Source organism: Miscanthus floridulus, chromosome 10 (genome assembly GCF_019320115.1).
Source record: "Miscanthus floridulus cultivar M001 chromosome 10, ASM1932011v1, whole genome shotgun sequence".
In the NCBI taxonomy this organism is placed as follows: domain Eukaryota; kingdom Viridiplantae; phylum Streptophyta; class Magnoliopsida; order Poales; family Poaceae; genus Miscanthus; species Miscanthus floridulus.
The window spans coordinates 120,442,601-120,513,978 of record NC_089589.1 but is presented as its reverse complement, the minus strand read 5'-3'; the positions used below and the strand labels follow the sequence as shown (position 1 = coordinate 120,513,978).

The window sequence follows — 71,378 nt, the reverse complement described above, 5'->3', positions numbered from 1 at the left end:
AAATCAATAATGCTAAACAACAAATGAACTAGAACAACAGCTTCTTCTTGGCTTTAGGTTTAGATGTGTCGTCGTTTTCATGTGAGTCATTGTTAGGCTCTTTGTGAACTGGACCCTTAACTTCATTTGAGCCTTGTCCTTCATCTTCGGTGCCAGAAGACTCTTCCGACACTTCAGGTGTCGGTAAATCTTCATCACTACTATCACCATAAGGATCATTGTCGATCGTTTTAGGTTTCTTGATGACCTTGTCAATGGTCGGAGGATCAAAAAATTTCTCCCTAGGAGCGGCAAGAGGGTTTATATTTACCTCCATGCGAGAAGGATTCACCTGCCCTTTAGGTGGTGGGTTAATTGAATTGTTGTGATTCCTCATTGTGTACCTTGAATTCGATGAGGTTGTATCCCTAGCTCCATGCTCATGTAATGCCATACGGTTTTGATAGTACTCCCAGTATTCCTCGTTAGACATACCAGGGGGCTTGGGCATGGTTGAATTTGTGGGTGAAAGAAACAAATATACGGATGAAAGGTGAGTTAGCAATGAGAATAGGAAACTATCATGGGATGAGTTATGAAGAATACCAAACTGCTTTAAACTCAACACGATTATTGCAATTAAAGGAGGGAGGTAAATATAGAAAGAGCTATTCTTTGCTTGGTCTATGCCTTTGCATGGGCTCCAGAGATGCCCTGCCTTTGCTTGGTCCTTTGCCGCTGCAAGGGCTCCTGAGATTGCGTGATCAAGGCTTGGTCCTGTGCCGGTGTGACCATGGCTTGGTCCTATGCCAATGCATGATATCAAGACATGGCATGCACGAGAATGAGCACGCGGACACTGGTCTTGCGCCGTTGCATGGGCCTGTGGAAGCAGTGCGAGTGCGAACAAGACGTTACAGAGTGCTTATAAATAGGCATGAACAAGACCAAATGGTTGCAAGTACGCATCCATATCACATTACTTCATTGCTACTTCCTGGTTAGTCATTCGTACTACAGACAATACGATATGGAGGGGATAAGAAAGGAATCTTGGAAGGAAGAAATTGAGGACAAAATGCAAAATGGAATGGATGCATTTTCTTTTCATAACATTAATTATTCTAAAGCTCCTCTTTGTATGTATCACTAGTTTCTGTTCATCATGAAACTTAACTTACATTTGCAACATGCATAACAATGGGCATGTCCAGTTTCATCAATCAGTAGATGACATCAAATTACCTATACATCCCTAATGTCAGAACACACGCCACTTGCAATGCACATTAGAGTATTATGACCAGATTCTGAATCTGACACTATTAGAAAAAAAATCAATGATTGATAAATCATACCACTAGCTAAAACTTCATCACATCGTAGCAACCCCTTCTCATAGCGTTTTGCCGTGATGCATGGCCCCTCCAACCACTCACTTTGTATTACTCCCTGCAATCCTCTTCATTTTTCTCCCTCATTGTCACTATCTAGACCAGTATAGGTGTTTTCTGCGCCTACCTTCTGTCGTGTCTTCACTCTATTGTACTCCTCGTCGCGATCAGTAACATGCTCCCAGCTTACCTTTTTATTTTTAGCGCCCGGTGGCCTCCCTCTCTTTTTGTTCTTCATTTCTTCTAGCCTCATTCTATTATGTTCCAAGCTGAGGCACATCCGCGCATTATGTGTAGCGTACTGCCCACAAGCCTTGCACTTTCTCGTGCCCAATTTCTCAATTTCTCGCCTAATGCTCCAAGGGTTACTGCTGCCTTCTCTGACTCTGTCTTGTTCCTGCCCTTAGGCTTTGCTTTTTCAGGAGGCACCAGATTTATCAATGTTGTCACATCCTGCAGACACAAAATCAGGTTTGTCAATCATTTAGAATATAAGTTTCAGAGTAAGAACAAATACACACATCAACTAGTGCCCAACGTCTCTTGATTTTCATGTTTGTTCATCTACCTGTTCATGTTGTGACCCTTCTTCACTTGTTGCTGTTGCTGCCTTTTTCTTCCCTATTTCCTTATTGCAATCCAGCACATGGCTAGCCTCAACTCTATATGTGGTCCCAGATTCCTGGCACATGTTTTTCATTTAGCAGTCCATAGAATCAACAAAAATCAACATCAACCCTTTTTTACAATTCACTTGAAAGCCTTCAATCATGTCTATGCTACTACAGATTTATTTCAGATCAGCATGAAGATCATGGTACATTATCAAGCCAAATACAGTAGCCCCCATGAACTATGCCATATGTTGCATTCATTCATGATGGTGTAATTCACAAAAATTATGTGATAACATCAAGTCAACACGGTAGTCTCCACACTGATTCACCAATTTTTCAGATTAAGTGAATAACTAGTTAACTTGTACTTGTTCTTGTCAAGCATGACAAAATCTAAAGCTAATCAGTTATGCTTGTCAACTGAAATGGAAACAATGGAGCACTACTGCTAATGAAATATGTTTCTTAGTAACTAGTTAATACAACTTCCTAAACAAGGAATTATATGACTAATCTTAAACCAGCTCCTTCCCCTACACATTTTTTTCTTTTCCAACTCATTCTCAATTTTTTTTCTTGGCAGGGATCAAAAATAGGATTCAGATGTTCCATTGCAATCACAAGCAAACTGACACATATTGTACAACTAACTTTATTTTTTCTATTTTTAAAATAGCTAAGTGCTATGGTGAAATTTTAGGCAGCAGTAATATAGGTTCTGATATAGCATTTGAAATAAACCAAGATCCACATCTCCATTTCACCTTTACCTTTATTTCTGTTGCCTTCATTTGTTTTGAACAACCTCCATGTAGTAACTGGTTCGCAGCTGGTAAAATTCTCTGTCCACAATTCCAAATATATAGTCCACAATTAACATATATGGTTCACTAAGGTTCACCCCCACTTGCTTCATTACTTCATGTAAAAAAAAACATACCCGTGTTATCCTTGTCTCCTCACATCTTCCTTCTTCAATGCCATCGTCGCTGCTGCTATCTATAGAATTGTCCTACATGCCATATATAATTTAGAGACCTACTTTATTACTATATGTACATTAAAATAGTTCTTCTTTTACTAACATGTCTTTACCTCTGTCCTTGATGGACCTTGTCCCTTCCTCGCTTCTGCACCAATGTCTGGGGGGATATTGTCTATTTCCTTTCGTGACATCTTCTAAAACTTCGAGCAATCTTCTATAAGCAGCGTTAGACATGCTCCCTAATCTGACCGCCTTCATAGCTTTTGGTATTAGAGTCTTTGTTCTATAGCTTTGTGTGTTGCCGTCCTCCCCGGTTAGAAGCTTGTCGCTCGTATCAAAGTCAACCTCCCTCCTAGGGAACCTTGTATAGCGCTTAAAAATGTATTCGCGTGGAATCTTGTCTACTTGGACATGAATGAATGCACGCAAAAGGTGCACGCAAAACAGTCCTGCATTGACAACAACTTTCAAGTACCGACATAATTTCATGAATCCTTTAAGATACTAGTGTCTTTCCACAATACCTGTGTGCTCCCACTCCCTGCACTCGCAACTGTATGTCCCGTTTACTTTATCTGCCTTCACTTTGAACTTGTGTTGTCCCCAGCTTATCACTTCTGACCTATTCGTGTGACAAACCCTGTACCAATGCTCGCCTAGCTCTGGATCATCCTCTATGTTGTATGCGGTGCAATTGACCATTTTTTTTTCAAAGTTTTTGAACACTGCCCGTGTATATATCCTTCCTAGTTGAACCTCAAATGGCCATTTGTTCTTGGTAAGTGTCTTGCTCTGCATCAACAAACGACACAATCGAAACATAAGTTTTTGCATAGTGTACTACCATTTCAATCACAGTATTTTCAATGTTTAAATTAGTTTTACCAGTTGCAAGGTATGTTTCAGCTCCCTCCTTCATCTTCCGTGTCTGCATGAAATCTAGAGTACGCTTTGCAAACTTGTGCAAACATGTCTGCTTTCCCACAAAATTCTTCTTAATCGCATAGTTACTGCTCTCACTACGCTGTGTCGATGTCATCATTCCCATAGTAATCATCTTTAAAGAAAGCTGGGATATACCTAGCACGTTGCCGGAATAAGCTCTCCATAGTGGCATTTCCTTGCAGATCAAACTCTGTTATCAGTTCTTCCCATGCTCTCTCAAATTCATCGGGTGTCAGGGGGTGGTTCAGCACCGACTTGAATTTTTCCTTGAAGTGTTGTTTCTCATAGAGGCTGAATATCTCATTCAGGTTCGGCATATGCTTGTTAACCACATGCCACCGACAAATCCTGTGGATGACACCAGGGAATTCCAGTCCTATGGCCACTTCCATTGCCTGATCCTGATCTGCCACACATAGGAGCATGAGGATCGTTAACTTAATACAACCAAAACAGCTTGAAATTGTTTTTCATTCTACCTTCAAGGGGTTTTCCACTTTTTTAAATAGTTTTACTTTACCTGTGATAATGCACCTAGTCCTATGTCTTCCCATGCATTTCTTGAAAGCTTGAAATACCCATTGGAATGTTTCTATTGTCTCATTCGCCTAACAGCGCACATCCAAAATATGTGTTCTGTAGGTGATGGTTTGCACCCACAAACATAGATAGTGGCTTCTCATATATATTTGTCTTGTGCATGGTGTCGAATGTCATCACATCTCCAAAATCATTATATTCTGCCTGCATGCTAGCGTGACTCCAGAATAAGCTATGAATCATCCCTTCTTTATCGATCTTGACATACCAACAAAATTGTGGGTTCTGCGCCTTGCAGTCTTCAAAGAATTCTAGAAGCTTCGCAATGTCATTGGCATGTTCTGCCCTCACATTAGCCGCCTTCCTGTAAAATTTGTTACTATTACACAGATGTAATCGACAGTACCTATTTACTGCATGGTATAAGAGTTGGCACACACTGACCTGTTCTCAAGATCCCGCCTGGTCATTGGCACGTTCTCACCTCCCCCATGCATGTCCCTAACAATGTTCTGTATACTATGATGTGGGACATCCGCTGCTTGGAGGTCATCAACAAACTCAAGTAATACCGGATCCTTTTCCTTGTGTGATCTCATATTTATTATTTCTTCTTTCTTTTTAAGACATGGATGGTTATGCATTAGATCCACTTGCTCAATCACCACTGTTATTTCATTCTTGTTTTCATCATAAATTCTTTTAAGCTTCATCTTCGACATGCAGTGTGTCTTCTTTGTGGTATTGTTCCTAACACGCTGCTCCTCATTTTTTTAAAGTAAGTATGAACCCCCTCATTGCTGCACTGTATAATATATGAATATGTTTTACTGTTTCCATATCTCAAATTGAATCCAACCTCCTCGGCGTACGCTTCATAGAAATCCCTGGCCTCTTTTCGGTTTCTGAATGACATCCCAGTCCTAGGAATGAGGGCAGGATCAATGTCTTCTTTCTGCATACAACATATGCAATTAGATATTTCCGTTTACCACCAAGAGGCAATGCAAAATTGCTCGAATTTTTCTCTCAGTCAAAATAGATTACAGTGATTTTCAACCTATATAAGACCTCAACATGTCTGGTTCCTCAGTCTAAATATTGTAAGCATGCGCATTACAGCCTATGTCAAGTTTGTACATTTACTTTTTTCATTATTTCTCAAGTCTGAATACTTCTCAGCTCTATTTTCTGAATCCCATCATCACAACTTTGATCATTTGGTAATTTTGAAACCTATTTTTATTTCATATTCACATAGCAGAATTTTCGAACTTCTTATTCAAATGTCACAAACAAGCTACTCACATGGGTGTACTTCTTTTCGGCATCTGGTGTAGCGTTCTCGCTTTCTGTAACTATTGCCATTGGTGAGAACATGCCTCTGCTGGATGGTGTTCCGGCTTCTGAAATGCCAGCCACAACATCCTCGTTACGGCCTGGTGTGCACGATGATGTTCCACCTTCTGAAATACATGCTGGTAACCCATCGTGACCTTGTCCTGATCTTCCATCTACCACAGCCACATTAGTTGTGTGCATTGTCTGCAATGCTGACGATTCAGTCACAACCCCTTTACAATTGCTCTTCTCTCCAAACAGCTGCTTCTGGCAACCCATTCTGATTTAATAACTTTACTGACTAGTGGCGGAGCTTCGATTCATTCAAATAATCATTAATCTGAGAAACATCACAGAACCATTTATTTCCTCAAAAAAACATTTCTATTTTCAGAAACAACCAACTTGAACCAATAGCTGCTATCTAACCTTAAATTATTTCCTTAGGTAAGTATTGACATGTATTATGCTTGACCTATCATGAGCTCAATCAGATCTACTGTGTAAAAATCTGACAATGATTCAAACAAACAGCAATCATCCATCAACTCTACATATTTACAACCAAAACCATGCTTTGGCATCTAAGTGGATCGGTAGGTTTCATAGTGCTAAGTTCTTGAAGAAGGTAGTACTAGAAAAAACGTAAAACCATTGCCCATCCTTTTTCACTGCATCCGGTTTGAACTTTACATGCCCCAAGGAAGTGAAATTGCGGGATATTGTTATGTTGATTGATGATGAAGACCATATATATGTCGGGTATAGTAAAGTGTTCCAATGGGACACATTTTGCTACTAAAACTCAAAGGGGCTTAAAGAAAAGGGAAGGGTAATGTCCCCTCACATAACAGTTTTTTTTATCAGATTCAATGAGAACACATACTTTTTATCTTCGCTAACTAAACTCAATCAGAAGAATTCGAACCAAACAGCAGCTATCCAGCTCATCGCAGGCCCTTGGACCATGTTCAAACTACAAGCCCCAATCCATGATCCAACCCCAGCTTATAATTTAGTCATAAATCAACATGATTCACTAAGTTTGCCCAACATAGGTTTGAGGACATATTGACATAATCACATCTACACTAGGGGGATGCAATTGGTCAATTTGAAAACAGTACCCAAATTAAGACTGCACACAACCATAGAAAATAACAACAATCATCAGCGGAGGCATAACAAAAGATACATTTTATCTATACTAGCTATTTTCTAATAACATTGGTATTTTTTATTTTCTTTGTTTCTTAAAGTCTGTTTTTGTATTCTGCTATCTTTTTTTGTCTATGTTTATTAGCAGTAAGGGGATAAACCCTCCTGATTTCCCAAAAAAACATTTCTAGTTTCAGAAACAACCAACTGAACCAATAGCTGTTTATCTAACCTCAAATTATTTCCTCAGGGAAAGTATTCACATGTATTATGCTTGACCTATCAAGAGCTCTATCAGATCTACTGTGTAAAAACCATGGCACCTGACCATGTTTCAAACAAGCAGCAATGATCCATCAACTCTACATATTTACAACAAATGAAACCATGCTTTCGCATCTTAGTGGACTGGTAGGTTTTAAAGTGATGCCCTGCATCTGGCATCCGGTTTGAACATTACATGACACCAGGAAGTCAAATTGTGGGATATGGTTGTGTTGATTGATGATGAAGAGCATATATATGTTAGGTATAGTAAAGTGTTCCCAAAATGCACCTTCCCCCCTAACACACACACCCCACCACCACTTCATATGAGCTCAGTCAGATCTACTGTGTAAAAAAAACCATGGCATTTGACTAAGCTTCAAAGAAACATCAATTATCCATCAACTCTAGATATTTACAACAAAAGAAATCACGCTTTGACATCTTAGTGGATTGTTAGGCTGTAAAGTGCATACGTGGCTAAGTTGCTAGAAGAAAGGTAGTGCCAGTCAAACATAAAACCAGTTTCCATACTTTTCCCCTGCATCCAAGAACTTTATAGTGCCCCAGGAAGTGAAACTGTGCCGGATTATATTACAGATTATGTGATGATGAAGAGCATTATATGATAGGTAATAGTATTGAAATTTTTCCAACCAAACATGCTCGCACATCCCCACCCTCTTGTTGGAAAAAAAACACATGATAATATAGATACAACAGTTTTCAAACTACTGAGTATGACATGTAAAGAAACACTCAGAAAACCAAGATCCTTTTCAAAAGTATAAATGGCACATTTTTCTGCTAAAACTCCAACAAGGGGCTTCAAAAGGAAAGGCTAATGTGTCTTCACATAACAAAAATCTTTTTATCAGATTTGATGAGTACAGAACGATGGGCATAAGATTTGAACAGCATAAAAAAAAATATATGTCTCATCCCAAGTCTGTGGTGAACACGAACCAATGTTTGGCAAAGATACAATCTAACATCAAGGTCATACTACTTCTGAAAGTTACTAGTAGTATAATCTGCAAAATAGAACAAACAAGCATATTCTTAGTTGCTTGTTGTCCTGAATGTAAAAATTCAGGTCTCCTTTACAAATCACAAGTCACAATCATATTATTAGTTGCTTGTTGTCCTGAATCTGAGAATTCAGGTGTCCTCACAACCTAGAACACAAATTACAATCGATGGCACAAATACTGAAGAATCTTGTAAGGCCGATTTTCTTGTCCTTGTATTGTTCTAAACACTGATAAACAATGGCTTCACAGAAATTTCTAATCTCTTTTTTACTGTTTTAATCTAATGTAGACTCGCAATATACACCACCCCCGCCCCGCCACTCCGCCCCCCCCCACCCACCCAAATGCATCCACTTAATCATGATGATTCATCTGAAATTGCAATTCTGATCACCAATAGTGTCACAATAGCCAAGTTTTCTTTTGGCCGATGATGAGTTGATGACATGTTCGATCTTTAACCAACTCATCAAACAAGCTAACTCAGATATTTTAATTTGATGAAAACAAGCTCACAATTCATGTAATTCACACCTGCTGCACTGTTTCGGCGCGCAGATTCGTCGCCTGGGAGGGTTTGCGGCGTCTCGGCGGCCACCGCGGCACTCGCGCCGCCGCCCGCACGCCTATCCGCCTCACGCCGCCGCCTGCCTGTCCGACCTCACACCGCCGCCCGCCCGCTTGTCCGCCTCGCTCAAGGACGCGCCGTCGCCGCCCATCCGCTTCTCGTGAGCTCGCGCGTTTCACGCGCCGCCGACCGTCCGAGGTGCCCCCCAATAGCGGCCGTGTACGGGCTGCTCGGCGGTCTCTCCTCGCTCGTGGGACAGGAAACGCGTTCAGCGACGGTTCCGAACGTGGGACAGGGAACGCGGTCTTCATTCGAGCGTGCGGACAGGAGGTACTCACTGGCCCAATGCTTGGCTTCGCACTCTCGGGTGTACGCGGGTTCAAGCGGTTGGCTCGGGTGCTGAATATTATTCGGTACCCAGGGTACTAACTAGCGCAGATAAAATAGATTAGCCTAACTTTCTTGTAGCTTTAACTTGGTGGTGTACGTGATGACAATGGGTGGTGGACCATCGATCCTGGCACTGGCACCCTGTTTTGATATAAAAATTGTGCTGACCAAGTTACTTGCTTACTGTTAGTACTACTGCCTGTCCTACTACTAGTACTACTGGTTGTTGTTTTTTTTCCTATGTGTTAAATCCCTAGTACTATGCATCCCTATGTATTAACTTGTTGTTTTTGTCCTCTCTTTTGCTCTCAGATCCTTTGCGACTGTTCTTGATCATCAGCTGCTGCTCTATGTTTGCTAAGCAACTGTTGATTTGTTTGCCAAATCTCCCATCTCCTCTCCTCTCCTTTGTTTTACCGATGATGAAATTGTCCAAGTTCATACATTACATGCAATATGAACTTGTGAGGAACTTGGCATCATTAGCAGCCGCCCCTACATTATCTTCTCCTTTCTTCTCTGTTTTGATGCCTTGATGCTCCAAGTTCATGATCAAATGATGATTGACATGTTTCTGAGGCCTCTACTACGGCTACTACTCGTTTTTTTTGATATATTGTTGTTTTATAGGACTACTTTGGTTTATAGACGTAGAAAATTGGAAGAAAACTTAGATGCATTTTGAGTGGTTAATGATTAGGATAAAAAATCACAGACAATATTGTCAGAAAAACAATAAAACTACAGTATCATTTATCATGAAAACACCCAAAGCTATAAACTTGAGTTGAGTGAGGCCCTGGTTTATAGTTCCAGCAGCCCTTTTCTTCTCATATGCTTGCTAAATTGAGTGATTCAGTTATTGCATATGTTTCTTTACACTGCCACTCGACACAGGGCTCTTATTTGAACTTAACAGAAATGTGTTAACCTTGCAGCTGCTAACTTCGACTCTAGTGCATCATCAACCTGCAAAAGGACCGTTCCTATAAGCTGAAATAGTTCTTTTATGCTCTTACAATTTTACTAGATAAACTTGAGTTGAAAATCAATTAAGATAATTTTTAGGAATAAGTATTTTTTGGAATGCTTAATTTTTATTGTTCTTGATTCTGGTTTCCTCTAGTAATTTTGTTAGTCATGTTTGTTATATGTAGTTTTTGACATGTTTGCTGAACCAAATATGCAGAGAATGGTGTTAGTGCACATTGAGGGGTATCACTCTCTTTGAATTTTAGCTTTGTGAATGTATTGATTTAGGACAGAAAGGGTGACAATGCAAGTGCTCAAGGGGGCTCACTGAAACATAAGTCTGTAGGTTAAGTCTGTCTCACTCATTTGGGTGTATTTGGATGTAGTGTTCTCTGGTTGCTCATTATTGAAATAGCTATTTCTATTCTCTTTCAGCTTTTGTTCTCAATTTTTATTTTCTCCAAGCAAGATACTACACTCGATTAAAAATAGTAAAAGATGACCTCTGAGAATTAAGCCATGATACTTGCATTGCCACAATTTGTACGACCCATAGTCTAATTTAATTTTCTTTATTTCTTTATCTTCATGGTAAAAGAATTGATATATGATGCCTTTTTATATGAGCAGCTGATTGTCTCGAAAGAGTAATATTGTAATACTATGTTATAATATCTAAGCATTTGTGAGCATGAACTTGGTGATGCTATACAAGAGAAAATGCCACCCACATTCACATGGCTATGCCTGAGGATGGCTCTCTTAATGTTCCCATAATAAAGAAACAGCTATAATATACTTTAGGAGACTAATACTTCATAATCCATCATCTATCCTTAGAGTAAGCACATCACCCATTTCATTTTAAAGCTGCAACTTTTCTAGAAATAGGATTCTGATTGCATCTTGATTGAAAACTTCTAGTTTCAGAAATTGTGTATGCAAGTAACTTTCTACTTTCTAGTATTCTTCCATATGAGATGGAGCTAACATATTTTAGTAAAAATTCCCAACAACAGCTTGGAAAGCTCTCACTTGATAGTTGTGCACGACATGTTTCTTTCTTTTTTTACTAAGGCCTTGTAGAATTTGTTTATGGAATCTGACCTTCATGCTAGTGCCTAGTGCTCCAATTGACCTTCATGTTGCTGAGGCAGAGGCCAACAATGCATCTTCTGCTAATGGCGGTGAGGGTGAGAAGAGTGCAGATGCCACTGTTGCTTGAAGGGAATAGAGGGTTCTTTTGCCCTTTGCCAGAAAGTTCCTTTTTTTGGCTAATTATCTATTTCATTGAAGACCTGAACTCCCAGTATTGATACAGGTCATGTTTTGGTTAATGAGAACTGTCACATTCATTTTTTTTCTTTCATGCTTAGACATGCTATAGTTTTTTTAGCACCCTTCATTTGGAATTTGGTACTATATACTGGTAGTTTATTTAATCATTTTTGCTACAATGTTTCTGTGTATGGACTATTGAATCTGTTTCGGTGTCTTTATTGTTAAGTCTTGTCAATAGATGCTTCATTGAACCTTTTAATTGTAATGTTTGCAATTGAGTAGTTCTGGCATTGGGCATGTTTGTGTTGCTTTTTTTCTCGAACAACGCAGGAGAGCTATGTGTCATGCATGTTTGTGTTGCTACTGGTGCATTATATAGTTGAGATGTTATAGATGTGAAGAGATCTGTGAGTCCTGTCCCTGTGCTCTAGGTTTAGGGTTGCATTTTCTACAACTTTAAAAAGCCACACCTGATTTTGCGACTGTTTGACAAACCCTACTACCCTAGATGTACATGTGAAATCCCGTTTTAAGGCCAGACACTGTATATATGCATTCCAAACCTCTGTTGTAAATTTCCTCATGCTATGGCCTAGATGCAAGATCATTTTCAGACTGAATATTCCTTAGTTCATGCTGCATTTCGCATGCTGAAACTTTTGGTGTTGCATTGTTGGGTTTTGAACTAGATATAAGAGTTGCTCTTTGCAACCTCATTAGTGAGGAAATATCAGTTCTGATAATCTTGTTGTGCTTCCCCCTAGCTAGTTGGCTATCTCCATTTGTTCTTTCATAGTAACATGCAAATGTTACTGTTCTTTTTCTTTGGGAAAACGAAACTTGAGTTGTGAGTTGTGACTTTGATAGAAACATATCACGATGCAGGTTTAGGCGTTTAGCGCTTGCTACAACGATTCTCTTCAATACTGCAAAGTTGTTGTGAACATTGTATATCCAGCAATTGTTGTGGCCCTCATTACTGTTGTTGTATATCTTGTGCTGATCATTCGAGCACTTTCAGGGCAATTTCATTGCTAGATGCATCCTACTTGTCTTTTTCCCTGGCTTTTAGAATATTTGAATTTGACTGTCAATTGCTGTGGTACTTATTGATTGTGCCTTCCATTTTCACCTGGTACTTTGGCCTGTTCATTTTGTGCCTTCCCTGCATACTAAATTCAAGTAGTTGTTGTCAGTACCTTTATCTATTCATAGTATTTTCTACTTATGTAGTGAGTAAACTTTTACTTCTTGCTTCTGATGGAGTTTGGCTACTAATTGTTGTACAATTCTAATAGTCTTCTCTTTTTTGATAATCTTAGCATTGTTGCAGCTTGGGGGCATAGGACCAGTGGGCCACTACTGTTTTTTGGCTATTTTATCCATCAGCTGTTGCTCTATGTTTGCTAAGCAACTGTTGCTTTTTTTTTTGCCAAATCTCCTCTCTCCTCTCCTCTCCTTTGTTTTGCCGATGATGAAATTGTCCAAGTCCATACATTATATGTAATATGAGCTGATGATCAAGAACTTGTGAGGAACTTGGCATCATTACCAGCCGCCCCTACATTACCTTCTTCTATCTTCTCTGTTATGATGCCTTGATGCTCTAAGGTCATGATCAAATGATGATTGACATATTTCTGAGGCCGCTACTACAGCTACTACTCGTTTTTTTATATTGTTGTTTTATAGGACTACCTTGGTTTATAGACCTTTTTGATTTCTTATACCTTCTTGCGTACCTAAAGCACACTTTCTTGCATATATTAGAACAAGGCGTGAAATAATGTTGCGGACACCAGATAGTGTAGCTCGATGCTCCGAGCATGATGAGCAGCCAACCTATGAGGAGCAAGCACTAGAGGACCAGCTTACTCAGGAGCAATTCGATAATGAGTTAGAAAAAGATCTAGAAGTGATGCTTACTCAGGAGCAGTGTGACGAGGAGGAAGGGGGAGTAGAAGGAAGAGCAGGAGAGGCACTTGAAGGCGAAGAAGAAGAGGATGATGATGATGACTCAGAAGTGGGATATGTAAGTCCTGAGGATCCTTTCCCACGTGAAGCCAGAAGGAGGCCAACGGAGGAAGATTTGGACAAGGATTTTGACCCGAATGAGGAGGTAGGAAAAAAGCCTTAGCTTGTAAATTTTGCTAAAGCTTTGGTTGTGTTACCTCTGCTAACACTTTGACCTATCGTATATACAAGTCCCTCCTAAAACTTGGAAAAGACGACGTTGACATCCACGACATCTCGCTAGACAAGACGGAGTAGAGGAAAGGAGAGCAAAGACAACAGCCACAAAGACGAACATTGAGGCCTCTGCTCCACAACGTCAAGACACAACCACGAACATGACTACCAAGCCAAAGAGGAAATGAGGGGATAGAAAAGCAAACCAATATCCAGATAAGGCATGCTATGTGATAACGGAGGTTGAGCCAGCAGGGGAGATCCTTGAGCCAAAGCCGTAATGTGATCGGGGCCTTAGTAAGAGATAAATTGAACCTAGCAATCCCTAACTAGAAAGAGGTACCAGAGAAGAAAAAGGATAAACTATAAGATAAGCAGCTGAAGCTCAATTTAAGATTTTCGGAGGGTAAGCACGAACTGATAAAAATAATGCTTTTAGGATCATGGAAGAGTCATTCCGACGTTGGAGGTTGGAGCTCAACTAGAAGTATATCCAAAAGGGGTTAACTCCCTTCAATGAGTTTGGCAACATAACTCCTAGTCAATGGGAGAAGCTCGTGGCTCAGAAGACTTCACCAGAGGCATTGGAGCTCAGTGCCCATAACACCAAGCTAGCAAAGAGGAACAAACACCACCATCATCTAGGCCCCGATGGCTACTATGCCAAGGAAGAGCAGTTTAGGAAGATGGACGAAGAGGCTGCAACTTCTGGGAATATCGATGTGAAGAATTTGAAGGTATGCTCAATGAATTGGATATATGCGAGGAGTATAGAATCATCCGGCGGTAATCTTAAATTTGATACACCGGAGACCCAAGAGGCAGTATCAAGGATACTGAAATATGCTGAAGACAAGGAGAAGGGCTCATTCAATCCTTCCAGAGAGAGGGATGAGCTTAGCCTTGGCTTGGGAAACAACAAGCACACAGGCCACACTAGGGGGCTAGGGTAAAGAACGACCTGAAAGCACGGATTCGAAGAGGACAGGTACATGTATAAGAAACATGGCAGAGATCAGGAGACTAATCTTGAGCTCCAAGTGAAGGCTCTAGTTGCGAAGGCGCTGGAGGAGAAAGGACTATCTATGGAGCCGCGGACATTAATGACGCCACCGGGAGAACTGACATTAGTTGGCAGCCCCCCAAAAGTTCCTAGCAACCAAGGTTTCACTGCAGCCACCACGCCCGTCGATCACATATGGGAACCAACTAGTTGCACCTTGGTGTTTCTCAGCGGCCAGCAGAACATTGTGATGGAGGTGGCAACGGGTGTGGCATATCCTCCAGGTGGCTTACACCACAATAATAAGATATCGCCAGACTACACTAGGGTCGAGGTGCATACCGTGAAGCCTGAGTTCATGCAGTGGAGGATAGACTACGCAACTCCTGAGGGGCTAGTGTTACTCGAAGACGTAATGGGGCAGTTCATCCTCTGGCACAAATGGGACATCATATTGACTGCTTCTTCGCCGCCTCCCCCTCTCTCAAATTTGGATCGAGTTGTTGAGGACGGGGAGATATTTTCACCGTCTCATGACCACCACATTCCTAAGGTGCCACATTCTTCCCCGCCTCCTAGCGAGCATGTGCCTGATAAGCCACAACCTTCTCCAGCTCATACCGAGCAAGTGCATAATGAGATGCCACAGTCTTCTCAACAAGCACAGCCGATACATGAACAACGAGTGCCTCTTAAAGAAGATGATGCATCAGAAGATGAGAACATGCCTAAATGGGAACTTCAAAAGAAGCATCCAATCACCATAAGACCAATTTATTTTCCGATGAAAGACGTCTCATCGGTGCACAAGTGGTATTCCCATGACCAGTTCAAGCCTGAGAACCAAGTTAAAAAAGTCCCATCACAGACTTCTGAGGAGGCCGTCACTAGCAAACTCCACCAAACAGCAAAGCAGTATCTAAATGTTGATGCCATCAAATGGTCAAAGGATTGCGCGAAAATATATGAAAGAGGCAAGCCCTTCCTACTAAACTAGGACATCCAGCGCCTACCACTTGGAATGAGAAGGTTCCATGATTGGTACTTGCGTGTTCTCCTAACGAGCATAGACCTCGTACAAGCATGCTTCTCCACCGGCACATTTGGAAGCCTAGCCAGGAAAATTATCTTTGATTTCAATGACATGCAGACATACTTTCACCTCGGAGCAATAGAAATAAATCTAATTCGCATGTGGCGCCTGTAAGTTCTTGTCCTCCTGATATGATATGAATATAATCTTTGGATTTTGTTGCAACTAACACACGCTGTGATTTATAGAATGCAAGTACACATTGTAAAACAAATGCCAAGTGTGAAAGCCAGGTATATAGACCCTCAAGCTATAGCACAAACAAATTTTAATTACCCTAGACAGTGGAAACTGGATGCCAAAGAGCTAGCTACTGGAAAGACCCTTTGGGAGAAAGAGGACATCCGTGCGAAGAAACTAAGGCAAGAGTCCCTTAAGGTTTCGGCATCATTGCCCTGGCTTTTAAAAATCTCCAACAGCACTCTACTATATGACTACCATACAACTTCGAGTAAGTTCAACTCTATACTTAAAGCTTTATTCAGTATATTTTATTCGATGCAAAAGAGCTTATCTAGTTCTATGATTAAATCCATGCAGCAACCACTAGATTTGTATAGGCGTCGATGTCGGGAGGAGCATGGCACGGGTCTTTGATTCAATAGATAGGGACCCGGTAAACATACAAAGACTTCATATCGATTCTTAAGACGTATACATATCGACAATCCTCATTAGCTTATATGTTTGTATATATACTTGTAACTTTTACTTTTGGATACTAGCAAGTTGTATTTGCTAAAATAATTCGAACATGACATTTCGGTTCTATGTCAATCAACATCACGGAAGGCATGATCCGGTAAGGAAGGAAAGGCTGGCTATAAAAACACTATGTGCGGTAAGTGTAACTTATTTTAGTACTCCATTACATGGCTATCAAAAACATTACTTAATATTTTCATATGGAAAACACACAGTGCCCCAAGCAGAAGCCTGTGAGTGTACATTATGGATACTATGTGTGTTCTATGATAAGTAACACTGGTGCCTACAGGAGATACCCCTTAAGGGTAAGTTTGAACCTCTTCACCCGTAGTATAAAAACTTCGCACATGATATGAAATACTAAACCGAAACTTGTTCTCTTGTAGTGGAAAGAAGAGAAAGAAATGAAAAGAGACCCATACAAGGATGACCAACTCTTAGAGCTCGTCGGCGACCTTTGCAATTTCATATTGGACTAGATTGTACACGTCAAAGGCACATACCATGACCGAGATTCTGACTTAGGTAGAAATCCTCAGTACTAACACCTTCGTGAGACTGAAAGGCTAGCTTTAGGCCGTTGATAACAATGAATATGGAATTTGACATTGGTCTTACCTTGTGGGACGGTTTGCACTTGTGGAACGAATTAGACTTGTGAATTATATCTATTTAATGATGGATTGTATATATTCTTGTGAATTGGACTTGTAATGGTACTTTATATAACGCTCTTGTGCTTGTGGTCAAATTTAAATTTTATATATATATATATATATATATATATATATATATATATATATATATATATATATATATATATATAGGGAGAGGCTATTCAGTAGCCGGCTACAAAATAAGTTATTCTGTAGCCACCTCCATTTACTATAATTTTATATACTAATTTACCATAATGTCAATACATATTTACGATAGTTGGGTTACTATAACACATGGGAATATTTACCATAACGTTATATTAAACCACTTAGTAAGGAGTTACTATAATCTCGTAAATTAATATAGTAATTATCATAACTCAAAGTGGCTATAGAATAAGTTATTCTGTAGCCAGCTACAGGATAGTTATATATATATATATATATATATATATATATATATATATATAACTATCCTGTAGCTGGCTACAGAATAACTTATTCTGTAGCCACTTTGAGTTATGATAATTACTATATTAATTTACGAGATTATAGTAACTCCTTACTAAGTGGTTTAATATAACGTTATGGTAAATATTCCCATATATATATATATATATATATATATATATATATATATATATATATATATATATATATATATATATATTCTGGTCGAATTTGAATTGTAAATTTGATTTTTTTTTTCCTGCGGAAAAATGTACTATAGGGGCGGCTGGTACTATAGCCGTCCCTACAAATCGATTTCGTAGAGGCGGCTGGTGTTACCGGGCGGTCTATAAATGCATGATTCGTAGAGACGGTTTGGTAGGGACGGCTGGCCAAACCGCCCACAAAAATAGTCTTGAGCCGCCCCTACGAACCCTGTGTGACGTACTGTCTTATCATCTCTCACTTCATTAATACGGTACCATATTAACATATTTAATGTCCATAAAACTCTAATGAAACTCCATTAAGACTGGCCTTACGTGTTTAGTTAGATTATGTGTTTAGTTGCGGCAGTGCCAACCCAAAGCTACACCTAGTTTTCGTAGCTTTAAATAATCAGCCACGTAAGCAAACAATATGAGGACGAAGAAACGGCTCGTTCTGCGTTGGAGGCAAGACATCGTTTCCATCTGCGCGTACCTGCCGCTGGCCCACCGCCCGTACCTGTGAGAGAGAGACGTTGGGATAGGTAGAGAAGAAGAGCAGTAAGAACTATCGCGCGTACGGCACCATGGCCAGATTAGAATTTAGTACTGATAATATTCTTATTCTTCTGTTACATGATGCCCTCCAATTCTCTCCCTCGGAGAAGCGCGGGTTGGGCCTTCGGTGCCGTGTCTTCCTGGGCGCGGACGGGTGCTGGGCCTCGGACGCGCCCTGCGATTCGCCTTCATCTTCAGGCAGGGACGGGCTGCTGACAATCCCTCCCTCTTGTGAACCAGGTTGCCCCAAGCTGGTGCCCGAGGAAACTGCTGGCGCAAAGGTCCGTTCGGAACGCCCATTGTATGCTTCATGCGTTCTTGTGCTCTTGACAGATGTTGTTTGATAAGAGAATGCATGAGTTCCCAATCTTCCAGCCGGCCACTTATGCAATTCAGGAACAGGAGCAACTGAATCAGCGTCAATTGATAAATAGCGAGGGGGAAAACCATACAGCACCTCGAAGGGCGAACGTCCCAGTGCGGCATGAGTAGAGGTATTGAACCAGTACTCTGCCAAGGCCAACCAGCGGCTCCAATGAGAAGGGCAAGCATTGACGAAGCACCGCAAGAAGGTCTCTAGGCACTGATTGACGCGTTCAGTTTGATCATCCGTTTGCGGATGGTATGAGGAGCTGAAGCGCAACTCAGATCCAGCAGACTTGAAGAGAGCTTGCCAGAAGTTACTGGTGAATATACGGTCACGATCTGAGATGATGCTCTTGGGCATACCATGCAACCGGTAGACTTGATCCATAAATACACGAGCCACAGCAGCAGCAGTGAATGGGTGTTTTAGAGGTATGAAATGTGAGAACTTGGAAAACTTGTCAACCACTACTAATATCGTGTTGAAGGAACCAGAAGAGGGTAACCCTTCGGTGAAATCCAAACTGATTACCTCCCACGAAGCGGCTGGAACAGGTAGAGGTTGCAGGAGCCCCCGGCCGGTAAGCAGCACGATCAGGCTTGGCTTGACGGCACGTTGAGCAAGACTGAACAAAGGACCATATGTCAGATTTCATGCCATGCCAAAAGAATAAGGCCTTGATCCTGGTATAGGTAACAGGAGCACCAGAATGTCCGCCAATGGGACTGGAATGCAGAGCCTGAATGATCTGTAGCTGCACCGGTCAGTTGTTACCCAGCCAGATGCGCCCTTTGTATCGGATGGCCCCCTGAACCAGTGAAAATGGAGGGCGAGAAATGGGCTGCAAAACCAACTGGGACAGCAAAGATACAGCAGCAGGGTCTTGCTGATACCCGCGAACCACCGCCTCTAGCCAAGTTGGTTGCACCGAGGGCACAGCATACGCCAATGGAGGGTGAGTACGGCGAGAAAGAGCATCAGCAGCAGTGTTTTCAGTACCTTTGCGATAGATGATCTTGTACTGTAAGCCAAGTAGCCTAGTAAAGACTTTCTGTTGCCATGCTGTGTGGAGCCGCTGCTCATTCAAATGGACCAAGCTGTGATGATCGGTGTGGATGAAGAATTCGGCCTGTAACAGATAGTGGCGCCAAGTGTCAACTGCCATAAGGATAGCCAAATACTCCTTTTCATAGACAGTAAGGCCCTGCTTGCGTGGACTCAATGACTTGCTGATGAAAGCTAGGGGGTGTCCATTTTGCTGCAGAACTGCTCCAATGCCGGATCCTGAAGCATCCGTTTCAATATGGAATGGCAAGGAAAAATCCGGCAGAGCAAGCACAGGAGCCGAACAGAGGGCCTGCTTCAGGATCTCGAACGCCTGCTGGTGGGCATCAGTCCATATGAACAGGGAGTCTTTCTTCAGTAACTCGGTGAGTGGGCGAGCAGTGATGCCGAAGTGCCGAACGAATTTACGGTAATATCCGACAAGTCCCAAGAATCCCCGAAGCTCGCGAACAGTTTGAGGAGTTGGCCACTCATGAACAGCCTGAACCTTGGAGGGGTAAGGGCACTCCCAATGCTAGACTTTATCATGGTTTCCATAGCTTCAAGACTTCATCACTAGAAACCATCCTTCCCAATGCAAGTTTATACAAATAGTTTTCATGGAGAAAAAAATTTAATGAGCATCTACGTGCCCCCACAAACAAAGAAGATCATCTGTGGCAACGTGAGCCATAGTATGCTCTGCAACTCACTGTTGAAGGAGCACAAGTGCTAGAAACACCTGTCTGCAGCACGACCACTGGGCTTTCCCAGAAGATGAAGACGCGACGGTCCAGTGAGGCTGGGAGTCGAAAACCTTGGGTCGCGTCCTTGGGAGAGTTTCTTCACTTCGAGCCGCAGGTCGACAACGAGGGCCTCCACCTCGTGGCGCCATGTACCGAGGTCCGTAGAGGCCACCTTGAGGGTGGTGACGCGGTCGTCACGCTCGTTGTGGAGGGGATCGACACGGAACGCCACCAACTCTGACGCGGCGACCGATGGTGTATCCGGTGTCGGCGCAGGCGAGCTCGACGGTGCCGAGTCGTTTGTCGATGGCGGCGTCACGGGTGGCGCGGGCGATGTCGAGATCCGCAAAGCGGCGCTCCCAGTGCTCGTTGTGCTCGTCGAAGCGGCGCCCGAACTCCTCCTTCGACTTCTGGATCTCCTCCAGCACGAGCTTGAGGTTCGGATCCATGGCGCCCAGAGATCGTTGCAGGCGGGTGAAGTGGGGATGAGGGGGATCGGAGGCCAGGACTCAAACTGATATCTGATACCAATTGTGAGAGAGAGACGTTGGGATAGGTAGAGAAGAAGAACAGTAAGAACTATCGCGCGTACGGCACCATGGCCGGATTAGAATTTAGTACTGATAATATTCTTCTTCTGTTACATGATGCCCTCCAATTCTCTCCCTCTCACTCTTATACCTCACGCCACTCTCTCTGGCTGTGCCAGACTGGGCCGGAGAAGCGCGGGTTGGGCCTTCGGTGCCATGTCTTCCTGGGCGCGGACGGGTGCTGGGCCCTGCGATTCGCATTCATCCTCAGGCAGGGACGGGCTGCTGACAGTACCCCGCTGCTCCTCGCCACCACGCAAGCCACACGTAAAGATGGCAATGGGGACACACGACCCGATACCCGACGGGTATTTACTCTATTAGGGTCTAAATATGGACTAAACACACTACCCACGGGTATATAAATGGACCAAACCCTTCACCCATCGGGTACGCGGGTATGGGTATGTTCCAGCAGTCCCCGTAACCGTTTACCCATGGGTGAAAAATATCTGGCCATCTGAAAGAGATCAATGCTCCGTGGTTAGACTACAGATTCTGAAAAGTAATGCAGGTAGCGAGAAACAAATATGCTTGCCAGTAAACTTGGTCATATTTGGTGCAAAAACCATAGCAATGTTGCGAGCATTCATCTTGTTGTAGCTTTCATTTTCCACCACATCTGTCATGAGATTGATGGCCCATTCAAGCAATGCTGCTTCAACAGGAGGTAGGGTACTTGCAAGATGGCTACACTCTTCTTCAGTGTTGCAGTGCATCACTTGTTCTGGAGTCAACGAGTCCAATACTCCACTTGAAAGTTCCCGAAACCATATCTATAATCAGTAACTTCTACATTAATCATGACTAATGTAGAGGAGAAACTAAATGGAAAGGAATCTTAATTTGCAGAAGATATTATTATATGCTATTATTTGTCTAATTTTATGTGCTCTAGTTAGTGGTGATTGCTGTTGAATTGTTGATTTTCATGTGCGTGAATAAATTGTTGGTGGGTACGGGTGACCCGACAGGTATGATTTATCCGGCCGGGTATGGGTCTGGGGAAAATTCCCGACCCATGCCAGGTATGGGTATTCTGGCGGTATCAAATTTTTATGGCGGGAATGGGTCTGGGGTGGCCATACCCGATGGGGATTTACCCATTGCCATCCTTAGCCACACCCTCGGCAACTGCCCTCACATCTGTTGAGCAGCTGCTGGTCAAGAAACTCCTGCCACTCTTACCCAAGCATGAGGAAAAAAGCCCAGGAAATCTGAGAAGAGTGCAGGTACCAAATCAGAAAAATCACCAACAAATCTTCGCCGATCTAGGATCTCATCCAGCGGACACTCAGTGATTGGCAAATTATGTGCCTCCAATGGGACGCGTGAAAATATCAATACTCACAGCACACTACTACAGGAGTGATATTCACCGTCGGCTCATCACTGCTGGTTGTTTTGGAGCTGTTAGTGACCGGTTCATGGTTTCAACCGGCAGCGAGCGATAGTATCACTGCTGGTAGTGATGGCTGGTTCAGACCCGGGAGTGATGCTGTGATCCGTGGTAGTGGCAGTGAGCGCATAACAAAATACTTGCAGTTGTTGCCACTTTCTCATTGTCGGTTCGTTTAACGGCAGTGATGGCCGGTTGAGAACCTGGAGTGATGATGTAATATCTGTGGTTGTGGCTGTGAGCACATGACAAAATACTTGCTCTTGTTGGACCAGTGCAGCTCAACGTCCAGCCTCACGTGCTTATGCATCTTGTATGCTCTTCACTGTTCCCGCTCCTTTGCCATCTGCTCTCTGATGCAGACCACAGGCCTGCAATTATAGCAACTATTTTAAAACAACTGTGACTTGATGCGGAGCGAAATAAAGCTTCTGAGTTCGATGGCTTGATGCTTATAACATGGGAAAAAGGAGCCAGATACCGAAGGGGGACATGGCGGTCCGTTATTCTTGTCGCCGGCACTGCCCCTGCCCCTACTTTATGTCCCCACTGGCACCCCTCCTCCACCACCTCCTCCCTCGTGCATCCACCACTGTCCTCCTCCCCACCGTCCGTGGTGGCCTCCTTCTTCCTCTCTCTCCCGCCACCGCCATGGCTGTGGGTGCCCCCACTCCGATCTGGTCTGGTCACCTCTTCCGCCGGCTGCTCCAACAGTGTTATCGCCACTTCCGCCTCGCCGCCATCTCTCCTGTCCCCTCCATCTGACCTAACTGCATGCCTCCCTCAATCTTTTTTCTAAGCCCGCCGACGAGGGAAAAAAGAGAGAGTCGGAGAGAGAGGGCGCGGGTTGCGCAGATGTGCAAGGAGTCACATATTTGAGTTTGCGATGGGAAAACCCCAATGAAAGGAACGGCTGCGGCCAGTACTAATTGTCCCACCTGGTGGTCAAAGGACAAAGCGATTTAATTTGTCCATATACCACAATACAGGTTGCTGCGATCTACTTCTTCGGTCGCGAAAAATCGAGCTTCCACCACCTCCTTTGTTGGGCCCACCACATAAGGTAATTAACAGTAAATTACAGAATGTGCCATCGTCTCCCCACCCCAAACCTTATTCGCTCGCTTGCGCTCACGAGTCTGAGGCTCTCGGCGCACGGCCGGCCAGTAGAGCTGCTCCGACCTCCCTCCATGGATGCATGTGCTCACTTGTGGAAGAGCACTTCCATGTCCTCCAATCTCCGGCCCTTGGTCTCCGGCAACCGCGTGTACACAAACACAAACGCAGCCGCCGTCACCGCAGCGTAGAGGAAGAAGCACCCAGGCATGGTGATCCCGTCGGCGAGCGAGATGAACGTCATGCTCACCACCCCGCACGTGAGCCTGTTCACCGCCACGCCCAGGCTGGAGCCCTGCGCGCGCAGCCGCAGCGGCAAGACCTCCGCGGTGTACGCCGACACCACCGACCCGTAGCCGACGGAGTATGTGGCCACGACAGCTAGCACCGACGCCAGGCACGCCGCGGCCGTCGCCGGTGACGACGACGACGTCGTGCTCGTGCCTACGTACAGCGTCACGGCGAGCGCGGTTGCGGTCGCGGCGACGCCCGCGGTGCTGGCGAGGAGGAGCGGGCGCCGGCCGAGGCGGTCGGTGAAGAGCATGCCCACGAGGATGAAGCACGTCTTCACCGCTCCGATGGCCACGGTGGCGCCGAGGATGCCGGAGTTGGACGCCATGCCGACCGCCTTGAAAACCAACGGGCTGTAGAGGAGGATGGCGTCGACGCCGGACGCCTGCACGAAGAACTGCAGCCCGAGGACGCACGCGAGGATCCGCCGCACGCTCGTCGACGGCCGCAAGAAAAGCTCCTTCCAGACGCCGCCGTGGCCTGCAGCAGCGGACGGCGACGCCTCGGCGTCAGTGACGGCTCGCTTGATCTCTTCGAGCCGGAGGTCGGCGTCGCCTGGGGTGTCCGATGTGCACAGGAGCACCGCGCGCGCGTCGCCGTGGCGGCCCCACATCGCGAGCCACCGCGGCGACTCCGGCATGAACAGCACCCCGGCGGCGATGAACACGGGCGGGATCACGCCGATCCCGTACATGACGCGCCACCCGAGGTGCACCGGCAGGCCGGCGAACGCGTAGTTGGACACGTAGCTGAGCAGGATGCCGACGTTGATAAATATCTGCACGTGTGAAATCACTATACACCTTGATTCGGAATCAGCCAGCGTTTGGATGAGAGGACGCCACGCAATGTATCCAAAAGGCTAACGTACGTCAAGCATGGATGAGAGGACGCCACGCGTGGACGCCGGCGAGATCTCGGCGTTGTACACGGGGGCGATGACGCGGGCGAACCCGGAGCCGACGCTGGTGACGAAGCGCGCCGCCATGAGCGCGGCGAAGCTGTCTCCCAGCGACATGGCGAGCGCGCCGGCCATGAGGAAGGCGTTGGCGAGCACGAGGGTGCGGCGGCGGCCCAGGTGGTCGGCCACCCACCCGGCGGCGAGGATGGACGCGAGCATGAAGACGTTCATGGACCCCGACAGCACCTCGACCTCGTCGTCGGTGAGCCCCACGTCCTCCCGCATGAACAGCTCCGCGCCGCTCATCAGCGTCAGGTCTGCAACAAGCACGCACGGTTCGGAAGCTTCTCTCTCCATGGACGGTAAGTCACTTGGGCAAACTTACGTACTGTAGCCATGTAGCATGGTCGTCATGGAGGCGAGCGTGGCGCAGACGAAGGCGAACCAGTTGCGTCGCGGTGCACCGGCTGGCGGCGGCGGCGGCGTCCCTGCCGCCGAGGAGAGCAGGAGCGGCGCCTCAGTGCCACCGGCAGCCTGTGCCATGGCGGCGGCGTACGCGTAGCTCCTAGCTTGTGTAGTGTTGGATGCTTATTAGTAGTATACGTAGTACAAGGTTGTGATCGTGGTCACTAGCTCGATCGATTGGTGATATAGATCAAGTAGTTAGCAAATTATATGGCTTGAAAAAGGGACCTGAGAAAATATCAATACACACTCATACTGAGAATTTTTTTATTATTTTTAACACTTTTTATAAACTAATTTTAAATCTAACACTATTTAATTTTTTTTTTCAAAACTAACACTTTTGGCCGCGCTTATTTCCATGGCGCGGCGAAACGCCTGTGCCGCGCCATGCATGGTGGCGCGCCGAGAGGGTTGACATGGCGACGACCGGGGCGGTGACCGGTGACATGACAGGGTCTGCCGCGCCACCGATCTTAGCGCGGCAGTGATGCGTCCTGATCCGTGGCGCGGCAGAGCCGGCTAAAAGGGCCGCGGCCCAGTCCCGCCGCGCGTGGCCGCCGCGCCTGCCGCCGGTAGCGCCTGCCCCCGGCCGCGGCCGCACGCCGCCCGCGCCACACGCGGCCGCACCGCACGCCTGCGCCGGGCGCGCCACGGCCGTCGGCCGCTCGCTGCGCCCGCCGCGCCCTTCGGACATGCACGGCGACTGCCCGCCGCGCCACGGACGCCCACCGCGCCCGCCACCGCCCTCACTGTCACATCCCCGCCCTCATTGCAGGGCCTGCGACTGCCGCCGCCGCCGAGGCCAGCGCACGCGCCTCCCGGCCCGGTCTAGTGCGCTACCGCCGCGAGGACGAGCGCCGCTACCGCGAGGTACTCCCCTAGTGTATTTGTTAATTGAATCGACATTGTTAGTATAGTAAGTTAGTAAAATAAATAAAGTTAGTATAATTAGTGAAGTATAGTTAGTATAGTTAGTAAAGTTAGTTAGTTTAATAGGCAATATAGTAAGTTAGTATTGATAGTAAAGTTAGTTAGTTTAGTTAGTACAGTTAGTGAGTGTAGTTATACATTAGTTGTTGTAGTTAGCCTTGTATAGATGTTAATATTAGATTAGTTAGTATAGTTATAGTTAGAATATGTATTAATATTACTATGGACATTACGTACGACGATTTCGATGAATTGATGAAGTTTCTTGAAATGCTTTTGTAGATAGATTGTTGTGTTAGAGTTTTTTACTGAGGAAGTGTTAGGAGAGAAGATGGTATGTTTGAGGATATGGAAGAAGAATTAGAATGGTTTGATGAACCTCCTAGCTTCAACGACCTTTGTGTTCGTTTGAATATAAAGTTTGGCGGTGATTTCACACTGAAGGGGAGGTTTGATACTGGGAAGACTAGGGCACACTATGTCCTCATGCCCATGCGCGACCCTGCTCACTGGTCCCGCTACACTAGGGTGCTCCAAGGTTCAAATGTGCCCATGGCTGAGGTGGTGGTGGAGAATGGGTACAGGATGCAGGGTGTCCAGGACGGGTCGTCCATTGATGGTGTTGGAGGCAATGAGCAAGAATTAGGGGTCGAAGGGGAAGCAGCTTAGGCTAACATGGATTTGGACGGTCAGTTGACGCTGGAGCAGTTTCATTCAAGTCAAGTAGGCTGTATAAGCAATGATTTCAATGTGAACGAGTTCGAACTGAAAGAGGAGGAGGAGGAGGAGGACAGGATCAGTGATGTAGTTAGCAGTGATTCGGACAATTCAGATGGTGACAAGGGAGATAGACATGCTATGCCCGCACCGGTTGATGCCATGCCAGTGCCTATTCATGGTATGCCATCACCAGTACCAACTAAGGTTTTGCATGCTATCCAGGCTCAGGGTAGACTAGTCACAGATTTGCCAACAGATGATACCCCCTATGAATCATGGGGCAGAATTAGCGTAGTGCAGCAGTATGTTCCACCACCACCTTACACAGCGACTGAGCTTGAGCAACTAAGGTCGATGAACGTACCTTTTAGGGGCGTTCCGAACTATAGGGAAGTCAGCATGACGGATATGGCAGTTTTGTGACACCAGTCTCCAGATGTGTAGAAAATCATTGTATGACCATGAGAAAGAAACCCTTAGGAAGGGGATGATATTCAATACAATGTCAGAGATGAAGCTCTTCCTTCAGGACTATGTTGTGTATCACCATAGGTCGTACAACGTCACTCATTCGGACCAGGACTTGAGGTACCACGTGATATGCAAAAATGGTTGTATGTGGAGGTTAAATGCACGAAAGAGACAGAGTGATGGCAAGTGGAGGATAAGTAAAGTTGTCGAACCCCACACTTTCCTAACAAATAGGGGGAAGGAAAATCATCAGCAGCTCATTGCATGTTACCTTGCCCGCCGTATATTGAGGCTCGTTGATGACAATAATGATATTTTGGTGTCTTCTTTACAACAGTCCATATCTGGATTCGTTAAGTACGATGTGAAGTACGGAAAGGCTTGGCGTGCTAAGCAAATTGCCCTAGCGATTCATTGGGGTAGTTGGGAGGAAGCGTACAACAGGGTGTCCCGCATCTTATGTGCAATGCATTACTACAACCCTGGCTTGAAATGGTTTGTGGATACTAGATGGATGTGTGTTTCAGGACCTGTTGAGGCATGTCCTCTATCGTGTGTTCTGGTCGTTCGCGCAAACGAAACATGCATTCCAGTTTTGTTGGCTAGTCGTACTTGTTGATGGCACTTTCCTGACAAGAAAGTACAGGGGCACCTTGATGATGGTTGCCGTTGTTGATCCTGAGGACCAGATAGTACCCATGGCATTTGCTTTGGCAGAGGGAGAGAACAATGAATCGTGGTCATGGTTCATGCGGCTTTTACGTGTACAAGTGCTTGGCCCATCTCGCACTATATGTTTGATCTCGGACCATCACCTAGGGCTTCTTAATGTTGTAGCTGAGCATATAGATGGGTTCCCATCTCTAGTGCATAGATGGTACATGAGACACTTTGCCGCTAATTTCTGGCGGCATTAGAGGAAGCAGGAGGTATGGGACAAGGTAAAGGCTCTATGTTGTGTACATATAGAGCACCAGTTCAAGGAGATAAAGAGAGAACTAGACAAGATGATAAATGAAGCGGGAAAGGCATGGTTAGAGACGCAGATGGAACAAAAGGCTTAGTGGGTGTTAGCATATGATGAGGGGGGGGGGTTAGGTATGGCATCATGACCACTAACTCCTCGGAGTCCTTCAACCGTGTATTCACCAGAGTTCGATCGTTGCCTGTGTCTAGAATTATTGAGTTCTCCTTTCATAAGTGCAACGAATATTTTGCCAAGAGATGGGAACTTGTGTAGAGGAATATAGCTGAGAAGGGGCGTTTTGGAAAGGCTGGAGCAGAACAATTGAAGGAGGCCGAGGAATTGGCCAAGTAGCACATCGTTGAGCCGTATGGACCCCGCCGCCATATCTTTAGTGTACGGGGCAAGGGTGGCACAAGCTTGGGTGGCGAACATTATGGTGGACGAAACTACCGAGTTGATCTTGAAAAGGTAGAGTGCAGTTGCAACGTCCCTCAGATCGTGCATGCCCCTTGCTCTCATATGATCATGGCCTACAGGGTTCGCGGATACAACTATGAGGATCTGCCATATATGTCACCCTTGTATCTATGTTCGAACACCGTTAGTATTTGGGAGATGAGCTTCGAGCCATACCTTAACCCGACACAGTGGCCACCTTATAATGGTTATGACTACGTGCCGCATCTAGATCTAATGAAGGTAAGGAAGGATAGGAGAAAGAAGAAGTGACTCAAGGGGGACATGGACGCTATGAGAGGGTACGACGAAGACATGTACGGAGGGGGAAACTTCAACGAGACCCGTGGCAGGAATCTTTGCTTCATTTGCAAAGTCCCTAGTCACAAGGCTAGCATGCATAGAAGATGAGGGCAGCAGGTGCTTTCGTATTGTTAATGTTACTTTGAATATATACATGTGCTTTCATATTGTGTTCGTATTTCATAACAAGTAGTTCAAATTTTGCAATGCCACATATAGTTAATTTGAATATTGTTAATTTGAATACTCTAACCCTTTGTTTATCAATTTGTAACAGGATGGCCCCTCCCACGCAGCACCTTTTATACCCCCTTCTTGAGGTGGAGTACGACGACCCGCACCGAGCACACTTGACTGACAACGACGCAGAGGTGCCCTTGCCACACACCGACGTTGGCTACACTCCTACTGTGTTGCCTATAAATCTGAAGAGACAGAGGTGTCCGGGAGATCCTTACACTCCTAGGACTTAGTTGGTTATGTCAAACTTATGTCGAACGAATATTGTCGTCCGAAACTTGCAGACTCATGAACCAATGAAAATATTATGTGGCAACTTGTCAACTTGCGCACGGACTCCATTTATTTGCTTCATATTCGTTTCAATGCATCGTGGTAGCACTTGTAGTTGTTTACAGCACCGACAGCAGCTCCTGTTCAATTGGAATTGAGGCTGGTCGGTTGCAGTCTGCGTCCTGGTCCTACCATGCCATGGGCCTTGGCGCGTCATTGCCGCACCGTGGGCTATGGCGCGGTAGAACCTGGGCTTAGGGTTGCATGCCAAATGAGAACATCGATCTACCAAATGTGTCGCGCCGTGGGAATAACATAAATTACACGATACTATTTTAAAATACATGGGAAACATGCAAGATATATATGCAAGCCAACCGTATTCGAAACAAGCTTCACTCGATTATATTTGTTTTAGAAATTCTCAACGCATTCGCTATTATTAAAAAAAACTTGGATGCATCGGAGAGCGATAAACGTATGGGTCGGAGGGTGACAAACGGATGGGATCACTTAAGATCGACCATGGGTAATCCGAGTACATGATATATGGGTATAATACATCAATAGTTCAAAAGGAAAACAAGACAACACAATAAAAGTTCTAGTACATAGCTACATAGATCATTAATAAAGCATGGAACTAACAGACGGCACAATAAAAAACCCTCAGTCAGAAACATAATGAGTAGGCAACTAGTCGTTCGAGTACCAATCCGCTACCACAACCCTGTTGTTGTGGCTAGGGTCACCTGCATTGCCCCGATCTACCTGTCGCCTGTAGTAAGCGGCCTCTGCGGCCTGAGTGAAGAACGCGTCGTCATCCTCCTCTGCCTGCAAGCTCGCCTCTATTAGAGCGATGAGCTCACTCAGTCTGCCAGTATCGTCCTTAGACTCCTCCGCCTGTAAGCCCACCTCTGCTAGAGCGATGAGCTTGCTGAGTCTGCCAGTGTCATACTCAGCCTCCTCCGCCTGTAAGCCCACCTCTGCTAGAGCGATGAGCTCGCTCAGTCTGGCAGTGTCGTCCTCATCATCGTCCCCCTCATTAGACAACACAATCGATGATTGAACGGTGCGACCAGCTCGAGTTCTATGCTCATCTAACTTTTTTCTCATACCTTGTACGAGCCACCTCTCCATTATGGTCCTCACTGCATCCAATCCCTTCATTTATAAAATACAATCAGTTAGCAACGCGATTATATTACATTTAAAATCAGACAACGAAAAAAATGGCTTTCAAACACTCACTGGCACATAATGCAACAACATGCTCGTTTAAAACTTGCATCTGTACTATTGTCTTCTCTGTTGCCTCCTTGCTTGCTCTCTCCTCCTCTAACACCCTCCGTCTCTCCAATCCCCATTTGTCAAGCCCAACATCGATCAGGTTATGAATACCGCGCTGTCTAGCAAACTCACGCATCTTGTTTTTGTGATGTTTAACGAATAGGTTGACGTAGTCAGGTCCATATCCCCTCTTCCGCGCAATTACTTGCCTCCCTATCAGTTCATCCAAGAACTTAGCTTGACCATCATAACATTCCCACCTGTATTTCCTAGTGCTCTGTTCAAACAAAAAATTATATCATATATGTATTAGGAAAAAAACAAAATACGATTTTATGTTTATCACAAAAATAATCAACCTCATCATAGTCAACCATATGGCCGCAATAATGGCCTATTCCAAGCTCTGAAGGGACTAGGCCATAGTTGAATTTAACACCACATTCGCACATGACAGGAGGTGCTTTGTAAATTACCCTTTCTTTCTTTTTTTCTTTAACCTTTGGCGGTTCTTCCGATCATTGGTTCTTAGGACCATACAACCACTCCTTAAAACGACACTTCGCCTTTGAAAACACCTAAATAAGATGACATTAGTACATGAACACATATAACTCAACATTTGAACATATACACTTTACACTTACTTCATGTTTGTTTGGACACATAAACTCCAACATATTCTTAGGGTTTATCACAGCTCGATCTCCGCAATCGTACAGAGGAGGTTTCTCGAGTCGTCTAATTGTGGCTAAGTGCTTCTCCTTAGCCGTCATTGGGGGGGTTAGGGGAGGTGGGACCCACCGCTCGATGTGCTCTCGTGGATGTCGCCCTCTCCACCAATCGTCGAAAAGAAGGTACCTAGGGTCAAACTTGTCTGCACCGTCGATCCACTGAAAGAAAAAACACCACTCATGGGCCTACACAACAAAATTCCAACAAAATATTAGTAACTTAGTAATACAAATGAAGAAAAAAAATATACGGAAACAATTACTTACATTAAAACGACTGCATGTGTAGAAGCAACGAGCCGCTGTGTTCGGATGTCTCGATTGAAACACGTCGGCCGGACAACCATAGTCACAGTTAGGGACAGGGAGGTCAGGAGGGACGGGGGCATCTTTGCTAGACTTATCGAGGTACAATTCTCTAGGACGTCCCCGTTTTCGCCACAACAGCTCCCAAAACATGTCTTCCATCTAATAAAACGGTTCAAATTAAACATCAATCAAAACAATATAAATTAATGTAAAATATAATCATTTGCATTGTAACTCAAATAATATAACCAACACTTATAGCAACAAAAATATACATGGTAAACATACTTCTAACTAAATAATTAACCTTAACATCGACAAAATCAAACTAATATCTTTCTCCAAACCATAGCCCATAGTTCCCAAACATAAATTTCCCCCTAACCTTAACTCCCATTCATAATATTTCAATCCAGTATTCAAACGAAAATAAAAAGTGCGTCATTACCTTGAACGAGGCCGAGGAGGGAGGGAGGCGGCCAAGGAATGGAAGGGAATGGAGGGAGAGAGGCAGCAACAGAGGGTCGGCGCCGACAGCACTTGGGAGTGGCGGGCAAGCAGGCGGACAGGCACGGCGGACAGGCGAGACTGGGCCGCGGCCCTTTTATAAGGCTCTGTTGCGCCACCGATCAGGACGTGGCATAGCTGCGCCAAGATCGGTGGTGCGGCAGACCCTGCCATGTCACCGGTCAGCGCCTCGGTCGTCGTCACGTTATCCCTCTTGCCGCGCCACCATGCATGGCGCGACACAGGCGTTTTGCCACGCCATAGAAATAGGCGCGGCCAAAAGTGTTAATTTTGAAGAAAAAATTAAACAGTGTTAGATTTAAAATTAGTTTACAAAAAGTGTTAAAAATAAAATAAAATCCATACTGACGAGTGGCTGGCCAGTGAGAACGAGACAAAGTACTTGCTGTTGTTGGACCAGTACGGCTAGTAACGCACAGCGCCAAGTGCTTATGCAGCGGTCCCAAATATATGCAAGGGTATGTTTGGTTCAGCGCAGAGGCGGAACCAGAGAAAAAAAATAGCGGGGGAGGGCAAGATGAATGAAAGACATGGAGATAGTATCTTCAAGAACTCATTTCCTTGAAAATAACCGCTACTACTATGGCTAAAGGAGAAGTATATAAAAAAGTGACCATAGTTGGGGGGGTGGGGGGGGGGGGGGGGGGGGGGGGGGAGGGCTTGGCCCCTGCTAGCCATCTGGTTCCGATAGTGGTTCAGCGGGTCCAACTGAGTTGGGTCGAAGCGAATCCACTTTCGCTTGTGTTTGGTTGGAAGATTAAGTGGAATGGGTGGACACAGAGTGGAATAACTAATCCAATCAGATGCGGGTCAACCTCGTCCGGCCAAAACGAGCGGACCACACCAACCCACATCTCGCACGGGCAGAGGCGAAGGCAGGACGTGAGTGGGCGGCCGTGTTGGTAGCGTTGAGAGCGCGAGCACTACGGTGCGATGGCGAGGGGCTGGCAAGCCGCGCGTGAGGCGGGGCTGCGTAGCGGCACGGAGGTGGGGTTGGGTGGTGCGGGCCCTGGCGGTATGGAGGTACGTACGACACGTCGAGCGGCGGGGCGGGGCGGGGGACCTGGCGTGGGCGGTGCGCCTGGGCGGGGCATGGGCCCTAGCAGGTGCGGGGCACACGGTCTAGCGAAAACGTGGAGGTGCAGCAGGGCACGTCTGCGGAAGAGCTGCAGACCACGCTTGCTCCAGCCGCGCCGAGGGAGTCGTCCCTAGCAGCAGCGGCGGAGGAACGGAGAGAGGACAGAGAAAAAGTGAAAGAAGAGAACAAGCGGAGAGGATGACATATTAGTCCCACACGTTAGCTGCCTCATCCCACATCATTTGCTCTCAAACCAAACAAGGAACCGGGCAACACGCCCTAATTTGTTAACGAAATATGAGAACGTACTCTTTACGGAGGTCACGGGCACGCTCACGGTGTGTGTTGATAATGTAGTCACATCATCGCCTTGAGAAGCATACAATGATACAAATGTTACAAAAAAAAAACTCATGGGTAAAAAATATCTAAATATGGGTAAGATTTGGGACTTGCCGAGCTTTTGCTCTTTTTCCAATAATTTTACAGTAGGGTCCTCAACCCCTCCTGTTTCACTTAAAAAAAATGATTTGGGACTTGCTCGTTGGAGTCATGAATAAAGACCGAGTATTTATCAGCAAAGAGAAAGAAAGAAAGAAAGTCTGAATTATTACTACCTACCAGTATAAAACTCTACGGAGTACTCTCTCCGTATTAGAAAATAAAGTCGTTTTGGATAATGCTTGAGTCAAACATTGAGAATATAAATCATGAATACCTTTTAAGTTGTTGAGTTTAAAAATATGAAAGTCATATAAATAGATTTGTCTTGAAAAATACTTTCATAAAAATATACATATATCATTTTTTTGATAAATATTTTTATAAAAATAAAAGAGTTAAAGTAATACTTTAGAGACTATATCACTGTCCAAAACGACTTTATTTTTTAATACGGAGGGAGTACTGGGTTTGGAATCCTTCTACGATGCACCTGTAAAAGCATCTTGGCCACGACAGTCGACAGCTAGGCCTCGTGGTAGTAGCAATCAATCTGTCGTTTTCTTCACGGGCTAATTGCAGAATCGATTAACACTGAGATACTGATGATAGCCTGACTTTCTCGTCGTCTTCTGCGGTTCTGCCGGATCTCACTTCTCTACTTCCCCCATCCGTCCTAAAATATATCCGGAGAAGTCAAAATTTTAAAATTTAACTAAATATACAAAGAAAATAATATTAATATTTATATCTCTAAATCAATTTATTATCAAAATATATTTCACTAACAATTTAAGGATATTTATTAGTTATTACACATCATAAATATGAGTATTTTTTTATACATACAATTGGTCAAATTTTAAAAATTTGATTGATTGCTCTGGAAATGAGAGAAGCACTTATTTTGATTTTGAGACGGAGAAAGTACATGAATCATACACGTGTCCCCATCGATCTGTGTCCCAGTACTGTACATCAGTACTTAGTGCTCGTTCTTAGCCTCAGAGCATCAAATTAAAATAAAAGGCAGTTAAATTCATACTAACGCTGCGTGTGAGGCTGCCACGTATAGCTGTAGTTTCTGCTGTAACATCCGTTATTTCCGTTATGTGTCTAGTTAGATGACGTGTTTATTAGTTAGTACCACAACAAATAGATATATTATGAAAAATCTATTGCACTTAATAACACTTAGAGTGAAAATTCATTTCAGGTACCTGAACTTGGTTCGTAGACGTCATATATATGTCCCTAAAGTCTTAAAATGCATTTTTATTATCCCTTAAGTTAGTCCGGGTCTAATTCAGGCCCAAATGGGTGTTTACCTGGCCCGATAGCTTATGTGGCATATTAACTCAACGCTTACATGGATCTTATAGATAGCACCTATGGAATTTTCATATCATAAATTTCGATGTCTTACGTAAATTAATTTAGTGAAACTTAAAATAATTTAATTTGGTACTGGCTAGAATTTAAATCTAGTGGTAGTTTAATTTGAGTCTGTGGGTGTTTAATTTTGAACTAGACATCAATTCAGACCTCCATGTTGGGTGTGCACGGGACCTTTGAGCAATTTAGCCGGCCAAGGGAGAGGCACGCTGGGGATCGATGTGCTGCCACGTTGGGAAAGGGAGAGGCACGTTGGAGGCCGTGACTACGTTGGAGTGTTGTGTGTACTTGCCTCTGTTAGCCTGCTACGGACCATCGCTTCCTCTGAGTGGAGAAAGGGTGACAGAGCACGCGCCAGACGTGGCAACTACTAGAGCCATGCTTGGTTTCACTAGGTTGCTTACCTAGGCTAGCCTTACCTTGTTAGCGCGGAGCACGAGAACCTTGTCCAGCTGGCTCTCCTAGGCTAGGTAGCAAAGGTAAAGCTTGCCTGTGGAAGGGCCAAGATAGTTAAGCAACTCAACCAAATAAGTAATGTTGTTCAATATCCTCTCTCGGCCAGGTTAAACAGTACTCAACAAATGAACCAAGCAGCCCCTAAGGTGTCTGCGTCGGCGATTTTAGGGTTTGCATTGCCGGTTACCTGGGATCTAGGCCCTTATTAGCAAAGGTGGCATTTTTACGTGGCCCACCATTAAAAATGATTTTTTTTCAGATATTAACCATCTCATAGTTCTTGGTCCATTTGTAGAGGCGGTGAGGCTTGACCGTCCCTCTGGAAATAAAATGGAGTCTTCCACAATAAGTTTTGAACCAGTGGAACGAGCTGCACGTACCGTTGCAATGCTCAAAATGCTCAGATATGTTAATGTTATTATATGATAAAATTAGAACCCAACACGAAACGAAAAACAACTTGATACAAAACTCTTCACAATACAACCGTCGCACCGCCTGGGCATTTTTTTTCTCGAACGTGCACTGTAGCACGTATTTCATTAAGAGGAAGTAGAGAACATCCAAACAGACAACGACAACGTCGACGTTAGGTAACCAAGGGTTGCCCTGTCGAATAGGAAAAAACAGAAAACAGAGCGGTAAAAGAAAAGACCAACGTCACATGTGACCAATTACATGAACGCAGTGAGCGACGACAGGGTCGAGTACCCAGCCCTCAACCACAAGTCAGCCTCCTGTCGGATCTCCAAACACAGCTCTCGGGCGTCCTTGGCTTCATTCCTGAACGTCCGTGCGTTGCGTTCCTTCCAAAGCACCCAGCAGGTTAGCATGATTAACGAATCGAAGCCCTTCCTGCTGCTTTGGTGCACCCTACGCCTAGCCCAGGCCCACCAGCGAAAGATGTCGACGTCCCCGTGGGCAGCGACGGCTGTGAGCCCAAGCCTTGACAGGAGGATTATCCAGACCTGGCGGCTGAGGCTACAGCCCAGCAGGATATGGTCCAGAGTTTCAGATGCTTGAAGACACATGATGCAATCATCACTGTCCTGCAGGCCATGCCGCATCCGGCATTTGAACTAGTGATGAAGCCATCATCCTATCGGTCGACTTTCATTTGGCGAAGAGCACTTCCATGTCCTCGAGGCTCCGTCCCTTGGTCTCCGGCATCCGCGCGTACACGAACGCGCAGGCGGACGCCCCCACGCCAGCGTACAGGAAGAAGCACCCGGGCATGGTCATCGCGTCCGCGAGTGAGATGAATGTCATGCTCACCAGCGCGGACGTCAGCCGGTTCACCGCCGTGCCCAGGCTGGCGCCCAGCGCGCGCAGCTGCAGCGGCATGATCTCGGCGCTGTACGTGCCCGCCAGCGGGCCGAACCCGATGGAGAACGCCGCCATGAAGGCCAGCACCGAAAGGACGCTGGCCGCCATGCTCCCGGCCCCGCCGACGCAGAGCGTCGTCACGCCCAGCGACGCCATGGACGCGGCCACGCCCGCCGTGCTGGCGAGGAGGAGCGGCCGCCGGCCGAGGCGGTCCGAGAAGAGCGTGGCCACCAGGACGAAGCACATCTTGACGACGCCGGCGGCCACGGTGGCGCCGAGGACGGCCTTGTTGGACGACATGCCGTCGTCCTTGCGGAACACGAGCGGGCTGTAGAGCACGTGGGCGTCGATGCCGGACGCTTGCTGGAAGAAGTTCACGCCGACCACGCAGACGAGGATCTGGCGCACGCTCGCCGACGGCCGGATGATCAGCTCCTTCCAGACGTTGCTGCCTCCGTCGCTGTCACTGACCTGTGGCTCCCTGACAGCCTGCTTGATCTCCTCGAGCCGCAGGTCGGCCTCGACCGGGGTGTCCGAGGTGCGCACGAGCACCGCGCGCGCATCGGCGTGGCGCCCGCGCATCGCCAGCCACCGCGGCGACTCTGGCATGGCGAGCACGCCCACGGCGAGCAGCACCGGCGGAAGCACGCCGACGCCGTACATGATACGCCAGCCAAGGTGCACCGGCAAGCCGGCGAAGGCGTAGTTGGACAGGTAGCTCAGAAGTAAACCGAGGCTGATGAACATCTGCACGAGCAGAGCAACCAAACTAAGTTTAGAACGAAAACCAGCAATGGACGACGCCGGCGTGAGTGCATATACATACGTCAAGGAAAGATGAGAGGAAGCAGCGCATGGACGCCGGCGATATCTCGGCGTTGTAAACCGAGGTGACAACGACGGAGAACCCAGAGCCGATGCTGGTGATGCAGCGCGCGGCCATGAGCGCGGAGTAGCTGCTGCCCAGGGACATGGCGGGCACACCGGCCATGAGGAAGACGTTGGCCAGCACGAGCGTGCCGCGGCGGCCGAGGGATATTTAACTTTTTACCATCATAACGGATGGCCACTCCTCGGATATCAGGTTTAGAATTGGCGCTACGATTTTAGCAGCCGAGAGAGAAAAACGATACATTTTTACCACAATTGCTGGCGTGGCACGTCACCTCAGCTGGCCAGCGTGGCAAGCGAAGGAAAAATGACCGCCCCTGCCCCTGCCCTCTCTATCCCTCCCCACGCATGGCCCGGCCCACTCCAGCTTGTCCTTCCGCTCCTCCTTTCTTCTTCCTCCCGCTCTGCTCGCCGACGCCGCCACCCAACGCCGCCGCACACCCCGCCGCGCCCAACGCCGGCCCCCACCGCGAGCCATGTCCCAGTACGCAGCCAGCTCCTCAGCGGGAAGGGCCAGGAGTAGGCTGCAGCAAGGGATCCGGAGCTCCAGCACTGCTTCCATGACCATGGATCCGTTTTGTCACGTGCGCATTACTGCGTGGCGTGCATGCAGTCTAGCTTCTCTCGTCGCCGTCGCGTTCGATCGCGTTCGCGTCGCGCGCATGGCATGGAATGGCACGGCACGGCGGCACCACTGAAAGTCGCGCCTTGCATCTGGTTTGTCCCCCTTGGCTCGCTGGCTCGCTGTGGTGTGGTGCCAATGTGCCATACTGCCATGGCATGCCAGTGCACCACTGATGCGCGCCGCGCGTGCGTCTCTCGATCAGGCATTCAAGGCTCAGGCGATCCAGAACGAATGCAAGTTGCAAGCCCATGCATGATTAGATGTTTCTTCTCTTCGCGATCCATGTCGTCTAGGGTGAGAAGCGACTACAGCTACAATACAGCCATGGCAAAGGTAGAGCTCTATGGGCGTTAAAAATAGTAACTGAGAAAGTACACATGCTGTTCACCTTGCAAGGTTGCGGGCATTGAAACCCCTTGGCTTATAGTGAGTTTAAACCAACTCAGCCTGCACCGTTTTATTCTGACTACAGATGTGTATGGCTCAAGAACATGCATGCATGTATGTACGACTAGCTACGTGGTCCACTCGGACCTTGGCCCAGGTGCGGTATGCGGTGAAACAGTAAAGGTACGAGGTCCACACTCCAGGCAGCGCTAGCTGCGCTACACAGACGCACTGATGCACATGGTGCTGCTCTCGCTTCTTCAAACTCACTCGATCCGTCTGTGTAAGTTTGTCCGGAGAACAGTAGATGTGCTGTGCATACACTACAGTCTACAGCTACATTGTACGCTTCACTTTCACCCACCAAATACTTGAATTACACATGCCAATGATACATAGAAACACAGGCGTGTTTTGGCGATTTATGCATATACGTTTTTGTATGCGTTAGAATGGTATGATGACTACACCATCCGCAGCCATATGCCTGTGTACCCACTCCGGTCCAAGTATGTCACCGTCTCTCGCACTGCAGCACAACTTTTGTGCTTTGTCGTTGGTCCATCCATATGCACACACTCTCAACTCTCTCAAGTGACCAAGCATGCAACTGCAGCTGCTCACAAACGTTGCTAGCTTAGCTAGCTCCGTTGCTCGCCATCGCCAACTACTAATACTACACACTCGCGCACGCACATACAGCAGCAGCCGAGAGCCTCGAAGAGCTTTGCGTGCGCGCCCCGCCGCCGCCACCACCAGCAGCACACTACTACAAAGTTAACTGTAGAGACGGATCTAGAGCTTCTGTAGGGGCGGCTGCGCCAACCGTCCTTTCCAGGGTGTTCCTACAGAGGGTGCCTCTGTAGGGGCGGTTTCCTGACCGCCCCTGCAGTGCCCTCTGTAGGGGCGGCTGGTGTTTTCAGCCGCCCATACAGTGACCTCTGTAGAGGCGGCTGGTGTTTTTAGCCACCCCTACAGTGACCTCTGTAGGGGTGGCTGGTGTTTTCAGCCGCCCCTACAGTGACCTCTGTAGGGGCGGCTGCTGTGTGTATTTATAAGTGCGGTTCAATCAAGAACCGCCCCTACAGTGGATTTTTCAGCAAAAAAAATTCAAATTCAAATCTGACATATATATATATATATGTATATATATATATATATAATTCAAATTTGAATCTGACCGCCACAAATATACATATATACATCCACAAACACAAGGCCATTATTTAGAACATCATCACAAGTCATAATTCACAAAAGTCTATCAAATAAAGTCAGGGGAAAACTTAATTTGCAATGCTTCATTCCTAACAGGTCAACATGAAGCTACTAGTTGGATCCTAACAAGTCCTTGGTCAATACAAGGACATGAAGCTACTGCTTCCTAACAGATCCTAACAGGCCCTTTGCACAACAAGCACATAGTATGCAATTCACTACAAACTCGTTCCAGGTTCATGTTGTCTTTTTTTTTGCTGCCACTAAGCGAACTAGAAGCATCATATCCAGTATCCTACAAGGAATGTAGTTAGTGAGTCCTGATGCAACTCAAGTTGGAAGGACAATCTTTACTATGTTGGAGAAACCAAGATCAATTGAATTTCCAATTTTATATGGATGCAGATAGATTAAACAAGCCTAAGCATCAAGTTGGCGATGAAATGTATTAAAACAATCGCAGAGTTGTACTCTTTTAAGTTCCCAGCTAGATGAACACCACCAGAAGATATCTAGCCCAAATGATTTATCTCATTATCTACAATATCTAGCTAAATCCATTAATCCTGACATAGGTAGCACTAATGTCAAACGAACATTAGCTTTTCCAGAACATGCATATCAAGTTGATTTTTAAATTTGAAGGTCCCACAGATGGAAGCAGCACTGGAACAAACTAAAGCAGCCCAAAAGCAATATTTCCCATACAGCAACAACACAAGGCATACTTCATCTTACCATCAATAGCTTGCGCGGTGGCTGACAGTAATCTTTCTATGTCACTTTCTTTTTCATTAAGCATGTCACTTAGTATCTCTTTGTTTTTTGTTAGCAGTGACCTACAAAAAAATAAGTACCAACATGATGGATAATTTTGGACCTTTAGGTAGTGTGAAATCTGTAGTTAGCAGCTCATTTAATTAGGAAAGTGCATGGATAAGTGCCACAAGTCCTTGCAGCAGAAAAAATGCATGTAGGACTAATGGCAACAGTATAATATGTATCTCTAAATTACAGTATAATATGTTGTCTGTATCTTAGTTATTATGCCTTGTGCTTTCTCTACAGTGCCTTTTTATCCTGAAGAGAAAACTCGACTCTGAATTGTCCCTTACTAAAGAGTTGAAAGAACATAGACCTGAACTAGCATCAATTATCAAGCACTTTGACTAAAAGATACAAGGGAACCAACTATAATACTAGGAAGAACTACACATGTCTAGATTTTAGGACACCTATACATATAACATACTGAATTATGCATACTACAAAATAAAACACATCTCACAATCTACTTATCTGATCCATAATACAGGAGCAAAAAGTCAGCATTCCACTAATTCAAGATTTCTCACAAAATAGCGCAGAAGTAGAACTAAATCATCATATGCTAATTATATGTAACCACATGTAGCAGCAGTAAATCACGTAGCCCGGAAGAATGCTTCCCTGTATGAGCAAACCAGTTTCAGGCTATTTAATGACACACAAACTCCTAATTTCACAACCACATCTGACGACGCTCCAAAACACGGAATTACACCAATACAACTAAATGAAAATGAGGCAGAAGCAGAGGGGGGAGAAAAACGGACCTGGTACCGCTCCTGGAGCATGTGGATGTTGTACTGTTTGTCGGGCCTGAGCTCCTGCACGAGCTGCGGGTTCTGGAGGAAGGCGACGAGCGGGGTGGCGGCCTCCTCGAGCAACTTGAGCCTGGAGACGACCTCGGCGCGGCGCTTGACCATGTCCTTGGGGACGTCGTCGGTGCCGTGGAGGGACTTGTGGATGTCCATGGCATAGTCGACCATGTTGGTGCCGCTGAGGAGGCGGATCTTGGCCTCCAGGAACTCGGGCTCCGAGTAGAGCTGCCGCTCCTGGAGGAACTCCAGCAGCAGGAACACCAGGTGTTGGTCCAGCTACGCTTCCATCAGCGCCGTGAGGTCGTGCTCCGCCATGGCTGGTGCTCCGAGCTCTCTCCTAGCTGTCTCCCGGAGGCGGCTAGGGTTAGGGCTCCTTTCGGGTTCGAGGGGGGGGGGGGCGGCGCGGGGAGGAAGGAAGCGAGGAGGGGAAGCGCGGAGAAGGGTTTGGGTTGGGTTTTGGTGGTTTTGTGGTTTGGCTGCCGATCGATGTCGTCCCACGTTTAAACGGACGGCCAAATTAGGACTCTTCTTTTGGACCATTTTTTGGTACAAATTGGAGCTGGCTTGGTGTTCCAGAAGTAGTTGGATTCAATTTATCTTTTTCTTTTACTAGTTAACAACTTAACATGCACGTGCGACACGCACGTGCGTATAAGATATTTGTATTTTTTTATTTGGTATTTTCTAGCTTGTAAGTCAGAAAATAGATTACTTTTTAGAAATAGACAGTTGAAAGAGAGGTCAGAATACTTTTTGAAAACATGCATGCATCATAGATTATATTAAGCACTCTTTATTTGATCGTAATCAATCTTTATTAGACCCTATCAACACAAAGATAAATAAATGAGAAACACAAAATCTTGTCTGAATTTTCATTTTTTTGAAATTCAAAATTTAAATTGCTCAAACTTTTCATATGTATATATTGACAAAACACACAAAATAAATTGATAGAGAATGATTTTAGAAAATTTTAGGAAAAAAAATCATCAGATTTGGAGTTAGTACGAGGAAGAAAAACTAGTTACAAAGTTGACCCACAGATTAAAAAGAGAAATCACACTGTTCACTATGATCATGTAAGGATCATCTAGAACACTGTGATTTCTCTTTTTAATCTGTGGGTAAACTTTGTAACTAGTTATTCTCCCCAACACTAACTCCAAATGTGATGGTTTTTTTTCCTAAAAATTTATAAAATCATGCTTCAACATTTAAGTTTGATCAAACTTGGATGTAACAATGTTTTACATATTTTAAAATTTAAAATTTGAAATTTATTCGTGCGCCATTAGTAGGGGCGGCTGGTGATTCAGCCGCCCCTACAGTCGAACAACAGGGGTGGCTGGTGATTGAGTCACCCCTATAGATCAGCCCCAACTGTAGGGGCGGCTCAGGTTACCAGCCGCCCCCTACAGTGCCATCTGTAGAGGCGGCTGAGCTGCTGAGGCCCGAGGACGTCCAATGTAGGGGCGCCCCCAATCCCAGTCGCCCCTACAGTAAAAATGCCCCCATTCCTAGTGTAAGAATCTAGCGTAGTGGCAGCAGCCGCCATGAAGTCGTCGTCTCAGACTCAGAGCCCGAAGACCCCATCTCCCCGCGGCGGCATGGGCAGCGCCGAGCACGCGTGCTCGGCCTCAGAGCCGTGGCTGGTGGCCGCGGCGGCGGCGAGCGCCAGCGATGACTCATGCGTCAACGACGTGGACAACTTCGCGCGCACCATGGCGGCCGTCAAGTCCAAGGCGGCGTCGTGCGCGCGCCCGGACATGCTGGCGTCCGTGCTGTCGCACTACGCGGCCAAGTGGCTCCCGGACGTGGCGCCGCCCCTCGCGTCATCGTCCCCGGCGTCGTCCGTGTCCCTTGCTGCAGCCTACTCCTGGCCCTTCCCGCGGAGGAGCTGGCTGCGTACTGGGACATGGCTCGCGGTGGGGGGTGGCGTTGGGCGCGGCGGGTTGTGCGGCGGCGTTGGGTGGCGGCGTCGGCGAGCAGAGCGGGAGGAAGAAGAATGGAGGAGCGGAAGGGCGAGCTGGAGTGGGCCGGGCCGCGCGTGGGGAGGGATAGAGAGGGCAGGGGCAGGGGCGGTCATTTTTCCTTCGCCTGCCACGCTGGCCAGCTGAGGTGGCGTGCCACGCCAGCAATTGTGGTAAAAATGTATCATTTTTCTCTCTCAGCTGCTAAAATCGTAACGCCAATTCTAAACCTGCTATCCGAGAAGGGGCCATCCGTTATGATGATAAAAAGTTAAATATCCCGGCGGCCGAGGGGGTCGGCCGCCCAGCCGGCGGCGAGGATGGACATGAGCATGAACACGTTGATGGACCCCGCCAGCACCTCGATCTGCCCGTCAGAGAGGCCCAGGTCCTCCCGGATGAACAGCTGCGTGCCGCTCATCAGGGCGAGATCTCCAAGCAGACGAAGCACCCACCAAGTCGATCACCATGACAACGAACACATGCATGCACGGTTGCTAACTTGCTACTACGAGATGGTTGAGTGGTATGACAACGACATACTGTAGCCCATGAGGATGGTGGTCATGGACGCGAGCGTGGCGCAGGCGAAGGCGTACATGTTCCAGCGTGGCTTGCCGGAGTTCGCGGACGACGCGAGCAGCGGCGTGGCGGCGCCATCATCAGCAATAATGCCGTCGTGCGCCATGGCGTCCTTGGTTCATCGCTCGGTGCGTAGCCCGTGGCGGGCAGAGAACGAGCGAGGGCGGCGTAACAGCTAACTAGCTGTGATGAAAAGTTATGTACCGTCCTGTTGCCTAATTTTATAGGCTTGCAAGTTGCAACAGATCTCTGCTCGTCGTCCATGATTGATGGCGATCGAAGCTGAGATCTGGCCACTCGTGAAGACGATGAGCAAGTCAGCCTGCCAGAGTCCCTATGCTCCTGTGTCTGTTAGCTCATGGAAACGACAAGTGACTGCTACCTAACACGAGAGCTGCCGTGGCCAAGATGCTTTGATTCTCGTAGATTCGAAGCACAGAGCATAAGGATGCACAGAACATAGGTAGGCTGTAGGAGTAGTAGCACATGTGTACCTTATATATTATAAGTAATGTGAAAGATGTTCATACTCTGCTATGAAATTGAATGTCTTAAAATCAAACTCTATACCATTGCTGGTTGAGAGCTATCGTAGGTCGTATGAGCCCTCCCACCCTCGCATCTCATGTCCGCCGCCACCGCTGCCCTCACGACGGCCACATTACACCGGCTCCCCTCCTCTTGCGCCCCATACCCCTCCCAATGTTCACTTAAAAACTCTTTTCACCATGGTCAAATGATATTCTTTTGGGAGAGGCTTGAAATCTAGCACATGCATACACTAGACATGATGTCGGGTTTTGATGTGGTTAAACAGTGTAAACTTTGAGTCATTGTCTATAAGAATGTTTTTGATTTTTTCTAGATTTGTTCAGATATTTTTTCCATTTTCCTACGGCTGAATTTAATTTTTGAAGCATTCAGAGATATTTTGATGAGCTCAAAATATTTTATTTGAATTTGGTATTATCATTATCTATCTTTAGATTTCTCATTTAAAATTTTGAAAAGACTAGAGATACCTCATGGGGTATAAAAACCTTATTAAACATTTACCGGAATTTTTAACTAAAAAGGCATTAGCACCTTCAACACCATTCCAAACCAAGTAATTTGAACGGTTCTGAGATTTGGGAGTAAAATGTTTAGTATTAAAGCGTGGGCTTTTTCCTTGTTAGGGCTACGAGGCATATAGGGCCTGCCAGAGCCCAAGACGCCGAACACGAAACCGATAGCCCGCCAAGTCAGTCAGTTCCGCGGCCTGTAAGCGCGCGCACTCAGAAACGGCCCGCGCGACCAGGAGCCCTCCCACGCTCTACGGGCCCCACGCGTCAGCGACAAGCCACAGCCACCGCCCACCGCATCGAACTCCCCCGGGCCCAGCGTCCAGGCACCGCCTTCCAGCTTCCTCCCCGAACCCACGCGCGCCGTACCCGTATATAACCCGACCGGTTCCCCTTCTTGTGCTTGTGCTCCTCCTTCCAAATCCGCCTCCGCCCGCACGCACGCGGCCCAACCAACCTACCAACCAAACCCTAGCCCAAGCTAGATTTCTAAAAAAAAAAAGTTGTCCCCAACCCAAACCGCCGAGAAGCCCGCCGCAGCAGCCGCCGCCACCGTGAGATGGCCGAGTACGACGAGCGCTACCAGGGCAACGGCGACACGGCCGCGGCCGCAGCCGAGGGCGGCTACGCGCAGGCCGAGCACGCCGCCGTCGCCGGGGGTTCGCCGCCAGCCGACAGCAAGCCCGCCGGGTTCTCTGACCACGCCGACGGCCGCTCTTCCCAGCCCCAGGTTCGTGCGCGTGCCTCCCCCCGATCCGATGCCCTGTTGTTGGTGCTGACCGCTCGGTTGGTGGCGTCGGTGACGCGATCTGTGGGAGTTCGAATTCGATTTTTGGCTCTAGAGGGATAGATCCGATGTGTTGGGTGGATTTGTTCCGTTGGGGTGTTATGGTTGCGGTGTCTAGTGGATGCAGCGGTTATTATTGCTAGCCTGTGATCTCTCTTGGTGGCTGTGTGGTGATTTGATTCCTCACCAATAATTAATGCAAATAAAATAAAAGTAAAAACTGGTGGTGAAGTGATGGTTCTATGGGACTTATTGTGGGATAAGCCTTTGGTCTATATATAGTGAGTTAGATGCCCAATGCTTATGAATTATGATAGAAAGGAATTCCTCTGTTTCTGTCAGTCTTTAGTTTACCTGTACAACTTTTACTCTGCTTATTATAATTTTATATCATCTTATTCTTCAATCTGTGTTTATGTTTCATAGTTCGTGTTGTGCAGATTAGCATATGAAGTAAGCCGCATGTTGGCACTTTATTGCTGGCTGGTTAAGGCTTCTTTTGACTAAGTGCTAGGTGCATTTTCTTTTGACCTATAGTTGAATTAATTTTTGCTGCTTGTGGACTGATGGAGCTGTGTCAATCTTTGCCAACCTTTGTACCTGCTTAGTACCATGGTTTACAGTTATTACAGTTTTTGCTGTTTGCGTTCATAATTACAGTCACCTGACTTGTTGAATTATTTCTTTTTCTCCAGCACGAGACACAATCACATGACAGTGGTTCCTCCAAATCTCGAGAAAGGGACCGAGAACGTGATAAGGGCAAGGACAGGGAGCGAGACAGGGATCGTGGCCGAGAAAAGGAGAGGGACCGAGACAGGGATAAGGATCATGAAAGAGGTGACAGAGACAGAGATCGTGATCGCCACCACAGGGACCGTCGTGAGCGCAGTGAGAGAAGGGAACACCGTGGTCGTTCTGATGACCGTGACCGTGACCGTCACCGTGATGATCGTGACCGTCACAGGAGCCATGATTCTGAGAGGTACTGGGTTGTATGTGCAGCTTACTTTTGCATATTTTTCTTCTGCTTTGACTTTGATGATTTACTTTTTGCTTGTTTTAAACTAGTTACTGAATTGGGAATTTTGTAACAAGTAGCCACCTAACTTTATGAGCCACATTGAGGATATTTGGAAAACTGTGAGAACATATTATTTGCATGCCCTCTAGTTGTCTAATAAATAATTTCTGAGTTTCGCAAGCTAGAGCTCCAGCTCCAAGAAAGACAGAGATTTGTTGGAGCTAGATATTTGTAGCTCTGAAGGGCGGGCCTGGTGCAAGCGGTAGAGTCTTACCGCCTGTGATCGGAAGGTCCTGGGTTCGAGTCGCGGTCTCCTCGCATTGCACAGGCGAGGGTAAGGCTTGCCACTGACACCCTTCCCCAGACCCTGCACAGAGCAGGAGCTCTCTGCACTGGGTACACCCTTAGATATTTGTAGCTCCAAGAAATCTTGATCTGGAGCTGGAGTATGCCGAGATCATTTAGGTGAACCATTTTGCTTATATATACTAGTTTATTAGGCATTTATAACATTTCTACAACTTAATTTAGTCTGCAAACTAACACATCCAACCTGAATCTTGGAGTTAGATCAGTGCCTAAATCAGTCTGTTAGTGGTATTCCTTGATATTCCTAAGCTGCCTAATTTTTTGAAAAACTCTTAGTCACTAGAACTCTTTGCAGTTCCATAGTCATGCACCACTTGAGGTGTTTATTAGTGACTTTGTGTTGTATTTGTTGGCTCTCATCTGAGCATACCAAAACATGAATTATATTCTGATTCTGTCTTGGTAGTTTACTTCTGCTAGTTTCAAGGGGTTCTGGAAATTGGTGCAATATATTTTACCTGTCTACTCTTGGTTTAAAAGTATATTTTTAAAAAAAATCGCAGTGGTTTTCAGAAAAACTGTGACATGCTTCCATGGCACCTAATGTAATAAAAATCTCTTAGTCACTGGAACACTCTTCTGTTCCTAGTCACCTACTGCTTGAGTGTTTATTATTGGCTTTCTGGTTTGTCTCTTATCTGAGAGACTGAGACAACAGAACAATATAGTATATGGCTAACTTTTTGCTAATTGTTTCACTTTCTTTAGTCAGCTTTGTTTTTAAATCTGCAAAGATTTTGTAGCAAAGCTATGATTTCAAAGTGTTCTATATTACGATGCCGAAACTATGAAGTTGAAAATAATATATTTAAAGGAAAGGGGACATGTGCCTTGATATTATTATATATCTATTGCAATAAAATACTATTGTCTGCTGTTAAGATATGATGATGTATTCTTTGCTAATGCAGGAGAAGAGATCGTGATCGTGACATTGATGGCCATCGTAGGCATCGCTCCCGCTCCCGCTCCCCTTCTAAGAGTCGTGACCGTGACCGCAGATCACGGTCTCGATCGAAGAGGTACATGCTATATAGTTGTTTAAAGTTCACTTTTTTGTTGCTGATCCTACTTTTGGTTTACCTGGACCCAGTGAATACACAACTTGTCTTGTGATTTGATATCTTTGACGAAATGCATTTTCCGTCACTAGTTATTGTCTCCACTGTTTTACATGTTGGAAAACTGACTCTGCAGCGAGCATTTTTCAATTGCTATATATGTTTATTTGTTGCTTCAAAATTTAGGCATGTATAAATGATGCATTGTATTGTTGATGCTATTCTTTCTGGGCACGATATATTCATTTCAAAATAATGGTTGTTCTTCTTGTCTTATTGTATGTACTATCGGTCAGCTGTACTGTGTTGTTCTGTTGTTTATCTACTTGCTAACATCTTTTGTCTTGAACAGCAAGCGCGTGAGTGGTTTTGACCAAGCACCTCCACAACAGGCACTTCCTATTGTTGCTGCTGGTGCTATCCCTGGTATGATGGAAATATCATAGTTCTTTACATATATATATCCATAATTGGAATTACTCATCAATGAACTTGCTGATCAGTTAATATGCGTACAAGTTAATAAAAATGATATTTAAATTGTTCTTTAAGCTTTATATATCAATGTTAATATGTAAACTAGTGGTTCTGTAAGGTATTGAACTTTATTATGCCTAAGATTCTTATTAAGTGAGTTTGGCATTTGGCAACTCTCTCTAATCTGAACTGTCTCCACAAAGAGTTATCCTTGTTAGGAATCAGATTTCTTCTGTATAGAAGAACTGTCTAATTTCATTTTATTAAGCCTGATGACTGAATCTGAGTAAAATTTTCTTGTTTGTTCTTCTTGGTGTTTTTTGTTGTTGTGTATGTATATGGGTTAGAAGGCAACCTTGGTCCACTTTGTCATCTGCTGCCAATGGATTGAGCTGACTGCTGTAGCTTTAATGTACGAGGACACTATCTGGTTTGATATCTTGTTCGTCTTCATATCAGCATGTATTACATTTTTTGGTGGTTTCATAATTTGATTTTCTTGAAACAATATGCTTAAGCTGATTGGAGTTTTGAGGGGGAAAAAAGGTTTTCTATGTAGGCTTTTTAGCAATGGTGGGTTTCTATTATTTTGTTCTACAATATCTTGTGCTAAGCAAGTTTCATCATCATTTTCATAAATTCTTCTGTTGATGAATTGCAGGTCAGCTTCATGGTGTCACTGCTCCTATTACCGGGGTTGGGGTGCTTCCAAACTTGTATAATTTGGCTGCTGGACAGGTAATCCATGTGCTTCCTTTTTGGGTTTTTTAATTTGAGCTTCAACCGTGAATGGTCATTCTGTCATGATCTGGCATCTAAATTTGATAATCAACTGTCCTTGTTTCTTGGGCACTTGTATCTTCTATTATTTGATCATGTTTGTTGCTTTCTAATTTTGCTTGCCTTGCATCAGTTCAACCCCCTTGTTATTCAGCCACAAGCCATGACACAACAGGCTACGCGACATGCTCGGCGTGTCTATGTGGGCGGACTTCCTCCAACTGCTAATGAGCAGGTAATTACTTGGATAGCTTTTTTTTTTCACTTGTTCCTATTTGATCTTCTATATCCTTACCAGTTCATTATTTCATACAGACCGTTGCCATATTCTTCAATGGAGTTATGGCTGCTATTGGAGGAAACACAGCTGGTCCAGGTGATGCTGTTCTTAATGTCTACATAAACCATGACAAGAAATTTGCTTTTGTGGAGATGAGATCTGTGGAGGAAGCAAGCAATGCAATGGCCTTAGATGGCATAATGTTTGAGGGAGCACCCGTCAAGGTTAGAAGGCCAACGGACTACAATCCTTCCCTAGCAGCTGCTCTGGGTCCGAGCCAGCCAAATCCGAATCTCAATCTTGCTGCTGTTGGCTTAACACCTGGCTCTGCTGGAGGATTGGAAGGCCCAGACCGGATCTTTGTAGGTGGTCTACCATATTACTTCACTGAGGCCCAAGTGCGGGAGTTGCTCGAGTCCTTTGGACCTCTGCGTGGATTTGATCTTGTGAAGGATAGAGAAACTGGTAATTCGAAGGGATATGCCTTCTGTGTGTACCAGGATCTTAATGTTACCGACATTGCCTGTGCTGCTCTTAATGGCATCAAGATGGGAGACAAGACTCTTACTGTTAGGCGGGCAAACCAAGGAACTTCTCAGCCTAGGCCAGAGCAAGAAAGCATCCTGTTGCAGGCACAGCAGCAGGTGCAAATGCAGGTACAATCAAGCACTTTTAGATTGATTTTAGAAGAATAATGACAATGTCTATATTATTATTATTGTTTCAATTCTGACTTGAATCTTTGTGAACAGAAACTCGTATACCAAGTTGGAGGTGCCCTGCCAACAAAAGTTGTATGCCTGACACAGGTAGTGACAGCAGATGAACTGAGAGATGATGAGGAATACGAAGACATTGTGGAGGACATGAGGGAAGAAGGACGCAAATATGGTAAACTGCACGAGACCTATCGACTTCTCTTACCCTCTTTGTTTTAAAAGCTTTTATATTCTGCTGTTATGATTATGATTGCCTACCCTCAGTTACTGAATTGGTTTCCTTTTGTGTTTTTGTCTTTTGTGTGTCTTTTTTGTAGTCCCACATAATGCCATTGCAGAGTGTTTTATAGTCCGACCCTATGCAATATTGGCAATCGGGCCTTAACCCAAAGAAGACACTATTCTTTTGAGTTTGATTAATCATTATATTATTAGCCTCTTGTCTATATATGTACTCACTAACACTTGGACAGGTAACTTGGTGAAAGTTGTAATTCCACGGCCTGACCCCAGCGGTGCTCCTGTTTCTGGTGTTGGAAAGGTAGAGTTTTAATTTTCCTTTGATATTTTATTCTTAACAGCATTTGAATAATACTGGCACGTTATGCATCCTGATTCATGAGCTTTTGCTGCACTGCAGGTGTTTTTGGAATATGCAGATGTCGAGGGCTCAACCAAAGCGAAGACGGGGATGCATGGGCGGAAATTCGGCGGGAACCAGGTGGTGGCCGTGTTCTACCCTGAGGACAAGTTCGCCGCTGAGCAGTACGACTGAAAGTTGTAGAACCTATTCTAGAGTTGCAGTTGCACCACACAATGTGGTATTTTTAAAAAATCTTTGATAGAACGAGAGCAGTTTATTCCTATTGGATTTGAATCTTATCTAGTTGAGTTTCGTGCTGAACCAGTCTATATATATACAAGTGATAAGTTTCGTTCTGAACAGTTAGTCGGATGATGTGTACTACTAGGACAGCTAAGATGAATTCAGTTGCTGTTTATCCTTGCACTGTTTGCACAAATTAACAGGTGCCAATGTGGTGCTGTGCTTAGATGGAAAGACATGAGGGGACATATGGCTCCTAGTTTAAAATATGCTGCTGCTGATGAAGTATGGAATATCTGTATGCTGGATCGTGCGTTTTCTCTGAAGTTTGTACATTCGTAGTTCTGAAAAAATAAAATAGAGAACATCAGAGTACATTCATGCATGAAAGAATCAGTAAGGCTGGGCATGCTGGTTTGGGTTTGTCAAACTTCTGGGAGTGTCTACATTTGTGAGGGCAGCTCTGACAATCGGCTTAAGTTAGCTCTAAGCGTTTTTTTCAATATTTTAATAGAAGAGAGAAAAGCTGCTCGTAATTAAGAGCAAGGTTACGTAAGAGTGTTGGAGAAGTTGTCTAAGAGCTAGTAACTGGCTCTAACCATTGCGGGGACAGTCACTGACAATCGACTGGTTCGTGGGCTAGTTGCACATGTCGTCTGGCATTTTCCTTGTGTAATGTGTTCCCATATGGTATATGTAGGTTACAGAACCTTTTCTCTTCCTATTTGGATACTGATTTCTTCTTCAATAGAACCATCCGCTTTCTTTTGAATCCTGTATACCAATTTACATCCCATAATGTTTTAGGAGTCGGTGTAAGGTGCTAGAACCCATGTTTGATTTTGGGCTAGGGCATCTTGTTCTTTCCTAGCCAGTCCCAAGAAAAGGACCGGAGACATAGCCTACTCTCTTATTAAGCAGTAAAGAAAGCTCTTCAAGCAAGGTAGGAGAAAAGCAGGGTAAGGAATTCAATCAACTAGCACCGTTCGTACCAAAGCAGCCACAGCATAAGAGCCTAACATGAGGGAACTAACAACTATGAAATTCAATGTAGAAATCGACCCCGGCCATGTCGTCGTTAAATTGTTCTGTTCATAAGAACATTTTTTTTAAATAATATTACTTGAAGAAAAATTACAGTAATTGGTGTCAAAATTGAAAAATTGTAAAAGTAGCCAATCGGCCTCTGAGAAGCCGACATCTTGCAATCGCCGATTTGTCCGCGTGGCATCGACCTGGAGTCCAGCGTGGAGGCTACAGTCCTGCCAGCTAGGCATCGGGATAAGCCGTCAGGGAAAAACTGACGGGAAAAGTCCATCTCCCCTGACGGGATTAGTGTTGCACAGTGCCACCAATCAAGTAGGGCAGGTGTATGCATCACATGATGTACCCAGTTGTATCATGGAACTGGTGGCCAGCGATCTTGCTGTGTGGCAGCGATTAATGGAATCCATGTGGTTCTTTTTTTTAAAAGATTACGCTGCTCGGCTGGGCATGCTACACATTATTGTGGAAATTGATGCTGTCAACGTGGTTAAATTGATGCTGCTGATACGTTAGTAGCAATTGGCCAGAATGTGTTCCCTTGAATTTATCGGCCGGCTTATCAGCTAAAATCTACAGCATTTTTCTCTTACAGCAAATCAGCTTCAGCCGACTTATCAGCCGTCTTTAATACCAGCCGAACAGGACCGAGGGACCCTGTTTTCTGTTAGGACCATGTACCTGAATATATGTTGCTGTTCTACTGTCCAGTGAGTTGGACGGACAAAGTGATTAAATGGATATTGGATTTCAAAAAAAAAAAAAAAAACTTTGTGTTTATCTTTCACCGTGTGTGGTCTAGAAAATGCATTGTTTTCCCTAGCAACAGACGGCCAAGAATTTGTAGCTAGGAGATAACAAAGTCCGTGTTCCCTTTTGGTTGGTTCTTTAAAGTTTTAACTTAATATCAGAGCAGATCTAGTGTGCAGGGAAACCGAACCGTGAGCATCGAAGATTGAACATTACACATTAAATCTGTGTGTCTAATCTAAAAAAAAAACTCTGTGTGTCAGAGCTCGACCGGGATGAGTAAAAAAAAAAAATCAAACCATGCGGCCAGCTGTCGCTTTAGAGCTTCACGGGGTGAGCGAGGAAGTGATGCGTAGAGAGAAAGAGAATAGATTTTTTAATTGGCTGTCTTCTTTACAGGTTTAATAAATAGAATCCTAACATGCATTGTATTTCGCCATGCAAAATCGTTGAAGATGCTAGAGCTGGCCTAACTTCCAGCAGTACCAGTTCTTAACTAAAGCCAAGCCTGACAAGTCAGCACTAGAGACATTGCCATAGTCGAGGAGCACTGATTGCTTCATCATTTTTGTGGCTAATTATAAGCCGGCTGATGCTGTTTTGTTGTGAGAGAAAAACACTTCATCATCTGCACACTTTGTCTTTGTAGCAGGTGCAATCCAAAAGGGCTTCACGATGGGTTGGAAACTACAACACCAGAATTGCTAATCTTGTTGAAACATACACGTCCCCACTGCTAATCTTGTTGAATTGCTGATGTATCCCTAAAACCACTACCACGTCATCTTCAGCCGTAAGTGAAGGGACTAATTCGTTTCATCATCTGATAGCTCTGTTTCTAAAAACTTCAACATCTTCCAAATCTTCATCCGAATGAGCTGAATCAGAATGAACCACTTCAGTCCCACACATTTATATATCATGATTTAGCTAGTAACTGATCGAAATATATATCATGCATTTTTCACTATACACTTATATAAACAATATCCATGCACTAAAAAATATAGAAGAAATATAAAGTTAATGTGGATTCAAATATTTCTCCGTCATATATGTTCTATGAGCATATATAAGTATGTAGTATTATGAAATTAGAACCTGCTTAATTGGATACATTGCTTCCATCAGTATCTAGGATGTTTTCTAATTGTACCGACCTGAGAACGAAAAGTAATAAGGTTCTCAGGTCATGGGAACAAAAAGTACTGACCTGGAAATGAAAAATAATTGCACCGGCTCTCAAGACGGAGCAACTCGACCCCCCGATCGGTGGGCGCTCGAGCGGCGCACCTCCAAAACCAACCAACTCTCTAGAGTTGGGTCGGGAGCCACTAAGTGGTGGACCCAATGAGGGTCCATTGCTCGAGCTTGGCATGCCCCCTGCGCCTTGACCTATGGCCGCAGAAGGTTGGCCCAAGAAGGCCAGCCCAAGAGGATCGTGGCCTGCTACCGAAGACCCAAGAAGGGCATGGTGCACCGGGTGATCAGGTATCCCCGGGCCAGAGCCTAGACGCTCTCGATCACCCCACCCATGGTAGGCTCTGACCAAAAGGAAGGGTGACCTCGGGCCTAGAGTTGGTACCTCCCAGACGAGTTCACCAAACCCTCGCTCGGGCCACAGACCTACGCGACATAGGACTAGAAGGGGTCCGCACCTCTACCACTCGGCCCCGATAGCCGAATGCCACCATCACACCAGGGGAAGGGCCCCACTGAAAGCTCTAGTTTGGTTTTGGTGAATTGATGAAACTCTAAGTGCTAACCTAGTTTATCAAAGTGATTATGAGATAGGGGGCACTACTCCAAGTGATGAAGAAATTGTGAAGATCATGATGATGGTGATGCCATGGTGATGATCAAGCGCTTAGACTTGAAAAGAAGAAAGAGAAAAACAAAGGCTCAAGCCAAAGGTATAAATGGTAGGAGCCATTTTGTTTTTGTAATCAAGACACTTAGTGAGTGTGATCACATTTAGGATCGATAGCCATACTATTAAGAGGGGTGAAGCTCGTATCGAAATGCGGTTATCAAAGTGCCACTAGATGCTCTAACTCATTGCATATGCATTTAGGATCTAGTGGAGTGCTAACACCCTTGAAAATGTTTGTGAAAATATGGTAACACATGTGCACAAGATGATACACTTGGTGGTTGGCATATTTGAGCAAGGGTTAGGAACTTCACCGGTGGAGTGTCCGCCCGTAGAGTGCGGACAGTCCGACGGTGCCATCGGCGCCCTAGACAGAAAAGATGGAGGCCACTATAAGTGACCGGACGCTGGTCTCGGTAGGACCGGCGCGTCCGGTCAGAAGAAGCAGTGAAGACGCTAGCGTCGGTCTCTGACCGGACGCTGGGTCACTTAGTGACTGGACGCTGGAGGGTTGCGTCCGGTCCTGCTGATGTGGCAGCGCACAGAAGAGTCATCGCGTGACCGGACGCTGGGTGAGTCCGGTCGAGCATGACCGGACGCGTCCAGTCGTGAAAAGTCATCTCTAGATGCTTACTGGAAACGACTGGACGCTGAGGTCCATCGTCCAGTCACTTTGAGTTGCTTCGTCCGGTCTTCACTTGACCGTTGAGATCGGGCGATCAACATTTGAAGAGAGGGGACATGTGGCATGCATCGCATGACCAGACGCTGAGGTCCAGCGTCCGGTCACCCCGTGTTGTGCCCAGTGAAGGGGTACAACGGCTCTATTTCATGGGGGCTTCTATTTAAGCCCCATAGCCAGCTCAAGCTCACTCTCTTGGCCATTTGCATTGACATAACAACCTTGTGAGCTTAGCCAAAGCCCTCCCACTCATCTTCATCATTCATTCATCATCTTTGTGAGTTTGGGAGAGAATCCAAGTGCATTGCTTGAGTGTTTGCATCTAGAGGCACTTGGTGTTCGTGTTTCGCTGCAGGATTCGCTTGTTACTCTTGGTGGTTGCCGCCACCTAGACGGCTTGGAGCAGCGAGGATCGTTGAGCGGAGGTTGGTGATTGTCTCTGGCTCCGATCGTGGTGATTGTGAGGGGTTCTTGACCTTTCCCCGACGGAGAGCCAAAAGGTATTCTAGTGGATTGCTCGTGGCTTGTGTGATCCTCATCTTGTGTGAGTTCTGCGGCACCCTATTGAGGGTTTGGCGTGTGATGCCAATTAGCGTGTGAACCTCCAAGTGAGTGAATCGCCACAATGAGGAGTATCTTGCCGGCAAGCAAGTGAACCTCGGTAAAAAATCATTGTGTTCATCATTTGATTCCGAGGTGATTGGTCTTCATTGGTATTCATTCTTGTGATTGATTGGCTCCTTCTTCGACACGACGGTATAAACAAATTGCTCACTCTCTTTGCATTACCATAAACTAGTTGTCAAGCTCTTTAGTGTAGCTAGTTGTGAGAGCTTATTAGTTTGGTTAGTGTGGCTCTTTAGTTAGCTTTTGAGAGCACACTAACTTAGTGTAGTGCCATAGCTATTGTATGGATAGAAACTATATAAACTAGAATTATGGTAGGTGGCTTGCATTTTTAGTAGGCTAGCGCAACACTTGCTTCGCCTCATAATTGTCTAACCAGTTTGTTAAGTGTTATTGTAGAAATTTTTAATAGGCTATTCACCCCTCTCTAGCCATTAGGACCTTTCAAGTGGTATCGGAGCCGAGGTCACCGTGATTTCATGCTTAACAACCTTCGGCGTAAAAATGGCTCAAATCAACAACACCAAGAAGCCACCCCAATTTGATGGCACAAATTATCCATATTGGAAATAAAAAATGACCACACATATCAAGTCAATCAATAGAAAAGTGTGGAAGGTAGTAGAAACCAAAATTATGATTGGTGATCCAGAGAATCCCACCATGGCTGAAGAAGTGCTTCTCCAAAACAATGACATTGCTCTAAGTGCCATTCATGATGCAATTGATGAGAGAACATTTGAGCAAATCAAGAATATTGAGATGGCTCATGAGGCTTGGAAGAAGTTGGAAGAATCATTTGAGGGCACTCAAGCCGTGAAGGGTGCAAAGGCATACATTCTTAAAGAGAAGTTTGCAAGCTTCAAGATGAAGGAGGATGAGAGTGTGCCAGAGATGTTCCATAGGCTTCAAGTGCTTGTCAATGATCTCAAAGCACTTGGAGAAGAGGTGAAGGACAAGGACTTCTCCCACAAGTTCTTCAGATGCTTACCTTCAAGATTTGGCACATTGGTCACTATTCTAGTGAGAAGTGGTTTGGACACCATGACACCAAACCAAGTGTTGGGAGATATAATGACCGATGATACATATAGAGATGATGATGAGAAGGAAGAGAAGAAAGATGAGAAGAAGAAGAGTGTGGCATTCAAGGCCACATCATCCAAGGGCAAGGCAAAGTAAGAAACATCAAGTGAAGATGATGGTTCATGGGATGATGATGATGATGAGAAGATGGCTCTCTTTGTCAAGAAATTTGGCAAATTCATGATGAAGAAAGGGTACCATGCTAGAAGGAAGAAATCTTCATCCAAGAACAAGGAAGAGTCAAGAAGGTGCTTCAAATGTAGAAGCAAAGATCATCTTGTTGCTCAATGTCCATACAATAGCGACAATGATGATGACAACAAGAAGAACAAGAAGAAGGACAAGAAGGAAAAGAAAGAGAAGAAGGACAAGATGACCTTCAAGAAGAAGAAGGGTGGTTCATATGTGGTCACTTGGGATAGTGATGCTTCCTCAAGTGATGATGATGATAGTGATGATGACAAGACCACCAAGAAGAAGGCACTTGCAAGCATTACAATCAATGAAAAGCCTTCCCTCTTTGACACTCCATCATGCTTCATGGCTAAGGCCACTAAGGTACAAATTTGTGATGATAGAAGTGATGAGGAACATGATAATGAAAATGAAAATGAAAGTGATAGTGATGATGATGAACCTACTAAGGATGAACTATTTGACATGCTAGAAGATGCTAGAGAACACTTTGACATCAAGAGAAGGGAATGCAAAAGCTTGCGTAAGGAACTAAAAGCCCTTAAGCAAGCCTTTGATGAGCTCAATGCATCTCATGAGAGGCTAGAGAAAGCCCATGAGAATCTTGGCAAGGCTCACAAAAAGCTTGAAAAGGCTCATTCCACTTTGCTTGATGAGCAAAATAAAAAGAGGCATGTTGAAACTTGCAATGTAGGCTTAACTTGTGATATAATTGATGAATCATTATCTATGCATATCATTGTTCCTCCTGCTAACCCTTCTTGTAGTACTTCTACTTCCAACTCATCTAGTAGTGATGGTTTCATTTGTGATGCCTCACTAATGGTTGAGAATGAAAACCTCAAGAAGGAGGTCAACAAGCTCACTCACACCTTGGCTAAGGCCTATGGTGGTGAGGACCGCTTGCTTATGTGCTTGGGTAGCCAAAGAGCTTCTCTCTACAAAGAGGGATTGTGCTATACCCCCAAGAAAGGTAAGGTGGCTTTTGCTCCTCACAAGACTAGTTTTGTGAAGAACAATGATCGGTTTTGCACTAGTTACAAGCAAGTTGGTCATAAAGAGCATGAATGTAAAAACAAGAGCAAAAATGCCAATGTATCCTCCATTAAGCTTGATTCTTTCTATGTGCTTACTAAGGGTACAAATGGTGTGAAGGCTAAGTTCATTAGTAAACCATGGATGGGCTCAAAGAAGAAAGCCATTTGGGTACCAAAGAGCTTAATGACTAACCTTCAAGGACCCAAGCAAGTTTGGGTACCTAAAAAGAATTGATCTTCTTTTGTAGGTCAATTACAAAGCCGGAGGAAGGCATTGGGTTCTTGATAGTGGGTGCACTCAACACATGATCGGTGATGCAAGAATATTCAACTCAATCAACACCAATGGCAATGATGGTTATGATAGTATTATATTTGGTGATAATGGCAAAGGCAAGGTCAAAGGGCTTGGTAAGATTGCAATATCTAATGATATGAGCATATCCAATGTGTTGCTAGTAGAGAGCTTGAACTTCAATTTGCTATCCGTGGCTCAATTGTGTGATCTTAGATTCAAATGCATATTTGGGGTAGATGATGTAGAGATTATAAGTGTAGATGGCTCTAACTTGATCTTCAAAGGCTTTAGATATGAGAATCTATACTTGGTTGATTTCAATGCTAGTGAAGCTAAATTATCTACATGCTTGTTCACTAAGTCTAGCATGGGTTGGTTATGGCATAGAAGGCTTGGTCATGTTGGAATAAAACAATTGAATAGATTGGTTAAGCATGACTTGGTTAGAGGCTTGAAAGATGTTGTATTTGAGAAGGATAAGCTTTGTAGCTCTTGTCAAGCTAGAAAACAAGTTGGAAACACCCAACCTAAGAAAAGCATGATGAGCACTAGTAAAGCATTTGAGTTATTGCACATGAATTTGTTTGGGCCAACACAATACATTAGCATTGGTGGCAACAAATATGGCTTTGTGATAGTGGATGCTTACACTAGATACACATAGGTATTCTTTCTAGTGGACAAAAGTGATGTGTTTGCAACATTCAAATCATTTGTCAAGGGCATTCACAATGATTTTGAAACAACCATTAAGAGAGTTAGAAGTGACAATGGTAGTGAGTTCAAGAACACTAGAATTGATGAGTTATGTGATAAATTTGGAATTAGATATCAATTCTCGGCCAAGTACACTCCACAACCAAATGGCCTTGTTGAGAGAAAGAATAGAACACTCATTGATATGGCAAGGTCTATGCTTAGTGAATACAATGTGAGTCAATCTTTTTGGGCCAAAGCTATCAACATGGCTTGCTATTGTAGCAACTGCCTCTATTGTCACCCATTGAAAGAGAAGACACCATACAAGCTCTTGAATGGTAGAAAGCCCAACATTGCATATTTTCGGGTCTTTGATTGCAAATGCTATATTTTGAAGAAAGGCACTAGATTGGGTAAGTTTGAAAAAAAATGTGATGAAGGATTCCTACTTGGCTACTCCACTATAAGCAAAGCATATAGAATTTGGAATTTAGATAGTGGTACTCTTGAGAAAGTTCATGATGTTGAATTTGATGAAGCCAAGGGTTCACAAGTAGAGAATGAGAACTTGGAAGATGTTAGAGGCATTCAACTTTCAAATGCCATGAAGAACATGGATGTTGGTGAATTGAGGCCTATGCAAGTGAATGATGATGAAGATGATCAAGTGCAAGTGCTCTCTAACTCAAATATGCAAGATGATACAAATCAAGCTACCACAAGTGGCTCTCATGAAAATGAACAAGATCAAGTGGCTAGTACATCATCTTAACCCAATGATCAAGCAAGTGCAAGCAATCAAGTTCAAATGCTCCAACCAACCAATATTGCAAGGGATCATCCATTGGACACTATAATTGGTGATATTTCTAGAGGTGTACAAACAAGATCAAGATTGACTTCATTTTGTGAGTATTTCTCATTTGTGCCATCCATTGAACCAAAGAAGATAGATGAAGCATTAAAGGATGTTGATTGGGTGAATGCTATGCATGAAGAATTGAATAATTTCACAAGAAATCAAGTATGGGAATTGGTAGAAAGACCAAAGGGACATAATGTGATTAGAACCAAATGGGTCTTTAGAAACAAGCAAGATCAAGATGGGATAGTAGTAAGAAATAAAGCAAGATTAGTAGCACAAGGCTATACACAAGTTGAAGGTCTTGACTTTGGAGAAACATATGCTCCGATTGCTAGATTGGAAGCAATAAGAATCTTGCTAGCCTATGCTTGTGCCCACAATATCAAGCTCTATCAAATGGATGTAAAGAGTGCATTTCTCAATGGTTACATCAATGAAGAAGTATATGTTGAGCAACCTCCCAGTTTTGAAGATGATAAGAAGCTCGACCATGTGTACAAGTTAAAGAAGGCATTGTATGACTTGAAGCAAGCACCTAGAGCATGGTATAAGAGATTGAGGGACTTCCTACTCTCTAAAGGGTTCATAATGGGGAAAGTTGACACCACTCTTTTCATCAAGAAGATTGGAAAAGATTTATTTGTGTTGCAAATCTATGTTGATGACATCATATTTGGATCAACAAATCAAGACTTTTGTGATGAGTTTGGAAGGATGATGGCTAATGAGTTTGAGATGTCCATGATTGGAGAGTTAAGTTACTTCCTTGGTCTTCAAATCAAGCAATTGAAGAATGGTACATTTGTGAGTCAAGGCAAGTATATCAAGGACATGATCAAGAAGTTTGGCATGAGTGATAGTAAAGCCATTAGTACACCAATGGAAACAAATGGCAACTTGGATAGTGATACAAGTGAAAATATGGTGGATCGAAAATTGTATTGGTCTATAATTGAAAGCCTACTCTATGTGACCGCATTAAGGCCGGATGTCATGTTTAATATATGCATGTGTGCAAGATTTCAAGCCTCACCAAGAGAAAGTCATTTGAAGGCTACTAAGAGAATATTGAGGTACTTGAAGCATACACAAAATATTGGTTTGTGGTATCCTAAAGGAGCAAAGTTTGAGCTAGTTGGTTACTCTGACTCGGATTGTGTGGGATGCAAAGTTGAAAGGAAGAGCACCTAGGGCACATGTCAATTATTGGGAAGATCAGCTGTTTCATGGTCATCAAAGAAGCAAAATAGTGTTGCATTATCAACCGCCAAAGCCGAATACATATCCACCGCTAGTTGTTGTGCATAAATACTTTGGATGAAGGCCACCTTTAGTGACTTTGGAATCAAGTTCAAGAAAGTGCCATTGCTATGTGACAATGAGAGTGCAATCAAGTTGACAAACAATCCGGTTCAACATGCAAGAATAAAGCACATTGATGTCCGCCACCATTTCATAAGAGATCACCAACAAAAATGGAACATTTGCATTGAAAGTGTAGGCACCGAAGATCAACTTACCGATATATTCACCAAGCCATTAGATGAGAAAAGGTTTTGCAAGCTAAGGAATGAGTTGAACATATTGGAATTCTCAAATATGTATTGATGCAACCCCCACTTATATGACATGCCTCTCCTTCGAGCAATCCAAGGTAAAAGTTGATTGACATGGCATACATCCTTGCTAAGGACTTGTTTAGTGCATCTAGACATCTTTCATATTTAATAGGCTCATTCATGAAAATCAAATGAATTTGATGATTATATGGTACCACTATTGCTTCTATGCATATTTTGATCTAGTGGTAGCATATGACATGTTTGTGGGCTTGTAAACCTAGTGTTTAATCTAGAAAATGAGCTCTAAGTGTTTAACTTAACATGGTACAAGATAACCCTTATTTAGAGATGTGAAGAAGCTTGTCCTTGGATCAAACCGAGTTAAATATCTTTGGCAAATGATCTAGATTGGACCCAATTGGGGAAAATGATCCTCACCCCATTGATTGACATTGACAATCTCAACCTATCTACTTTTTAAAACCTTTATGGTCATTGATGACAAAGGGGGAGAAATAGTGCACAAAGATAGTGAAAAGACAACAAAGGGGAGAGAAATAAAAGATATAAGATGATAGGGGGAAAACTTGACATAAGGGGAGAAATATGACAAAGGAAAGGGATCAATTAAAATTTTGAGCACACAAGTAGGGGGAGCAAGCTCATGAACTTGTATGGTGCATTTGAATGTGCATTTCATATGTTTGCTTGCATGGCATAAGTTTTAAATTTCAATATCCATGCTTGTGTGGTGTATGCTAGTTGTAGGTTTCAATGATGAAATGAAAATCTAGCATGCGTAAGTTTATCTAGTGATTTCATTTCCAAGTGTTTCCAAGTGGTATCAAGCTAACTATGGTGCTAAGGATGGTATAATGGTGCACTCCGATTGATATCACGCTTCAAAGGTCCATCTTTTATACCTTAGCATCATTTGGTAGACATTGTCTCCTATATTTCCTATCTAAGCAAATGTACAAGCTTCAATCCAAACTCTTAGCACATATGTAGGGGGAGCAATTGCTACCATTTGGGGTTCATGAAACTTGTCCATATCCTTTTACACATAGTAAATATGCTTGGGCAAGCAACATAGATTCAATTGAATTTCAATTCATATCTTTGTGAAAGGGTTGTCATTAATTACCAAAAAGGGGGAGATTGAAAGCTCTAGTTTGGTTTTGGTGAATTGATGAAACCCTAAGTGCTAACCTAGTTTATCAAAGTGATTATGAGATAGGTGGCACTACTCCAAGTGATGAAGAAATTGTGAAGATCATGATGATGGTGATGCCATGGTGATGATCAAGCGCTTGGACTTGAAAAGAAGAAAGAGAAAAATAAAAGGCTTAAGGCAAATGTATAAATGGTAGGAGCCATTTTGTTTTTGTGATCAAGACACTTAGTGAGTGTGATCACATTTAGGATCGATAGCCATACTATTAAGAGGGGTGAAACTTCTATCGAAATGCGGTTATCAAAGTGCCACTAGATGCTCTAACTCATTGCATATGCATTTAGGATCTAATGGAGTGCTAACACCCTTGAAAATGTTTGTGAAAATATGGTAACACATGTGCACAAGGTGATACACTTGGTGGTTGGCACATTTGAGCAAGGGTTAGAAACTTCACCGGTGCCCTAGACAGAAAAGATGGAGGTCACTTTAAGTGACCGGACGCTGGTCTCGGTAGGACCAACGCGTCCGGTCAGAAGAAGCAGCGAAGACTCTGGCGTTGATCTCTGACCGGATGCTAGGTCATTTAGTGACCGGACACTGGAGGGTTGCATCCGGTCCTGCTGATGTGGCAGCGCACAGAAGAGTCACCACGTGACCAGACGCTGGGTGAGTCCGGTCGAGTATGACCGGACGCATCCAGTCATGAAAAGTCATCTCTGGATGCTTACTGGAAACGACCGGATGCTGAGGTCCAGCGTCCGGTCACTTTGAGCTGCTGTGTCCGGTCTTCACTTGACTGTTCAGATCGGGCGATCAACATTTGAAGAGAGGGGACATGTGGTGTGCATCGCGTGACCGGACGCTGAGGTCCAGCGTCCGATCAATATGACTGGAGCCTCCGGTCACCCCGTGTTGTGCCCAGTGAAGGGGTACAACGGCTCTATTTCGTGGGGGCTTCTATTTAAGCCCCATAGCCGGCTCAAGCTCACTCTCTTGGCCATTTGCATTGACATAACAACCTTGTGAGCTTAGCCAAAGCCCTCCCACTCATCTTCATCATTGATTCATCATCTTTGTGAGTTTGGGAGAGAATCCAAGTGCATTGCTTGAGTGTTTGCATCTAGAGGCACTTGGTGTTCATGTTTTGCTGTGGAATTCACTTGTTACTATTGGTGGTTGCCGCTACCTAGACGGCTTGGAGCAGCGAGGATCGTTGAGCGGAGGTTGGTGATTGTCTCTGGCTCCGATCATGGTGATTGTGAGGGGTTCTTGACCTTTCCCCGACGGAGAGCCAAAAGGTACTCTAGTGGATTGCTCGTGGCTTGTGTGATCCTCATCTTGTGTGGGTTGTGTGGCACCCTATTGAGGGTTTGGTGTGTGATGCCAATTAGCGCGTGAACCTTAGGGTGAGTAAATCGCCACAACAAGGAGTAGCTTGCCGGCAAGCAAGTGAACCTCGGTAAAAAATCATTGTGTTCATCATTTGATTCTAAGGTGATTGGTCTTCATTGGTATTCATTCTTGTGATTGATTGGCTCCTTCTTCGACACGGCGGTATAAACAAATTGCTCACTCTCTTTACATTACCGCAAACTAGTTGTCAAGCTCTTTAGTGTAGCTAGTTGTGAGAGCTTGTTAGTTTGGTTAGTGTGGCTCTTTAGTTAGCTTTTGAGAGCACACTAACTTAGTGTAGTGTCATAGCTATTGTGTGGATAGAAACTATATAAACTAGAATTGTGGTAGGTGGCTTGTATTTTTAGTAGGCTAGCGCAACACTTGCTTCGCCTCATAATTGTCTAACCGGTTTATTAAGTGTTGTTGTAGAAATTTTTAATAGGCTATTCACCCCCCTCTAGCCATTAGGACCTTTCACCCACGAAGGGCATCATGTTCTCATTAGTGGAAGCCATCCCCGTCATGGCTAGCTCGGTCACTAGAAGATCGAACTTAGCCCTTCATCACCATCATGAACTAGGCCAAATGAGGCCACAAAGGGCTCAGGGGCTCCTAAACATATGGGTATGTTAAGCCTCAGGATCAATGGTTCTATATTGAAGAGACCTGACCGAGCCTGGGCACGTCCCGCTCAGGGCTTGGGGGCTCGCCTGAGCCTCAAGTAAACCTAGTAACGGTTTGGGCTAGAACCGTTTTTTACAGTTTGGTTTTCCTTTTGGATCAATATAGTTCAGTGGAAAATGCGCTCAAAACTTCAATGGTTTGGTTTGGTTTGTATTAGCACATCGAATGGATCAATCCAGTTTGGTTCAGTTTGAATCGACCTGTCGAGCAAGCGCCGCCATGGGTCTATGCTTGTCCCGCGCCGCGGCCATGGGCCTTCGTTTCCTCCATGCGTGACTCCACCGCCTGCCCTGCACTGTGGCTAGAGGCCTCCACGTGTGACTCCATTGGCTGCCCCATGCCGTGGCCATGAGACTCTACCGCCTCCACATGCGCCCTTAGCCTCTGCTTTGGTTGGGCCACCGGCCAGGGTGCTGATCCAGTGACTAGTAGACTCTAGTACGGCCTCTCAAGTGCTGGCAAGGTTGCCACTTCTTCCCGCTGCCGATACATCATCGCTGAGGCACCAAGTCACAGTGTCGCACATGTCGGCACCCGCCTTGCCTGGGCTATGTCACTAGTTTGTGTAGTAGCTTTCGATCATAGGACATGAAGGGCAAGCGTACAAGTGTTGTTAGCAGCAGCTATGGTCAGCAGCCGCATTGGAAGAGCCTATTCAGGAAACTAACATCGTTGCGGCCCACAGCCATTGAAAGGTTCATTCACGGTTTTCCTATGGTCTAGAACCTCCGTTTGAAGAAATAGTTTGGACTGTATGGTTTTGGATATATGTATGGTTTGGTTGGGACCAGTTTTTGGAGAAAGGATGAATGGTGTGGGGCAGAGTGGGCTGACGTATAATTTAGAAACAGCTTGGTCTCGGTATGGTTTGGTTTTGAGACCATTACCAAGTTTAGCCTTTGACTCTCGATCGATGATACGCCCATGCTCAACCCTTGGCTCCTACCCGACCTATGATGCCAGCCAAGGACCGGGCGCAAGAAGACAAGCCCCGAGCCATTGAGGCTCGAGGGCTCCCAGATGCTACACTTCGGGCGTGGCCTTGCCGGCCGCTCCCGCGATAGGGTCACGCATGGGGCATGACACAAGAAGACAAGTCTCCTCAGCCTCTAGGGGTTGGGCAGCTCTAGGGCCCACGTGTCATCCCTAGGAGCCAACCTCATTCACCACCAAGAAGACTCTAGATTATCCACCTGGGGGAGGCTAGTCCAAACCGACACAGCCTGACACGCAGAGCGGTGTCCAAGGCTTCTTTGGCTCCATGACACCGCCACTATCCACAGAGCGCCGCTGCAAGACCCTCCAAGACTCCGGCGCATGTAGACCGTAGATATATCCCCCAAACCGCCATGTACTCGACCTATCTCAGTATATAAGGAATAAGGTCGGACCTTAGAGGTAGGAGGGAGGATCCTAGACAAATCATTTGATTCATCATTCCATCCGCTGCTGCTCAGCATCGAGAGCAGGGTAACCCAGAGAGGGGCACCGAGGGCTCCTCCACCGCACCCATCATCTTCCTCCTCTCCAACAAGGGAAAGGCTCCACCGACGGCGAGGTAACCTTAGGATTAACACCGAGCTAACCCCCTACCTAATCTCTCTCTACACTCTGTTGTAACCCACCTATTTTGGGTGCTCTTTAGTATAAGGATCATCAACTGCTATACGTAGGGCACCAATCAGCCCAACCAGGATAAACCGTTGTGTCCTCTCTGTGATTCTTGTGTTCTTGAGTCCACCCGAGCCACTGGAGACACGTACTCTGACACCGACTCGAACAATAATGCTTGCTGTGGTTCTGACCCGCGACAAAACCCTTTTCCTAGAGATGGATTTTGAGATCGAGAGAGATTTGCTGGGTTCTTGGAGTTGATGTTCTAACGATATCCTCTCAACACCTTGTGGAACATCCTTGCAAAGTTTGGGATTGGTTGGAGTTGATTTGGATCAGTTTTGGGCTTTGAATTTTCCGGGGGCTGTTCATCTACAACTACAACAAACAGGTCCGATAGAGCTATCGGACAAGTCCAGTGTTCATGGGGGTATGCAACACATAATAGATAGGTCTGGTTCGCCTTGTTCGATGGACGTACTGGATAGGTCCAGTACCTACCAGACTGGTTTATTGTGAGTAGAGGCTGAGCAGTTTAGTGCTGGTTCGTGCTCCATTTGTTCCCGTTTTTTCTGCTACATGGGCTCCATGATTTCTAGGGTCCATCTAGAAACCCGTGGTTTGTATGAGCTCCTCTTGGTGTTTCTAGAGTTTTGGGGTTTGATTTTTGGACAGAGGCTAGTCTCATGAAAGTTTTTATTTAGCTCCCGTTCACCCCCCTCTGTTTGCCTTTCTCGGTCCTTGAATTGGTATCAGAGCAGATTACGGATCAATCCACCTTAACCGGTTCTTAATCCACGGAGGCGATATTGAGAAGTGGTCCAGTGGAAAGGCTTCATGGTTCGATGGCACGAACTACACATACTAGAAGATCCGCATGTCGGTGTATCTCCAGAGTCTTGGAATCTCGTATTTCAGAGATTTGTTTGGCCTAGGACTACATCGTCTTGGCAACTCAGGTTGATCAAATCCATTGATCGACACAAAGCAACAGCAAGGCCAGAAACACTTTGTTTTCTTGTCTCTCGCTTCTCGAGTGTCGTTGGAGTGCACTGGCGGTGACCGGGAGAGGGCGGCAAGGGCGGATGGCGTAGCACGGGTGCTAGGATACGATGGCGGTGGTGCCTTGAGCGGCGGCATGTCCTGGGAGCTGAAACCCTAGTCGCCTATTCTCCTCTGGAGAGAGGTATGGCCAACACAGGGGTTTTTATTGCGGAGGGGGGAATGAGACGCAGCGACTGAAACGGGAAGTGCCGGACGGAAGGAGAGACTACCAAAAAAAGGGAAAGAGCATGTTGCTAGCCCGTGTGGCGCACGCGTGCTGAATAAGATTTTGGCATTCCTCCGACATCCCAAGCACAATTCCCTTTCCAAGTTTGCGAGCACGCGCAAGACTGCAAGGTACTCTATCGAACCGTCGACAGACATACAGATTAACCCACCACAGCTTGCAATTCTCGTCATCCAACATGGTACTCTGACACCACATGATTGCTCCATCCATAAACTATGAATTAAGGTAGCCACCATCAATGAAAATAAGCTAGAAATCCTAGCCGCAGTCGACTCTCCCGTCAATCTGCCTCGGCCATATTTGTGCTGCCCAGACGTCCTAGCCATAGCCCTGCTCCACCTTGCACTGTGTCCGCTTGCAACCAGACTAGATGCATAATCCTTGAACCTCTAGGTGATCTTTTGCACAACCTCTAGATCCAATCCAACCATAGTTCTTGATACCAATTGTTAGAAATTAGTGCCCACAACAGCAATCTATCTGTTAACCTCCACGCGTAGAAGCGTCAATTAAATCTACCAAGACAAACATGCAGGTTCACAGATGACTTCAAAGGCACGATATTTGTTAACGAGGTTCAGACAAAGCCTATGCCCTCAAGGTATGACTACGAGCCTTCCTCCCCGATACCAGAAACATCGGCTGCTCCAGGGTCCTGGCAATATGCCGCTGCCCACTCGCAAACGTGTCACTATGTCATCATGGTTACAACAGTAGCACTCCTCTCGTGTATTTATGAGGAGACTGGGTTACATATTCCAACTCCAACTCTACCCTATATTGCCAAATGCAACTTAGAGTCCTAATGTAACCAAACTCGTACAAAATATTTGACACATATCTAACATACCGGATATACTCGCAAAGAAAAAAAAAACATACCCGATAGAAAAATTTGACATGTTAAATTATTTGTCTTATGTGCCATTTCTTTCATTTAGTTAGGCTGCTAAATGTATCACGTTAGGACAGTTAATTATTTCAGCTTGTGATTAGTGTATTATTTATTATCAGAGTGGTGAGTACAATAATGTAGATACTACAGATACGCCGGTCAATGCGTGTCTGTAAATACCATGCAAGCTGTCACGCATCATGTTTGTCTTATGTTCTATGCCCTGTACGCTACTTTGACGTGTGGGCGTATCTATATACGCATGCTGCGTGTGTACGTTACTCTGTCTGCCATCAAGCTTACGAGGTCAAGGAATCAATCAAGCGGCCATCTGGATACAGAGAAGTACTAATACGAAACAGCAGCCGCCTTGGATATAAAAATAAGGGTGATTGCTAGTTAGATAACCTAAATTTGACACAACTAATGTACTTTTCATTTTGTTTTGCACTTGCTCAAGCTATCCAACACTTCTCATTTATATATGCTTTATTACATCTCTTCGTCCGATATTCGTAGCTAGTGCCTAATAAGCTAGCAATGCGTATACGGTATGCTCTCTTCGCCCATCGTCACACTAAGATTTGGCTGATCTGTTGTCTTATTTTAATAAACGGCATGTGGGACATGAGCTTGCCAATTTAATTGAAACAGAATCTAATCACCGATTATACTGGCTATAAATATACGTGCATAGACCAGCAGGGAGAGCACACAATAGCAATATGGGGTCGCAACTTCTTGCAGAGTACAACGGTGCCCATCAGGCGGTGAGGCGGCGGTGCGTGGTTACCGGTGGCCGTGGCTTCATGGCCAGGCACCTGGTGGCTGCGCTACTCCGCTCTGGCGAGTGGTTTGTGCGGGTCACTGACCTCACAGCCGCCATCGAGCTTGGCCGTGGCGACACTGAGGAGCTCCTCGGCGACGCCCTCCAGGATGGCCGTGCCGTCTATTCCTCAGTGGATGTCTGCAGTCTAGGTCAACTTATCAGAGGTGAATATGCTATTATATATGTTTTAAATTTTAATGCAATGTGTCGGATGTCACCCATCTAGATGTTGTAACTGATATTTGGTCTTTTATGATAAGACTGGGGCGTTGACCTTTTACTCGAATTTTTTTAATATAATGCTAGATTCTAATACAACCTATCTAGATGCTTAAAACTAATTTAAAAATCTATGATATGTTTGAAGTTTTCAAGAAATTTCTTTATGGCCAGAGGTAATATATAGAACAAAAAAGTGTACACCCCTAGCTTACTGTTAGTACTGTTTATCTTCCTCTTGTCGCTCCACTGTTCCTCTCTCATCAATCTGACAGTCCAAACGTCTCTGCTGCTTTGGGCCCTGCTATCCTGTAGGCGACACTTGTAGAAAAGGAAACCCTCACATTGAATAGTTTAGTATTATCTTCGATGTTTAAGTTAAGAACCATCTGACAATAGCGTTGCTGTTTTGAACTGTATGGGATATGAGCGTACATTTGGAGCTCCAAATAATAATAAAGGTGATAATTCTTTTCACAAGTAGTTGTTTGGATATAAAATACTTTTAAAATTGTACGAATATAGTTGAAAGAAAATTTAATGTATGGAATTCATCATATTTTAGTATGCATGGTAGGAAAGTAACAATCTTTAAGAAATATTTATTAGAATTATTTCTGACTGTCGCAATTCATGTACTCATTCAGACACATGTAGCATCCAATAA

General features: G+C 45.0%; 5 protein-coding genes across 6 annotated transcripts in view; 2 read left to right on the top strand and 3 right to left on the bottom strand.

The window, feature by feature from the left end:
• Window positions 1-23,231: 23,231 nt before the first annotated feature.
• Window positions 23,232-25,444, bottom strand: LOC136485523 (polyol transporter 5-like). Its single transcript, XM_066482384.1, has 3 exons — window positions 25,182-25,444; window positions 24,763-25,109; window positions 23,232-24,669 (listed from the first exon to the last, which is right to left on the bottom strand). The coding sequence occupies exons 1-3, from the start codon at window positions 25,333-25,335 to the stop codon at window positions 23,689-23,691; spliced, it is 1,482 nt and encodes a 493-aa protein (XP_066338481.1). The 5' UTR covers window positions 25,336-25,444; the 3' UTR covers window positions 23,232-23,688.
• An 11,081-nt stretch (window positions 25,445-36,525) lies between these two features.
• LOC136489437 (uncharacterized) lies at window positions 36,526-36,918 on the bottom strand. The gene has a single exon (XM_066486074.1). The coding sequence runs from the start codon at window positions 36,916-36,918 to the stop codon at window positions 36,526-36,528; it is 393 nt and encodes a 130-aa protein (XP_066342171.1).
• A 46-nt stretch (window positions 36,919-36,964) lies between these two features.
• On the bottom strand, window positions 36,965-44,602 carry LOC136485521 (polyol transporter 5-like). Its single transcript, XM_066482382.1, has 4 exons — window positions 44,458-44,602; window positions 44,210-44,346; window positions 38,004-38,213; window positions 36,965-37,924 (listed from the first exon to the last, which is right to left on the bottom strand). The coding sequence occupies exons 1-4, from the start codon at window positions 44,600-44,602 to the stop codon at window positions 36,965-36,967; spliced, it is 1,452 nt and encodes a 483-aa protein (XP_066338479.1).
• A 1,366-nt stretch (window positions 44,603-45,968) lies between these two features.
• Window positions 45,969-51,996, top strand: LOC136487071 (splicing factor U2af large subunit A-like). 2 transcript variants are annotated; one of them, XM_066484200.1, is made up of 10 exons: window positions 45,969-46,290; window positions 47,043-47,332; window positions 48,652-48,762; window positions 49,154-49,227; window positions 49,940-50,016; window positions 50,192-50,293; window positions 50,374-50,994; window positions 51,091-51,229; window positions 51,531-51,598; window positions 51,698-51,996. In XM_066484200.1, exons 1-10 carry the CDS (start codon window positions 46,120-46,122, stop codon window positions 51,830-51,832), a joined length of 1,788 nt encoding a protein of 595 aa, XP_066340297.1. In that variant the 5' UTR covers window positions 45,969-46,119; the 3' UTR covers window positions 51,833-51,996. The 2 variants fall into 2 exon arrangements, 1 of the variants encoding a protein (XP_066340297.1); XR_010767129.1 differs by having other exon boundaries at window positions 45,970-46,290; window positions 51,375-51,598; window positions 51,698-51,778.
• An 18,392-nt stretch (window positions 51,997-70,388) lies between these two features.
• Window positions 70,389-71,378, top strand: part of LOC136485520 (3beta-hydroxysteroid-dehydrogenase/decarboxylase-like) — a 9,945-nt gene continuing 8,955 nt past the window's right edge. Inside the window, exon 1 of the mRNA XM_066482381.1 lies at window positions 70,389-70,656. Coding sequence (XP_066338478.1) covers window positions 70,389-70,656 — 268 coding nt within the window. The remainder of the gene's footprint in view (window positions 70,657-71,378) is intronic.

Coding starts and splice junctions, on each gene's coding strand:
- LOC136485523 (XM_066482384.1), bottom strand. CDS start 25,335: ATGGCACAGGCTGCCGGTGGCACTGAGGCGCCGCTCCTGCTCTCCTCG. Junction 25,110..25,181: donor GACCATGCTACATGGCTACA/GTACGTAAGTTT, acceptor TGCTTGTTGCAG/ACCTGACGCTGATGAGCGGC. Junction 24,670..24,762: donor TCCTCTCATCCATGCTTGAC/GTACGTTAGCCT, acceptor TCACACGTGCAG/ATATTTATCAACGTCGGCAT.
- LOC136489437 (XM_066486074.1), bottom strand. CDS start 36,918: ATGCGGCATGGCCTGCAGGACAGTGATGATTGCATCATGTGTCTTCAA.
- LOC136485521 (XM_066482382.1), bottom strand. CDS start 44,602: ATGGCGCACGACGGCATTATTGCTGATGATGGCGCCGCCACGCCGCTG. Junction 38,214..44,209: donor CCGCCGGCTGGGCGGCCGAC/CCCCTCGGCCGC, acceptor AAAAGTTAAATA/TCCCTCGGCCGCCGCGGCAC. Junction 37,925..38,003: donor TCCTCTCATCTTTCCTTGAC/GTATGTATATGC, acceptor CTGCTCGTGCAG/ATGTTCATCAGCCTCGGTTT.
- LOC136487071 (XM_066484200.1), top strand. CDS start 46,120: ATGGCCGAGTACGACGAGCGCTACCAGGGCAACGGCGACACGGCCGCG. Junction 48,763..49,153: donor TCACGGTCTCGATCGAAGAG/GTACATGCTATA, acceptor TGTCTTGAACAG/CAAGCGCGTGAGTGGTTTTG. Junction 49,228..49,939: donor TGCTGCTGGTGCTATCCCTG/GTATGATGGAAA, acceptor GATGAATTGCAG/GTCAGCTTCATGGTGTCACT.